Below are 71,680 nucleotides of genomic sequence, written 5' to 3'. Positions count from 1 at the left end.
TCACTAAGCTTAAGTCTGCCTTCTGGGATCTGATTGTGAACAGAATGTGAGTAAACTCTTTTTTTATACTTTTGTAAAAGACTGTGTCGTCTCTTCTGTTTTATGAGGGAATAAGGGGAAATTACCAGAATAGTTATCATAGAGGTTTTAGCGAGCCTGAGCAAACGCTGCCGTTGCAAACTTAAAATAAAGGGGAATGTATTACTCTGCTGAAATTGGGGAACTTGTTAACACAAGTTGGATAAGGATATAATCAGACAATATATCCTCTCCTGCATCCCTGAACATTCCCACACTCCCGAGGCCGAACGAGACCCCCACCCTCAATTTCGTCTCCATCTGTTGTAAAGCGAGCCCATAAATAATTCCGCTTTTCCTGCAGAGTGCCTGGAAGGAATCATTTTAATGGTGGCTGCTTCCAAGCTTGGCCTTCCTTCATCTTTCCAGTGGCAAACTGGCCAGACCTCTTTTTTTTTTTTTTTTTGCCTCCAACTAGGAAGAGGCAGCTCTGCTCCCCTTCAGCTCCAATGTTTTTCTTTTGTTTCACATCGCCGGGCTGATTTATTTGAGGATTCTGCAGGGCAAGGAGAAAAACGAAGATAAACAAGCTGCTTTGCAAAATAGCGGGGGAAAGAAGAAGAAAGCCTAAAAATAAGAGAGAGAGAGAGAAATTATTTCTCTTTGGTATTATAACGGTGAGGATGGCACACAAACCGAGATGCCTTCTGCTCGTGGTCCTCCTGAAAGGGCTGCGAAACCACCGTGGCTCTTTCAAGCCCAAACCGTGACTGAGCAGCTGGAGGAGGAGGAGGAGGAAGGGAATGAAAACCACAGGATAGTTTACTGCAAGGGTCTGTTCCTTCACTCAGCAGGCCTCAATCTCCTTGCTCCATTCAGTTCCTTCCAGGTCAGGACTTTAATAGTGCAGCTGATGTCACTGAGCCTCCTCCATTGCAGAGGGTTCGACTAGATGATCCTTGGAAAGGACTCCCAGAGTCATCTAGTCCACCCCCCTGCAATGCAGGAATCTCAGCTAATAATAATATAATAATAATAATTTATTATTTATACCCCGCCCATCTGGCTGAGTTTCCCCAGCCACTCTGGGCGGCTCCCAATCAGTGTTAAAAACAGTACAGCATTACATATTAAAAACTTTCCTGAACAGGGCTGCCTTCAGATGTCTTCTGAATGTCAGGTAATTGTTTATCTCTTTGACATCTGAAGGGAGGGCGTTCCACAGGGCGGGTGCCACCACTGAGAAGGCCCTCTGTCTGGTTCCCTGTAGCCTCACTTCTCGCAATGAGGGAACCGCCAGAAGGTCCTCGGCGCTGGATCTCAGTGTCCGGGCTGAATGATGGGGGTGGAGACGCTCCTTCAGGTATACAGGACCGAGGCTAAAACATCCCTGACAGATGGCCATCCAACCTCTGCTTAGAAACCTACAAGGAAGGAGAGTCCACAACCTCCTGAGGGAGACCATTCCTCTGTCAAACAGCTCTTACTGTCAGAAAGTTCTTCCTGATGTTTAGCTGAAATCTCCTTTCTGGTAACTTGAAGCCATTGGTTTGGGTCCTATCCTCGAGCAGAAGACAAGCCTCCTCCCTCCTCCATGGGATAGCCCTTCAGATATTTGAAGATGTCTGTCATATCTCCTCTTTTCCAGGCTAAACATACCCAGCTCCTTCGACCGTTCCTCATCAGGCTTGGTTTCCAGACCCTTGATCATTCTGGTTGCCCTCCTCTGCACACCTTCCAGCTTGTCGATATCCAATATAAATTGTGGTGCCCAGAACCGGACACAGGACTCCAGGTGGGGTCTGATCCCCTCTGATCCAAAAAGCATTTCCAGGTGTCGCAGGAAGGCAGATATTGATCTGCTCTTCCACTGACTTGCATGGGAAGTTGTTCCTGCACGTTTGGCAAGAGAAACAGGGGGACGTCCTCTACAACCTGCATACAGAAACCTGCCCCTTTGTGCCCCCTCCACTATTTATTTATTTCATCTGTATCCCACCAATTCCTCCAAGGAGCTCAAGGTGGCGAACATGGTTCTCCCCCTCCTCATTTAATACCCACAACAGCCCTGTGTGGTAGGTTAGGCTGAGAGGCAATGACCGTCCCAAGATTACCCATCGAGCTTTATATCCAGGTGGGGATTTGAACCCTGATCTCCCAGGTCCTGGTAAAGAAACCTAACCATTACACCACTCTAAACCAGAGAGCAACCCCGTCGTACCTGCTTTCTAGGGCTGCAAGTGCTTCGCTATGACTGCCAGCTGTGCTAGACAGCTCTCCCCCTGCCACCCACCCAGGAGATATTGCTGGATTCTCTCCCATGGCCTTCTGAGCCCAATTACCTGGATGCACCCAATTTAATGCTAGATTTGTAGCGATACAAAATAACCAGCATTCATCCATTAATCGCCTCTCTCAAATTGCTCTCTCTGCCTCAAATGACATTTTACACAGAGTTCTGTGGTTCTTTCCAGTCCATTCTTCTGCTTGCGTCCTTATTTTTTTAAAACCTGAAGGGCAGCAGAGGAAAGGGGCAGGCAAAGGACCCTTTCCCTCTCTGTTCTCTTCCAGTTTCAGATTATCCTCCCCAAGCAGCTTTTTCACCCATAGACACTACAAACCGGCCACATTCACTCCAATCATTTAAGACACTTTGTTGGCACCTGTCTGTCTCGGGAGACAATGGAGTGTGCCTCTGGGGGTGAACTCAAACTGCAGCTGTGGCTGCAGAGACCGGTAACTTGTAATCGCTGCATCCTAAGTTGTTTTCCTGCCCCGATCTGTCCACAGTGACCCATGCAACAGTCACCTCCAGGCTTGACTACTGTAATCCGCTCTACGCAGGGCTGCCCTTGAAACTGTCCCACAAACTCCAGCGGGTGTAGAATGCTGCAGCAAGGCTCCTCACGGGGTCCCTGCCATGGAAGCATATTCACCCAGTGCTTTACCAGTTGCACTGGCTCCCGGTGGAGTATCGGGTCAGGTTTAAGGTGCTGGTTTTGACCTTTAAAGCCCTTTGTGGCTTAGGGCCCTCGTATTTACGGGACCGCCTCTCCTGGTCTGCCCCGCAGAGGAGCTTAAAGTCCATGAATAATCATAGTTTAGAGGTCCCAGGCCCTAAGGAAGTCAGATTATCCTCCCCCAGGGCCAGGGCCTTCTCAGTGGTGGCTCTGACCTGGTGGAATGCTCTGTCCCATGAGACCAGGGCCCTGCAGGATTTAACTTCCTTCCACAGGGCCTGTAAGACAGAGCTATTCTGCCTGGCTTTCAATTTGAACTTAGCCTGATCTTTATTCCCCTTCCTTCCCTTCCCTCCCCTCCCCTTTTTATGAAGATTACCTGCTCTGGGATCCCACAGCTAATTCTCCCCTGGTCTCCTCGCTGGCCCAAATAGGACTAATTTAGCCAGCTAGCCCTGGTGATCATCTAATGTTTATTGGATGGATTTCCCCCCCCAAATTGATTTTTGAATTCTGAATTTATTGTTATTCACATTTGTCAGGGGTTCAGGAGCAGAGACGCAGAGAAGGGAGGAGACAGAGAGCGAGGGGGAGGAATACGAAGGAAGGATGAGTGGGGATGACGACCCGAGATCACCGAGCCTGTCTAGCGAGTCCGAGGATTCCCAGAAGGGAGCGCCAGCAGCCAGAGCAAGGGGGGAGAGCAGGGGGACACCCCAGGAAGAAGGGTCCAGAGAGGGATCAGAAAGCAGCAGTTGGAGATCGGGACCCACGTTCCCAGCCGGGAGCAGCGGGGAGAAAGGGGACCAGATATCGGGCTCCGGAGACTTTCAGAAGGAGGGAGGGCATGAGTCAGGAGTAGTCACGCCCACCTCGGGGAGCGAGGAAACGATCAAGAGGAAAGTGGAGAGTTGGGCGCGCGCGCCAAGTTCAAATGTAACGGAAGCTGGCGCAGCCAGCAGCCCAGAGAGTGAACCGAGTCCCAAAGCCCGCCGCAAGGAGGCGGAAGGGTCAGGGGGGTCCGCGTCAGAAGAGAGTAGGAAAGGAGAGACCCAGGGGGGCAGGAGGACCCAGAGACGGAAGGAAAGGCGCAGGAGGTGGAGCAAGGCTAGGGTATTAAGCTGGTGCGCTAGAGGCGGAGACTCAGACGGGTCTTCGTCGTTCTGACCTAGAAGAAGTAGGGCTGCACGTTGCAGTTTGGAAATGGAACCTGTAATCCAATAAAGACTCTTTGAAACTGAACGCTGGCTGACTTGGTCCTATGTGAGCTGGGACTGGGCGGCAGCCCTGACAGTAAGACCCGTCTCTCAAGCTTCTGACACCTGATACCTCGCAGCGGAGACAGAAGCAGCTGGAGGAGGGGATCGGTGTGTGGGAGCAAGCTCACGACGGTTGGCAAAGATGACGGAAGCAGAGAAAGTTTCAGCGCTGCAACAGGCAGTTACCCAATTGAATGCGGAGGTACTGGCATCCAAGAAAAGGGAGGAGGATGTGGCAGCCGCCTACCGAGATCTCCACGCCAGGTTTGAAGCATGGGTTAAGCATGGGCAGCCAGGACCCAGACCGGAGGGGGTTGGGTTGGCACGGAGAGCAGGAGGGCTGGTGGCTCACTTCGATGGGAATTTACAACAGTACCCCAACTTTCGAGCAGATGTGATGTGCGCACTGCAACTGCTGGCAAAAGACTTTAGAGATGAGCAAGAGAAAGTGGGGTTTATACTGTCCCATTTGCATGGGGATGCGAAGGCGTGGCTGCGCAATTTGTGGAGGGATAAAGATCCGGCGCTTCAGAGTGCAGATGCCTTTATCAAAGCGATGGATGCATGTTTTTTGTCTACCATTGATGTGGATCTTGCCCGACGGGAGATTCATGGACTGAAACAAGGGAGGGCGAGCGTCCGACAGTACCACGCCCGCTTTTTTGTGCTGGTCAGTGCATTGGAATGGGACCGGGACTCGCCCCCAGTCAGGGACCTGTTCTGGGAGGGTCTCAGCTCTGCTGTGAAGGATGAAATTGCGAGGGGGGAGAGGCCCCGAATCACGCAGGAGGTGGTCCAAAGGGCGCTGACTGTGGGGGTGAGGCTGGAAGAACGTCCATGGTGCAGAGATGAAGGACGTGGAGGGCGCGAAGCAGCGAGAAGTTTCTCTTTCGTTCCAAGGGAAGCAGCGCGTGCGCAATCCACACCTCCGCCAGGAGGGGGAGTGGAACCTATGGAAGTGGGAGGCGCCAGGGCTCAGTCAGCTAGCAGAGCCTCTGCACCGACAGCAGTCAAGACTAAATCTCCTAGAGGGACCAAGAAGTGTTACATATGCGAGAGCCCTCAACACTTGGCGAAAGAGTGTCCCCAGAGGAGCTCCAAGCACACTGCAGCCTCCGCAACGGTGAAAGTGGCCACACAATGCAGCGAAGCCCAGCAGGGAAACGACGATGTCTGGCTGGAGACAGAGGCACTGGGGCCCAGCCAGACGCATCAGTGAAGCAGTCCCCAGCGATATTGCAACCCACGGACCCCCTCCCACCCAAACCAGTAGTGCAACTCACAGCGTCTCTCCAGCTACCCAATGGAGTCACCATCGAAGTGCCGCTTTCTGTGGATTCTGGAAGCAACGCAGACTTTATAGCACAGGATTTTGTGGAGCAGCACGCTATAAAGCTGCTGCCTGCCACTCTGCCCCTGCAAGTCGTCACAGTGGATGGCAGAGAGTTGCTAGGGGGGCAGGTGGTGAAGCAGACGCCACCAATGGTGATGCAACTTGGTAACCACAGGGAAGTCATCAGTTTTAATGTCACCCGACTGTCGGACACGCCCATTGTGTTGGGCATGAGTTGGCTGGACAGGCACAGTCCAACGCTGGCTTGGTACCAGAGACAGCTGATCTTCGGCTCCTCTTACTGCGCAGAACACTGCATCCTGCCCAGGCAGGAGGGGGAGGAGGAGGACTCACAACTGCAGTTGGGAACGTTGCAAGCAGTTCCCCACAAATACGCGGACTTTCTGGAGGTCTTCTGCGAGAAAGAGGCAGACAAGCTACCACCGCACAGGCAATATGACTGCAAGATTGACCTCCTGCCAGGGGCGACGCTGCCGAAGGGGAAGCTATATTCCATGTCTGAGGACGAACTACAGGAACTCAAACAGTTCATCGATCACAATTTGCAGCGCGGTTTCATCCGGGAGTCCAGCGCAGTAGGGGGCAGTCCTGTTTTCTTCGTGAAGAAAAAGGACACGCCCCAAAAAAGATTGGTTGTGGATTACCGCCTCTTAAACAGAATGACCAAGCCCTCCGATTTCCCTATGCCCAGGATTGACGACCTGCTGGCGACGGTGCGCAAGGGACGCGTGTTCACCAAGTTGGACCTGCGAGGAGCGTACAATCTCATCCGTATGAGGGAGGGCGATGAGTGGAAGACAGCCATGTTCACGCCTCTGGGCACCTACGAATATAGAGTTATGCCTTTTGGATTGCAAAATGGCTCCCACGTTTTTCAAGCTTTTATGCATCACGTGTTGGCGGGACTCCTCTACAAGAAGTGCGTCTGCTTTCTGGATGACATCCTGATATTCTCTGACTCGCAGCAAGCACACGACCAGGACGTTCGGGAGGTGCTGAAGAGGCTGCAGCAGCATAGACTGTACGCCAAACTGGAGAAGTGCCAGTTCGACACGACGGAGGTGGATTTCTTGGGTTACAAGCTGTCGGACAAGGGGCTAGCCATGGACAGCGCCAAGGTTCGTGCGGTGTTGGATTGGAAGAGCCCGCGCAACCGGAAAGAGGTCCAGAGGTTTGTCGGATTCGCCAATTTCTATCGCAAGTTCATCAAGGGGTTCGCGATGCAGACGGCAGCTATTACGGACACGCTAAGCTCCAAGAAAAAGAAATTCATCTGGACGGAGCAGGCGGAGCGGTCCTTTCAGACACTCAAGCGTCTCTTCGCGTCGGAAGAGCAACTGCTGCATATCGACCCCAGCAGACCGCTGAGGGTGGAGACAGACGCGTCCGATAGAGCAGTGGGAGCGGTACTGCTGCAGAAGGACCCGCAGGGGGTCTGGAGGCCGGGGGCGTTCTACTCCAGAAAGCTCAGCAAGTCGGAGCAGAACTACACCATCTGGGATAGGGAGCTGCTTGCCATTCATGCAGCTTTCAAGGCGTGGAGGCACTTCCTGATCGGCGCCAAGCACACGGTGCAGGTCTGCACGGACCACAAGAATCTGGAGCACTGGCGCACGGCTCGGTTCCTGAACCAGAGGCAGATCCGTTGGGCGGAGTTCTTTGCTGACTTCAATTTCCGAATTGAGTACGTCCCGGGCGACACCAACATCATGGCGGATGCCCTGTCCCGAAAACCGCAGTACCTCGAAGAGGCGACGCCAGCGGCGGCCATGCACATCTTCGCGCCAACAGCGTGGGCGTGCGCTTCAGCCACAGTAGACCTGGATGCGGTGCGAAGGGCGTTGACGGACGACTCATTCGCGCAGGCGAAGATGGCAGAGGTGCACAAGGGCACGGCGAAGGGCGACGAGTTCCAGATACGAGACGGCTTGCTCTTACGTAAAGGGGCCGTCTACGTGCCGGAAGACGAACTTCGCGCCCGGGTACTGCAGCAGCTGCACGACGCACCCACGGCCGGGCACTTTGGCACAGAAAAAACGGTGGAATTGGTCGCAAGAGACTTTTGGTGGCCCAGACTGAGGGGGGAAGTCGCGGACTACGTCGCGAGGTGCGACACCTGCCAGAGGGCCAAGCCGGTGCACAAACCACCGGCGGGACTGCTGGAACCGCTGCAAACGCCGTTTGAACCATGGGAGAGGGTGGCCCTGGACTTTGTCACGGATCTACCCAGCTCGAGAGGCAAGACAGCTGTACTAGTGGTGGTGGACTTGTTCACCAAGATGGCACATTTCATACCGTGTGCGAAGGTGGCCACGGCAGAACAAACAGCCAAATTGTTCATAGATCACGTGTTCAAAGTGCACGGGCTGCCACGGTCTATACTGTCCGACCGCGGACGCCAGTTCATCTCGAATTTCTGGCAAAAGCTGATGGGCTTCCTGAACGTCAAGATCAACCTGACATCGGCAAGGCACCCGCAGACCAACGGGCAAGCGGAGAGGGTCAATGCCATCATGCCATGCAGCAGTACCTGAGATGCTATGCCAATCAACAGCCGGCGACGTGGGTGGATTACCTGCCGCTCGCCGAATTCGCCTACAACAACACGAAACACGTATCCACAGGGGTGACGCCGTTCTTCGCCAACAATGGGAGGAATCCCAGAACCTTCCCGGGACTGGACAGAGTGGGGGAAGGGGAACCACAGACGGCGGACGCTTTCGCATCTGAGTTGCAAGAGGTCCACGATCAACTCAGACGGCAGCTGGAGCTGGCGAAGCACGCATACAAGGTCCAAGCTGACAAGCACAGGCGAGTTGGCGAGGAGATCCGAGTGGGAGACTGGGTCTGGTTGGCAGCCCACGCGGTGCCGACCCGATCGTTAGCCAAGAGGAAGCTAGGGCACAAGCAACTCGGTCCATACCGAGTCGAAGCGCAGATCAACCCGGTGGCTTTCCGGCTGGTGCTACCAGAGGGTTCCAGGATGCATCCGGTGTTCCACAGGTCGGTGCTCACTCCCTACAGGGCACCGCACAGGTTCCAGGAACCAGGAACGGCACCGAGTCAGTCTCCGGAGCGGACGGAGGTGGGAAGATTGCCACAGCAGGACCCCATCAACGAAGTCACGGAGATTTTGGACTCCAGATGGGGGGAAGACGGAGTAGAATATCTACTAGCAAGGGAGGGCACCCGGGCCAGTACTAATAGCTGGGTGCCGGACTACGCCTTGGAGGAACCCCTGCTCAAGGATGAGTTTCATGCCCTTTTCCCACACAGACCTATGCCAGCGGGCTTCTTCGACGACTGGTTGTTCACGCCCACGCTTTCCTCCAGCACGTTCCATGGCTTCGACTCGGAAGGGGAACCCGCACCGCGCACACGTTCCCCAGAGGGGTCACCGGAGGGTTCGGCGTCCGACAACTCGTATTGGTGGGACGATCGGCCAGAGGAGCAGTGGCGCCGGAAGTGGCAGGAGACACCAGGTCCAGCGACAGACGCAGAGACGGACATGGACGTTTGCGGGGAGGACCTTGGTTTCGAGCACGGCGGCACCGAGATGGAGGCGGAGGAGACCACTGTTGACGAACGCGGGGAGGAAGACTCGGAGGTCTTCAGTTGGCGGCCAGCAACGGGGAGCGAACTGTATCCGACATTCACTCCCGTGATGACGGAGCACCCACCAACCACCCTTGAAAGCGGGGAGGGGGGAAGGGGGGGCTTCGAGGGGGGGATGGATGTCAGGGGTTCAGGAGCAGAGACGCAGAGAAGGGAGGAGACAGAGAGCGAGGGGGAGGAATACGAAGGAAGGATGAGTGGGGATGACGACCCGAGATCACCGAGCCTGTCTAGCGAGTCCGAGGATTCCCAGAAGGGAGCGCCAGCAGCCAGAGCAAGGGGGGAGAGCAGGGGGACACCCCAGGAAGAAGGGTCCAGAGAGGGATCAGAAAGCAGCAGTTGGAGATCGGGACCCACGTTCCCAGCCGGGAGCAGCGGGGAGAAAGGGGACCAGATATCGGGCTCCGGAGACTTTCAGAAGGAGGGAGGGCATGAGTCAGGAGTAGTCACGCCCACCTCGGGGAGCGAGGAAACGATCAAGAGGAAAGTGGAGAGTTGGGCGCGCGCGCCAAGTTCAAATGTAACGGAAGCTGGCGCAGCCAGCAGCCCAGAGAGTGAACCGAGTCCCAAAGCCCGCCGCAAGGAGGCGGAAGGGTCAGGGGGGTCCGCGTCAGAAGAGAGTAGGAAAGGAGAGACCCAGGGGGGCAGGAGGACCCAGAGACGGAAGGAAAGGCGCAGGAGGTGGAGCAAGGCTAGGGTATTAAGCTGGTGCGCTAGAGGCGGAGACTCAGACGGGTCTTCGTCGTTCTGACCTAGAAGAAGTAGGGCTGCACGTTGCAGTTTGGAAATGGAACCTGTAATCCAATAAAGACTCTTTGAAACTGAACGCTGGCTGACTTGGTCCTATGTGAGCTGGGACTGGGCGGCAGCCCTGACAACATTTTATACGGCATGTTATGCTGTTTTTTGTTGCATCAATTAAGTGTTTTAAATTTGTCGTTAGCCGCCCTGAGCCCAGTTTTCTGAACCGGGAAGGGTGGGGTATAAATAAAAAATTATTATTATTATTATTATTAATTATTATTATTAGAAGCACTGACGTGATCTCTTTGGGCCCAAGCCTGGTCTGTGTGCCTGGAGGTCCTGGGCTGCCTAGACAAGACCCCCCCTCTCAGTCTTGCCAGTGTGGTCCAAAGGAAAGCAGAGCAATGCGTTTGGCACCAACTTGGCTTCAGGCACCATGATACCACTGTAAGCAATCACAACTTCCCCCAAATAATTCTGGGATCTGTCGTTTGTTAAAGAGGTGCTGAGAGTTGCTAGGAGATCTCCGTTCCCCACACAGAACTACAATTGCCGAAGCGGTTTAGCAGTCCATCCCTTTCCCCAGGGAATTCTAGGAATCACAGCTGATTTTCAGGCTGTGGAATGTGCTTTGCAATCCCTGTGAGCGACGCTCCTCCAAGCACTGGGCTTGCAAAGCTCCTTCAACTGCACTTTCCAAGCACTCAATAATCAGGTGGCAGTTGGGCACTTGAGAAGCCCTGCCCAGAAGGCTCTGCAAGCACTGCCAGTTATGCATGGCATCAGGTGTACGGCAGGTAGAGTTGCCACCTTTGGTAAGGCAAAATAAAGGACAGGTGTGGGGGGGAATTGGGAGGCTAAACATTACTTTAGCTGGTGCAGAAATGACTTCAAAGCACACACGGTTTGCAGTGGTTTATTCAATGAAGCAAACAATCAAAGCACTGTGATTTACAAATGTAAGGAAAATTTGCGTATTACATGCAAAGCTGGGCTTTGTAATGCTATTTGGTTTGGCGCAAACAGAGATGAAATATAACATGGTCAATTGGAAGTCGTGAGTCACCATCCCTCCCCACCTAACTCTGCCTGAGATAACTCTCCCTCTCTGCTCTCTTCCTCATGGACTCACACAAACTCTCGCTTTGCTCCTTCCACTGGACGCAGTGTTTTGAGGATGATGGGAGGATGAGCTCGAATGGGTGAAAAAATGTAACCTGTTTGAAGTCCAGAAAAAAAAAAGAGGACGATCACGTTGTCTAGGGATTGGTGGCAACAGCAGCTGGCCATGGCTTGGCTGAAATGGCGTCATGGGCGAAATGTGGAGACCGGGAGAGGCAAATCTGGTTTGTGGGCTGGAGTTTCCTCACCCCTGGCTAAGAGACTTTGACAATTAACTGGCATACAAACCCTGTTTAACAAATACTTCTGGGGCACCCCCCCCCCCAGGAATATGAACAGCCAGCCAGCGCCACCACACCGTGACTCCATTTGAACAAGGAACGGCTTGAGATTTTTGCGATGGTTTTTACAGCAAAGCAGACCAAAGGAGAGAAGGGAATAATTAAGGAGAAAGCAAAGCTCAGGGGTAGGCAACCTAATGCCCTGGGGCTGGATGTGGCCCAATCGCCTTCTCAATCCAGTCCGTGGACGGTCCAGGAATCAGTGTGTTTTGACATGAGTAGAATGTGTGCTTTTATTTTAAATGCATCTCTGGGTTATTTGTGGGGCATAGGAATTTGTTCATTCCCCCTCAAAAAAAAATATAGTGCAGCCCACCACATGGTCTGAGGGACAGTGGACTGGCCCATGGCTGAAAAAGGTTGCTGACCCCTGGCAAAGCTGGACAGAGCCCTTGGGCTCCTGCGTGAACATCTGGAAACTCTCCTGCTGAACAGCAGCCTCTCCACACTGGGGAGAAATTTGCTGAACTCTCTATCTGAGAGCTGGACCATCAAGAAGGCTGATCACCGAAGAATTGATGCTTTTGAATTCTGGTGCTGGAGGAGATTCTTGAGAGTCCCATGGACTGCAAGAAGATCAAACCTCTCCATTCTGAAGGAAATCAGCCCTGAGTGCTCACTGGAAGGACAGATCCTGAAGCTGAGGCGCCAAGACTTTGGCCACCTCATGAGAAGAGAAGACTCCCTGGAAAAGACCCTGATGTTGGGAAAGATGGAGGGCAAAAGGAGAAGGGGACGACGGAGGACGAGATGGTGGGACAGTGTTCTCGAAGCTACCAGCATGAGTTTGACCAAACTGCGGGAGGCAGTGGAAGACAGGAGTGCCTGGTGTGGTCTGGTCCAGGGGGTCACGAAGAGGCGGACACAACTAAATGACTAAACAACAACAACTTTATCTGGAAAAGTAGCTTAAGAAGATGAGGAGCAGCCCTGCCTGTGCCATTCATCTGGGCGATTAGAGATAACAAACAGCAATGGCCTCTTGGGAGCCCCTGCAGAAGGAGGTAAAGGGACCCCTGACCATTAGGTCCAGTTGCGGATAACACTGGGGTTGTGGTGCTCATCTCGCTTTATTGGCCGAGGGAGCCGGCGTACAGCTTCCGGGTCATGTGGCTAGCATGACTAAGCCGCTTCTGGCGAACCAGAGCAGCGCACGGAAACGCCGTTTACCTTCCTGCCAGAGTGGTACCTATTTATCTACTTGTACTTTGACATGCTTCCGAACTGCCAGGTTGGCAGGAGCAGAGACCGAGCAACTGGAGCTCACCCTGTCGCGGGGATTCGAACCGCCGACCTTCTGATCGGCAAGTCCTAGGCTCTGTGGTTTAACCCACAATTGGCGCTGGGATGTCAAGCACAGCTCTCATGACTTCCTCACTGCTTGGTTAAAGCACTGGTGGGCAGATGAGGCCGAAAAGCAGCTCCCAGCTCTCTGTTGCTCACGGCTGTGGAGAGGACAAGCCATCACTTCTGGAGCTGTCTCAAAATACTCCTTCCCAGTAATGAAATGGAACAGAATCCAGAAGGGACTTTGATGTTGCCATTCGGACATCGCAAGGCTGCGAGATCCCCTCACCCCATAGACGCCCACTGGGCTGCTTCAATCAGTGGAACTGGCACTCTTCCAGGTGCCACACAATCCCTATTCTGCATTTGTAAGAAATCACATCTTTTAGTGTGGCAGCACCTAAACTCCTTGCCTCTTGACAGCAGGCCTTCACCGTACTCTTTTCGGCACCTGCTAAAAACATTTTTGTTTAGAGAAGCCCACCCAGGCATGTAAAATGTTGATGTATGTTTCAATCTGTTGTTAGTTAATTGCTGATTTTATCTTGAATGTTTTAAGGAGTTCTTCTTACTGTTTTTTACTGTTACATTTATTGTTTTCTTGCTTTGAGGAAAGGGCATCATCTCCCAGCTATATAAAATCGTCACACAATTGGCTGCCCTTCCTCTCACTTCATTAAGACTAAAATGGGGGGAAGATTTTGCAGAAGAACTAGAGGAACAAATTTGGAATAAAAACTACCTTTAGGCTCCATCTCAGTTAGAACTCTAGAAAACGCTTTTAAAATAGCACATTGCCCTGCCAGATTATATAGAATGAATCACAACACTTCCCACCTTTGCTGGCATGAATGCAATTTACGGTACCTGGCTCTCTAGTACGCATGCGGTGATTTTGCACCAAAGCTATTCCCTTTTGGGGGGAAAGTTTTTTTGAATAATCAAATGATAGGACAATGGCCACAACCAGACCAAAAATTAAGCCCACTGTTTTGTGGGGTTTTGTTTTACTGCTCAGATTAAGAATGTAAACGATAAAGCGCTTTTAGGAACTCCACTCCAGATTTGTGTAGGGTTTCCTCCTTCGTCTTTTATTCTCCCAAAGATGTCCCACAAGGCAGCGGGTACAAAGCTGCTTTTGAGTCTTATACCCAGTGGTTTTTTTCCCCCCTGGGGGGATGCAGGGGAACACATGCCCCTAAACATTTTGTTAATTTAAGTCTGGCCTCATTGAGGGTAGCATTTCAATATGAGTAGGAAAATGAGAGTACCCCTAAACTCCCCCCCCCCAGAAAAAAGCACTGCTTATACCAGAATAGATGATGAATTGAAGGCCCTGCCTTTACCCCACCCCTGAAAATTCTCGCCAGCAGTTTCCCTGCCCCCTGCTAGTGAGATTTTACTGGGCATTGCCCACATTTCCGTCAGGCACAGTTTCAGAGTCTTAGGGTCTAGTAACTTGCTTCCCTTGCCACCCACACTTTTCAAAACAGAAGCTGAGAAGTTCCGATATCTTCATCCGACATCCAATTCTCATCTTGCACAAAGCAATTACAGAAGAGCGGAAGACACACGCTTCAGTCTCTCTGCGTAACCAGGGGCTATTAGCGAGGACAACGCGCCAAGTTGGTCCCTGGATTATTTCCCTTGTCGGTTATTGAGAACTCGGAATGAAATTTCCAGCTCAACGTGATCTTTATGAAAATGAAGACACCGGCGGCACTTTCCGAATTATTGAAATGCATCTGCGTTTGTTTTTTCTTTCTATTTTAAAAAAAATATATTATTCCCAGTATGTTTCTGAAGGAAGACTCAAGGAGACTGAAGTGCCCTCCTCACTATTGGTTTCTCCTGAAATCCTGTGCAGTGGTTGTGCTTTCGATGAGACCAGCTCATTAAAACTGATAAGTTGGCGGCATCTGAGTCCAGATAAGGAGACTAATTTCCTGCTGCTGCCCTTTCCCCCTGCCAAGGGACGGTCGGGCTCATTGTGCCCTCTGCCCATTCTTGATCTGATGGTGGCTGTGCTGGCAGAAACGCCACCAATTCAGACAGAAACGTTTTTTAATTTGTGGTGGCAGAGGCAGGAGACCGGCATTTTTCACCATCTTCTTTCATAGAATCGTAAAATTGCATACCCTCTGAGTGTCCCGATTTTTCAGCAGCAGTCCTGGAATTACAGGAGCCATCCTGGTTTCTGATTTGATCCTGGAATGTACTGGTCTCTGCAGCCACAGCAGGGGCCGTGATTCTCCAGCAGTTCACCCCCGGAAGCACACTCCATTGTCCCTTATATATACCGTATTTTTCCGTGTACAAGATGACCCTGTTTTTTGGGACCGCAACAAAAAATGGGGGGGATTGCCCAGAGTTGTAGAGCTAATTTTTTTTTTTGGGGGGGGGAGAGATTGCCCAGAGTTTCTGAGCTTTTGGGCAGGGGGGTCACCGCTGCTAATCACTCTACAGCCTGCCCACAAATCGCATGAATCGCCAAGGCCAGCAGTCGTCAGCACGCTCGCTACAAATCACACGCCCAATCGCCGCTGGCTGCTGCCACCAATCGCTCTGCTATCTGTGTATAAGACGACCCGCAATTTTTGCCTATTATTTCTAAGGAAAAAATATCGTCTTATGCACGGAAAAATACGGTATATATATATATATCTATAAATTTTATTTCTCAATTTTTCCGAGATACTTTGACACAAGTACAAGCCAGTATTTCCCAACATATATTTTGACTTCCCCTCACTCCTTTTGTGGTTTCTTACATTTTTAAAATTTGTAACACCGCATCTCCTTCATTACTCCAATTAATAATTTATCCCTAGTTATCTTCTCGCATTAATTTTAACTGTTTGGTTTAAGTTAATCCTGCTAATAAAGTTATATGCGTCCAATAACAATTCAAATAGCCACAATCCACACACACACACACACAAGTCTTTTATTGTCTCTTGAGACAGACGGATGCTGACAAAATGTTTGGGAGATCCTGAAAAAAGCTGTAGAGGGGTGTGTGTTTTAGGGTGGGCAATCCTGAGAGACAGGATTTGCATGGTATGAATGCGGCCCTGAAAGCTGAACCAAAAGTTAGAACTTCTGTTTTGTAGATAAATGGGTTAGAGGGAGTTAGTAGGAGGCTCGTTGACGTAACTTATCTATAGCTTTGCCAATGCAACTGTTAGTTCATGCCATTATTAAACAAATGCAACTCCCTTTATTCATTTATGCCATTGCTTTGTTCTCCTCAAATTTCACAATGCCACTAAGCTTTGAACATCAATAAACAGACTGATTTGTCTCATGCTGCTTCCAGGCAACCTGTCTGTTGCTCATTTAATCCTCATTGGTTTTGGGGGGGGGGTGTTAGATGAGCATGCATCAAAGCCAGTCTTATTCCACACTTTCCAGGTGTTTTCCTGCCGCTCTCTTTATCCCTAAAAGTATAATAATTTTAATTTTATTTGTATCCCACCCATCTGCTTGGCAGCTTCCAACATATATTAAAACATAATAAAACATTACGCATTAATGTTTTTTGGAGAAGCGGATCTATTGTATTTTAAGACTATTGTATTTTAATATTTTGTTGGAAGCTGCCCAGAGTGGCTGGGGAAACCCAGCCAGATGGGCAGGGTATAAATAAATTGTTGTTGTTGTTGTTGTTGTTGTTGTTATGCAATGCCTCCCAATCAACTGTAATTGTGCAACCCGAATTTGAGCCCAGGGTCACTGCCGAGCAAATTTAACCCCTGATTAAAGGACATACTGTACTTAGTATTGGCTCATCGGCATGATACAAATTTGTGTAGATTGGAAACTGACACTGGATGATGGGAATTGTAGTCCACGCAGAGGACACAACACCAGCTATTCCTGACGCAGAGCGACTGCAGCAGTTCTGTTTTCCTTCTCCGCCTCTATTTACGCAGGGAGTGTTTCTTGATGAGGGAGTAGGAAATAAGTGACTGGGGATCAGTTTCCCCTCGTGGTATTTCGGGAGCGTTTTGGAAAGGCGTCTTGTTCATTTTCCCAGGGAAATAAGAACTGTTTATCTCCGGTGAGCATGTCTTTCCTGTCCAAAGCCAATTGCCGCATGGCTGTTACAGTAATAGGCCTTGACATTTCAGTGGCATTTCCAAAACACGCTGTCCGAAAGCCATTTGCCACGGTGTGCGGATGAGCAATCTATGAGCTGTTAAAGTGGTGAATTCAAGGTGTCTGCTGCCTCCTAAGTACCTCTTCTAATATAGTCCTTCTGCCCACATAACTCTGAGCATCCCTTCAGTTGCTCCAACAAAGACTGTCCACATATCTGCATATGGTGTTTTCTGCGAATGGTTCACAGTTCACCAAGGGGCAGGGGCTAAGGGACTGTCTATAAAATATGGGCAACACCGAAGGCATTGGCCATTAGTTACCATGGAACAAAGTCTGGCACAGGGTGTGTGTGTGTTTCTTTAAGTTTAAGAGCCCTTTAAAGTGACAATATCCTTTATGGATGCTCCCTAGCCATGCCTAGTCCCTGCTGGGCTCTGTTTGCATCTGTATGCAAAGCGGTTTGGCAGACTGGCTTGTAATTATTATTATTATTATTATTATTACTATTATTATTACCATTATTTCTACCCCGACCATCTGGCTGGGTTTCCCCAGCCACTCTGGGCGGTTTCCAACAGAAGGTTAAAAACGCATTAAAACTTGTAAAGGCAGAAACATGAAAATAACTCATGGCTAATAATCAGTATTGCTGCTAGTTCGTTGTATTTATTGATTTAGGGTTTTCTTTCCCCCCCCCCCCCGGCTTCTCTAAATGCAATTCATAAAAGATTTCTGTGCTTAAAATACTGCAGTTTTGCGTGTTTCCTCTAAGAACTTTGTACTTGACCAGGAGGAAATGCTCAAGCAGGGATACTGACGGAGAATAGAATGTCCCTATTTTAATTGGAGGAATGTTGGACAAGTTTGGTCAAGTTTGCATTTCAGAAAGTATTGATCTGATGTGTAGAGATCTTTTCTATTCTTATTAATTCAAGAGGCTTCTGGAAGCTTCTCTGTGTGAAAGAAACAAGCAGAAGCTCCGAAGGAGTTACCGTATTTTTGGCTCTATAAGACTCACTTTTCCCTCCTAAAAAGCAAGGGGAAATGTGTGCGCATCTTATGGAGCGAATGCAGACTGCGCAGCGATCCCAGAAGCCAGAACAGCAAGAGGGATTGCTGCTTTCACTGCACAGCGATCCCTCTTGCTGTTCTGGCTTCTGAGATTCAGAATATATATTTTCTTGTTTTCCTCCTCCAAAAACTAGGTGTGCCTTGTGGTCTTGTGCGTCTTAAAGAGCGAAAAATACGGTATTCCTTCAGAGAAGCTGCGTACATCTGGCTTAAAATGGTTATGTTATCTCTTCTGTCAAGGTCATGCTGACTATAAAAGTAAGGCCAGAAGGAGACTGGATTTTTACTTTCTTTTTCTATCTCTCTTCCTTCTGGTGTGGTGTTCTGTACACAGTATGCTTAGTGTTAAGGTTTACCGGTAATCTTATTATAAGTTATTGTAAGTTTCAGTTAAGTCTGCTGCAACTGGATTTCCTATGGACAGGGCCAATCCTGAATGTACTGGATTTGTGACCATTATGGTTTTCCCAGTAGTGATGCATGGAAGTGAGAGCTGGACCATAAAGAAGGCTGATCGCCGAAGAATGGATGCTTTTGAATTCTGGTGCTGGAGGAGACTCTTGAGAGTCCCATGGACTGCAAGAAGATCAAACCTCTCCATTCTGAAGGAAATCAGCCCTGAGTGCTCACTGGAAGGACACATCCTGAAGCTGAGGCTCCAAGACATGAGAAGACTCCCTGGGAAAGACCCTGATGTTGGGAAAGATGGAGGGCACAAGGAGGACGAGATGGATGGACAGTGTTCTCCAAGCTACCAGCATGAGTTTGACCAAACTGCGGGAGGCAGTGGAAGACAGGAGTGCCTGGCGTGCTCTGGTCCAGGGGGTCATGAAGAGGCGGACACGACTAAACAACAACAACAATATGCTCATTTGCCTTCAGTAGCAGCAAAGCTCTGCTGGATGAAATATCAATTGACTCTGGTCTATTTTTTGGGGAATCCCCACGAGGAACCAAGACTGGCCTGCAGGCGACAGACAGAAGTACTTACATGGAGGTTAGATGTCTTCATAGAATCATAGAATTGTACAGTTGGAAGGGACCCCAGGGTCATCTAGTCCAACCTCCCGCAGTTGTGTCAATGTGAGTGACGTTTCACACTTTCCAGTGCATTTTCCTCTAGCTTTCCTTGTTGCAAAGAGTCTGATCTTTTGGGAAAGTTGGCTCGTTATGCCCAACCTCCCAAATAACCTGAATTTGCCACTGTTATATGGGATCATTTTGCCCCATTTCCACTTAATTCTGCTGTACATGTAAATACAGTCTCAAACACACTTCTGAATAAAACAGACTTATATATATATATTGTGGGCTGATCCTCTCCTTGGCCATTATTCTTTGTTCTTTCTTTGCTTTCAAAACTATATTCCCACTTACAAATGCTGTGAGTTTTAGGGTTTTTAAGAAGGGGGGAAAAGTTTTAAATATCTATTCTCAACAGTAATAAAGAATCAGGAATAAGTAATACCCCCAGAGACCTCTTTCACTTAGATGTAGAATGATGGGCAGAACTGCTGGTGTTATTTTTACGTATTTAGATGAAACCAGAACATTCCCTGCTGGCAGGGTAATAAGTACTGCAGCAAATCTATTTATTTCTCATTTTTTGACAAAGAAAAGAGGCAGCAATAAAAATTCTGTGGCCTGCAGACTTGCCAGTCAAGTCTTCTCAATGCAGTTATAAAGATAAATGCCAAACACACGTTTTGAAATAAATATTTGCCTGAAGGGAAAAATAAGATTTCTGTGAATGACCCAGCTGGCTTTAGAGAACGCTCTTTAATATTTACGGAATCGCTTGACCCTGAAATCGCTTTGTATCCAACTCTGTTTCTTCCAAATAAAAAAGAAACAGCTGTAGGGTTTTATCCACAAGAAAGTAGGGTTCAGATTCAACTGGCAGAAATAAAGCCTGGTTTTCCAGCAGCTGGACTCTTGAAAGGTAAAGGTAAAGGGACCCCTGACCATTAGGTCCAGTCGTGGCCAACTCTGGGGTTGCGGCGCTCATCTCACTTTACTGGCCGAGGGAGCCGGCGTACAGCTTCCGGGTCATGTGGCCAGCAGGACTAAACCGCTTCTGGCAAACCAGAGCTGCGCATGGAAACGCCGTTTACCTTCCCGCCAGAGAGGTACCTATTTATCTACTTGCACTTTGATGTGCATTCAAACTGCTAGGTTGGCAGGAGCAGGGACCGAGCAACGGGAGCTCACCCGGTCGCGGGGATTCGAACCACCGACCTTCTGATCGGCAAGCCCTAGGCTCTGTGGTTTAACCCTCAGCGCCACCCGCATCCCTGCTGGACTCTTAGATGACCCGCTGGACTCTTAGACGACCACAAATTATCAGAGAGGGCTACCGATGAATGCTAGCCAGTCGGAGGCAGCCATCCTTCTGAATACCAGTTGCTGGAAACTGCAGAAGGGGAGAGGGGTCTTGAGTTCAAATCCTACTTGCATCTGGTCAGCCCCTGTGAGAACGGGATGCTGGACAAGATCGGCCCTTGGCTTGACCAGGGGTGGACTTCGGCAATCTTTCATAACGTGGTATCCTGTAGGAGTGCAAATATCCAGAGTGTGGGGTCAGGTGGGATTACTATGAGGAATTATAAAATATGCATCAAGCCATTGTGTCCACGATGAATGCATTGTGTTGACTGGGTCTGATACATAGACAATAATTTCTGATCAAATCCCACAACCCTCTGCATCTCTGGCCATTTCCTCTACTGCCCAGTTCTCTCGCTTGAAAAGTCAGGTACACAGCCCAGTTGCTTTGCCATGCATGAGTCCTGGGCCATAAAGATAGTGGGCAAGTTTCTTTGATGTAGCTTTTCTGATATGTTAATCTTAGGGCCAGGAAACAGGTTTCACATAAAGGTGATAATGATCGCTGTCCTCCTGGCCAGCCTTCTTATCATGTGTATTGATAGTTTACCAAAAGTATGCATGCCTAACTAGTGCTTGTAGTTTAACTTTTCCCCACTTGGGGTTTGTTGAAATGCTCAGAAGAAATCTGATTGGTTCTTACGAACACTCTGTAAAAAGTTCTTTTGTGAATAAAACGACCTGGGCCGGAGGGTGGAGGGAGAGACTATTATACGCACCCTTCCCAGAGTCTTGCTGGTTCAAGCCTCTGTGTGTATTCTTATTAATCCTATTAATTAATCCTTCCATTACTTTGAGAACGCCTCAGTATCCCCTGCGAGGCCAAAATTGGGCACTCCCGAATGGATATACAGTGGTGCCTCGCAAGACGAAAAGAATCCGTTCTGTGATTCTCTTCGTCTAGCGGTTTTTTCGACTTGCGAAGCAAGCCTATTGACGGATTAGCGGATTAGCGCTATTAGCGGCTTTTAGCGGCTTATCGGAACAGCTGATAAGCGGCTTAGCGGCTTAGAAAAAGGGGGGGGGAAGGGAAAAAACCCCGTAGGAACGCGCAAGACATTTTCGTCTTGCGAAGCAAGCCCATAGGAGATTTGTTTTGCGAAGCACCTCCAAAACGGAAAACCCTTTCGTCTAGCGAGTTTTCCGTCTTGCGAGGCATTTGTCTTGCGGGGCACCACTGTACTCAATCTAATTTGCACATTTTATTTGAGAATTACTTTTTATTCTGTGTAAGAAGGAATTTTGGTGGATCTGACCATGGTTTTACTGCCTACATAAAGACTGCTGTTTTGTTTTGTTTTGTTTTGTTTTCTCCCCTCTTCTTGGGATGTTGCCGTGGTCTTTGGCTAGTGAAATAAAAAATGTTTTAACTCGCTTGTGGGAACAACTCAGAGGCCGTGAAAGAAGGAAGGTGAACAACAGAAAGAATTAGAGGAACCATTGGAAGTGACTATGAAAAGCAGTAGAAATGTGAGATGATCAGAACCCTCCAAACTTGAAGCATGGGAAGTCCTATTTATAATCTGGCAGAATATTCAGATTATTTGATATGTATATGTATAATTTGGATTATTTAATGTGATGTGATTGGATTGTTAAAGTGGAAAATTGAATAAAAATGAATTTTAAAAAAAGAAATAAAAAATGTTAATTTAAATTTAATTATGGATCTTCTCGATTTTGCACCCCCTCAGCTCAGCGCCCTGCGGGGGAACCTCTCGCACCGCCCTAAATCTCTTACCTTCTTACGATCACAGTGGCCAGCCAAAATAGGTCTGAGAAGCCCACAAGTGGCACCAGAAGACCCCAACTCCAACCTATGACTCCCAGAACCTGGAATTCAGGGACCTCCTGACTGCTAGTAGCCACTGACGGCCTTTATCCTTCCTGGATGTGTCCCAGTCCTCATTCTACTTGGTGGCCATTGCTCCATTCTGGTGGGAGGGAGTTCCACAGTTAAACTATGCACTGTGTAACAAATTTCTTTTGCCTGTCCTGAATCGTCCAACATTCATTGCCCCTGAGTTCTCGTATGGTGAGACAGGGAGAAAAAAATTATCAATATCCATCTTCTCCAAGCAACCCCCCCCCCCACCCACAATCTTTTCCACCTCAGTCATGCCCCTAGCATCACATTTGCCTATGATGATTAAAAAAAACCTGGCTGATAACAAAATACAAAAGATATATGTTGCATTCAGCTCCTTCTTGGGGCCTGGTCTCTTCTGGAGTAATTTGCCATATTTCAAAAAGTGAAAATCAAATGTTGGGCTTTATTTTTATTAGTTTTGTCCAAAGTTGCTGAGTTTTTCTGCTTCTTGCAAAATCTCGAAAAAACACACACAGTTTTTGAGCTGTTTTTAAGGGAACAACAACAGTGCCGACATGGGTTGCCCATACATTTGGATTTCCCCAGAAGTTTAAAACGATTTCCGCCCGGACTCTGTTTCCGACGGCCAATTGCTGGCTGTGTCTGGGAAACTCCGGACGTATGGCAACCCTGAGTTATGCTTACTTTCTTTAAAACTGAAAAATACTTTCTTTTGGGTTAAGCCATTTGAAACATCGTGAGGGAAAGGCAGGGTGCCGAAGCCTAGAAAAATAAAGAAATAAACGTACAGTTGTGCAGATGTAGAGAAGCAGCATGCCAACACGCACGCGTATGAATTTGGAGACGAGGGTTCAATTCCCTACTCCTCCGTGAAGCTCACTGGGTGATCTTCTGAAAGGGATGAAGGACGGATACAGCGTCCAGTATCTTGTTTCCTCACCACCCCTCAGACTGGCCTACCTCGCAGGGGTGTTGTGCAGGGGATAAACCAGGAGGGAAGGCGGAGAACCATGCATGCTGCCTGTTACGTACTGAAGTTCTCACCCTGGGCCAGCAGGAGGATACTGTAGATAGTTTTCACTCAGGTCCACATATGCAAATAGGGGATTGAAAGTGGCATTCAGTGATTGGATAGTTACAGAAAACGGTTACAGTTGCGTTGTAGTGGAGCTCTATATAAGCAGGCTGGCTGAACCCTTCAGTTCAGTTCTGTTCTGGCCTGTGAATAAACAAGAGCTGTTGAAGAATCGCTGTGTCCTCTGATATGTTCACCCACAACTTAACACTGCCTTTGGAGAAAAAGGTGGGAATATCACTGCAACAAAATAAATAAATAAATAGGTTCAAACCAAGCACATGACAGCCGCGGGGCCACCACAGTTAGAAAAACAGGGACCATGAACCGCCAAGGGCAAACTCCCCTCCCCTAATCTCTTTTAGATTGAATCCGAAATCAGAAAGGGGAAAGGGTGTGGAAATCCCACGGAACTTTCTAGAACATCCCGCCATGTGCCTCACTGCGCATGGATTTGGGAGCAGCCTCACGCCCCGTCCTCTTTGCGGCCGCCATTTTGAAGGCGGCGTCAGAAGCGGCCGTTTTTAAAAGCGCAAGCCGGATTAGGGAACCCAGAAACGAGGGTCCCCTTCGCACTCACATCCACACACCCTTTGTGACGGTGACGATTTTACAACGAGGGGCCGAGAAAGACATTCATGTGTGGCCCCTTACAAAAGAAAGCCCTCTGTTCGTAACGCGGTTGAGTTCCTGAGGGCGAAGCAGCCGGGGATGGACGCGGGTCCAGGCAGGACCAGGCCCCCATCCCAACGCATTATTTTACACAACGCCGCCAAGCGCCGGCGGTGCCTCGCGGCCCAAGCGGAAAGCTCCGTCCTCCTAAGACATGTGCGGCTGGACTCGTGGCTTCCTCCTCAGAGGAAAGGGCCCTCGCACTCCTCCACCTCGTCCCTCTCCGGGTCGGCCTCGTAGTCCTCCAGGTCGGACAGCGGCTGGCCGTCGCCTCCTCCGACGTGCTCGGAGACGGTGCTGCGCATGGTGACGCGAGTGCTGCTGGGCGAGTGCTTGCGCGAGCCCAGCTTCTGGAAGCGCCGGCGGCACATCACGTCCTTGAACATCTCCCGGAAGCGGGTGGACATCAGGTTGTAGAGGATGGGGTTGGCGGCCGAGCTCAGGTAGAAGAAGACGCCCGAGATGATGTGCACGTACTGGAACATCCCCAGCATCCGGTCGGTCCAGTGGGTCACGAAGCTCCAGACCAGGCGGTCGGTGTGGAAGGGAGCCCAGCAGATCCCAAAGACGACCACCAGCGCAACTGAGGGGCAGAGAGAAGATTGTGAGAGAGGAGAACACCTGTTCTCGCGGTGGCCGACCTGGTGCCTCCTATGGGAAACCCCAAGCGGGATTCGAACACAAGACCTATCCCCCATGCTTTTCAACATCTACATGCAGCCTCTGGGAGACATCATCAGGGGGTTTGGGCTGGGTGTTCATCAGTATGCGGATGATACCCAGCTCTACCTCTCTTTCAAATCAGAACGAGTGAAGGCAGTGAAGGTCCTGTGTGAGTGCCTGGAGGTGGTTGGAGGATGGATGGCGGCTAACAGATTGAGGTTGAATCCTGACAAGACAGAAGTAGTGTTTTTGGGGGACAGGGGGTGGGCAGGTGTGGGGGACTCCCTGGTCCTGAATGGGGTGACTGTGCCCCTGAAGGACCAGGGGCGCAGCCTGGGAGTCATTTTGGACTCACAGCTGTCCATGGAGGCGCAGCTCAATTCTGTGTCCAGGGCAACTGTTTATCAGCTCCATCTGGTACACAGGATGAGACCCTCCCTGCCCTCAGACTGTCTCGCCAGAGTGGTGCATGCTCTGATTATCTCCCGCTTTGACTACTGCAATGCGGTCTACTTGGGGCTGCCTTTGAAGGTGATCCAGAAACTACAACTAATCCAGAATGCGGCAGCTAGACTGGGGACTGGGAGCGGCCGCCGAGACCACATAACACCGGTCCTGAAAGACCTACATTGGCTCCCAGTCCGTTTCCGAGCACAATTCAAAGTGTTGGTGTTGACCTTTAAAGCCCTAAACGGCCTCGGTCCAGTATATCTGAAGGAGCGTCTCCACCCCCATTGTTCTGCCCGGACACTGAGGTCCAGCGCCGAGGGCCTTCTGGCGGTTCCCTCGCTGCGAGAAGTAAGGTTACAGGGAACCAGACAGAGGGCCTTCTCGGTAGTGGCACCCGCCCTGTGGAATGCCCTTCCACCGGATGTCAAAGAGAACAACAACTACCAGACTTTTAGAAGACATCTGAAGGGAGCCCTGTTTAGGGAAGCTTTTAATGTTTAATAGGTTATTGTATTTTAGTGTTCTGTTGGAAGCCGCCCAGAGTGGTTGGGGAAACCCAGCCAGGTGGGCGGGGTATTAATAATAATAATAATAATAATAATAATAATAATAATAATAATTATTATTATTATTATTTATTAGACCACTCTTTCCCTGCGGAGCATCGTCATCATGGCGGGATTTTTTCTTAATCCTCTTTTAAAGCCATCGAGGAAATGGCAGTTAGGAACCCAAGGCCTCTTTGGTGGTAGTAGCAAAAGTACTGGAAAGTTCTGGAAGGAACGTGGTGTAAGAGAGCATGGCAGTTAGCTGTGGCAGGAAACCTAACAAATTAGGGCACATTTACAGCAGATTGGTATACCTTTACTGTGTATTTAGCGAAGGAGGACATGGAACAACCTTCCCTCACACCGGGGAATATTCTGGCGTATATAATTTTAAACTCGAATCTGTTTATTCATTTGGATTGGGCTGGAATAGCGTTGCTCCAAGGGGTGTTCGCCTCCGCTGTGACAGGGGGAAATTTAATGACAAAATCAGAGAGAGGCAGAGAATTCTCTACGATGATCAGCAACCGGGGGGGGGGGGAATGAACAGGAAAAGCTCTCCGCCTCCCCCCCCCCCAAGCAATGGAGGTGAGGTGGGAGAAGAAGGAAAGTATTCTGTTTTAAATTGAGGACTTGGTTTCTCATCAGCTTTCCTACAGAAAGTTCCCTGCCATGTCGCCCTCCCCACAAATCCCACTGTTTCGCCTATGCTGAAATTAATGTTTAATTTAAACTACGGACCCAGGGCTTTTTTTCAGCCAGAACTCCGTTCCGACCTCACTGGCGGAGGAAGAGGAGTGCGGTGGGAGCGCACCGTCCCTGGCAGCGTGATCCCAGGGGATCGTGGCTGGCCCCCCCCCGCTGGGTGCCACGCCCCCTCAGGCGGCGCGGCGCACGCCCAGGACATGTGACACCCCCCTGTGGGTGGCGCGCCACACCCCCGGGGTGCCAGAGCATGAAACTCCGCCACTGTCCAACCCTTCTCAGGTAGATGCCATTGTTGCTTTAAGAGAACAAGGGTGGCATTCATGCTGAGTTCCAGCACCACACATGCATGTGTTTGTGTGCGCGCACACATTTACAAATGGTGTGTTTTAGCTGAAATATAGTGGTGCCTTGGGTCTCAAACGCCTTAATAAATGTGTTTTCCAGCACTTTTTTGCAGTTCATTATAAATCCTTTCCCAGAAGTCTTTTACCTTGCAGCACGTCCACCACATGTGGTAAAAGGTTCCTTTTCTTCCCTTACATTTCCAGCATTTATTATCATGACTATGATACATTTTTGCTAGCTTCACTGGTGTTAAGTACCATCTATACATCATTTTCATCAAATTTTCTCTTAATACACTACATGCTGTAAATTTAATTCCTTTTTTCCACAACTTCTCCCAGTCTTCCATCATAATATTGTGCTGGTTCTCAAACGCCTTGGTACTCAAAACGCCTTGGTTCTCAAATGCTGAAAACCCAGAAATAAGTGTTCCAGTTTTTGAACATTTTTCGGAAGCCGAACGACCAATGCGGCTTTCAGCTATTGTTTCCAGGGCGCCTGCACCAATCAGAAGCTGCGCCTTGGTTTTCGAACATTTCAGAAGTCAAACGGACCTCCGGAACAGATTACGTTTGGCGCTTTTGTTTTTGCCGTTTGTTTTGCTATTTGTTTTTGAGGCTTTTTCGTTTAATTTGTTTTCCTGACTGTGTGGAACCCAGTTTGGCTACTGATTGATTGTGTGACTGCGGAAATGGATAAAAAACCGCATCCAAACAATGACTATCATCAGTGCAGGTAAGGGGAAAAAATTAATTTTAATTTTTTATCATCTACAATACTATCTTATCTATTTTATAGTGCAGGACATTGATTATTGCTTTCATTTTATGGCTCAATGGTCTCGTTAGATAGTAAAATCCATGTTAAATTGCTGTTTTAGGGGTTGTTTTTTAAAGTCTGGAATGGATGAATCTGTTTTGCATTACTTTCTAAGGGAAAGCGTGCCTTGGTTTTGGAATGGAATTCTGGAATGGATTAAGGCTGCATTTTAATGTTTAAATTGTTTTAATGTTGTATTTTAATCTTGTTTTTTAAGTTGTATTTCAATCAACTTGTTGTTAGCCGCCCTGAGTGACTGGGGAGGGTGGGGTATAAATAAAATTTCTTCTTCTTCTTCTTCTTCTTCTTATTATTATTATTATTATTATTATTATTTGAGAACCATGCTACCGCTGTACAGAGAAGGTACATCACCAGCTCCTGGCAGTATGACAGCTAATAATAATAATAATAATAATAATAAATTTTAATTTATAAATTTTAATTTATAAATTTTAATTTATATCCCGCCCTCCCCAACAATAAAATAATACAGTGGTACCTTGGGTTAAGTACTTAATTCGTTCCGGAGGTCTGTTCTTAACCTGAAACTGTTCTTAGCCTGAAGCACCACTTAACTAATGGGGCCTCCTGCTGCTGCCATGCTGCCGGAGCACAATTTCTGTTCTCATCCTGAAGCAAAGTTCTTAACCCGAGGTACTATTTCTGGGTTAGTGGAGTCTGTAACCTGAAGCATATGTAACCTGAAGCGTACGTAACCCGAGGTACCACTGTATATGCCTTTTCTGACACCACATTCACTGGTGAAAGTAATGAATGGGAACACAACGGCAAAGACTGTAGCCCTAGTTCTGGGAATAAGAAGAAAGCAAGTAACACCCCCCCCATATTTTTCCCACAATCCCACGCAGCTCCTGGGCTCCCCTCAACTCACACAGCATGTTGGTCACCTGCCTCCTGCGGACTTTCTTCTGCTGGAGGCGGATGTTGTGGTAGTCGCAGTTGGTGGCCGACTTGGCCTCCAGAGCCTCCAGCATCTTCTCCTTCCTGAGCTGCAGGCCGATGAGCAGGTACAAGACGCTGATGACGCCCATGGGCACGAAGAAGAAGATGATGGTGGTCACCTGGATGATGAGGTTGTACATCAAGCGGGACTTGACCAGGGTGCAGGTGGCCGAGTCGGGGACCACCCCCCGGGCGGGGACGTGGAGGGTCTGGATACCGTGCAAGCTGGTGTTGGGGATGGAACAGATGATGGACAGGACCCAGACGGTGATGATGACCCTCTTGGCGTGGTTCTTGGTCACCACGTACTTGGCCTTGAGAGGGTGCACCACGGCGATGTAGCGCTCCACGCTGAGGGCCGTCACGTTGAGGATGGAGGCGAAGCAGACGGCCTCGAAGAGCAGGGTCTTAAAGCAGCAGCCGCCTGCGCCCAGAAGGAAGGGGTAGTTGCTCCACATCTCGTAGATCTCTAGCGGCATGCCCAGGAGGAGGACCAGCAGGTCGGAGACGGCCAGGCTGAAGAGGTAATAGTTGGTGGGCGTCCTCATGAACCGGTGCTGGATGATGACCAGGCAGGTCAGGGCGTTGCCCACGGCGCCCACCACGAAAATCAGGAGGTACGTGGTGCAGATGGGGACGAAGAACCCCGACCGGCGAGGCCCCAAGTACTTCAGGCGGAGCTCCTCTATGGTCATGTTCAGGTCTTCAGGGTCAAAGTAAGGCTCTTCTCGACTGCTGTCGTTGCACAGGTCCTTGTAGGCTGCCTTCTCCAACAGCTCCAGGGTGGGTAGCTTTGATTCCAAGTGGGAGCAGTTGACAGAGGAATACATGGCCCCGAGCTGGAAAAAGAGAGAGGAGAGGAGTTAAGAAGAGCCTGGCTGCCGGATGAGGCCACAGACCATCTGACCCTGCCTCCTTATGAGGAACAGTTGAGTCAGGTGGCTATGTTTAACCTGCAAAAGAGGAGACAGACAGGAAATAAGACAGCCCCCTTCAAATATCTCAAGGGCTGTCACAGGGAAGATGGAGCACGCTTGTTTTCTCCTGCTCTGGAGGGTAGGACTCGAACCCATGGCTTCAAGTTAGAAGAAAGGAGATCCCAACTGTTATGTATTCAGTGGTCTGTGTTTGCCTGAGCTGGAGTCTGGACTAAGGATTCTGAGCTCCTGTGTTCTGATTCGATACATGATGTCCAATCACAGAACATTTCAGGATTTGGGCCTCTGCCATTGGCCCTTGAACTCTTGAGTCGTGATTCGCAGCTTGGAAGTTTAGATAGCCAATCACGTTGGGAGTGGGAGTGGCCCAGGCTTCCAGGAATGTATATAAGCAGTTGCTTTGCCCCTGTTTCCCAGTTATGTAGTTCAATAAAGGTTCCTGCTGTTATTGCTGTGTCTTGCCTTGTAGGAACCCACCAACTAAACATACGGAAAAAGTTTCTGATGGCAAAAGCTGTTTGACAGTGAAACAGTCTCCCTCGGAGGTGGATTCTTCTTCCATGGAGGTTTTTAAGCAGAGGTTGGATGGTAATTTGCCATGGATGCTTCAGTTGAGATTTCTGCATTGCAGGGGGTTGGACTAGATGACCCTGGGTGTCCCTTCCAACTCTATGATTCTTTACCTGTTCTCACGGTGGCCGGCCGGATGTCTTTGGTATTCCCACAAGCAGGACCTTAAGTGCGATGGCACATTCTCCACCTGTGCTTCCCACTACCATTGGGCCATTGAGAGCCTAATCCACAGATTCATCTAATCCTCTTCTGCAGCTGTCTAAGTTGGCAAACTGCTAGTGAAGCCTCTGCCGGTGGGGATCCTATGGGGCTTAACCGGAATAAAATTTGCAAATGCTTAAGCCGAACAGTTGGAAGCATAATTACAGCAAACAATACAGTCGGCGCTCACAAAGAGATGAATGCGCAAGTAGTTTGTCTGAACATGAGCGACGCCACTGATAAGTCCCTCAGAACCCAAAGGGAAGACAACTAGGCAACGCATGCCTGCAAAAGCAGCCGTCAGCCAGTCCTAAGGACCCTGTAATCCATCACGGTGCTGGACAAAGCTCCTTCTCTGCAAACGGCCCGAGTCCCAGAGCCATGGGATAATCATGCAGCGAGCGGCAAACTTTCTCAGTTGCAGCTTGTACAGGACGCAGCCCTGCAATTGTAACTCAGTTGTATGGAATAATGCCAGGTGATAAAGGACGAAGATTCCCCACACCCTTACTAATCAACCGTGCATGTACATTAATTAATTTGCATTATGCAAGATGGTTGTTGTTGTTTAGTCGTTTATTCGTGTCCGCCTCTTCGTGACCCCATGGACCAGAGCACGCCAGGCACTCCTGTCTTCCACTGCCTCCCGCAGTTTGGTCAAACTCATGCTGGTAGCTTCGAGAACACTGTCCAACCATCTCGTCCTCTGTCATCCCCTTCTCCTTGTGCCCTCCATCTTTCCCAACATCAGGGTCTTTTCCAGGGAGTCTTCTCTTCTCATGAGGTGGCCAAAGTCTTGGAGCCTCAGCTTCAGGATCTGTCCTTCCAGTGAGCACTCAGGGCTGATTTCCTTCAGAATGGAGAGGTTGGATCTTCTTGCAGTCCATGGGACTCTCAAGAGTCTCCTCCAGCACCATAATTCAAAAGCATCAATTCTTCGGTGATCAGCCTTCTTGATGGTCCAGCTCTCACTTCCATACATCACTACTGGGAAAACCATAGCTTTAACTATATGGGCCTTTGTTGGCAAGGTGATGTCTCTGCTTTTTAAGATGCTGTCTAGGTTATACAAGCTGGTTAGAGACCATAAATATTATTCAGCTCTGCTGTAGAACAAGCTCCAGCCCCCATCCTTCTCGTCCTCCACTGGATGATTTTGCCCCTGCAGGGCTAACCCAGAATGTGTGCAGGGGCTGACATGAGCAAGAGCACAGAGCAGGATAAAGCCCCTGCCTTCACAACGTGTTTGGCAGATAGGATGATTCAGTCATCAGCCCTGCTCCTGGCTTCCGCCCCTCCATGCTCCAGGCAGACTGTCTGCCCTTTTTATTAGTAAAATGCCGCACACACATTACTGAATTAAATTTACAGTACATTTGTTCCTCTCCTTTCTTTTTCCAAAAGCAGAATAAGTTTTCAGAAACATTGGGAGGTGGGTTAGTGACGTTATTGGGTTCCTGCCAGTCGGAGCTGTACACAGCTGACTTTGGCCACAGATGCACAGAACTTCTTCTTCTTCCTGCAAGAGAAGAGTCACATCTAAACAACACAGTGAGCATACTCGGGCTCACTACTCCGATTGCACCCATCCATTTACACTCTTAGTCCTCAAGAGAGCTGCTTTATGGTATACCGACAGACTAATGGTTTATCTAGCTGAGCACAGCCCATGATGACTCGGAGGCATAAGGAATTGAATCCGGGGCTTTGCATTGCAGGGGGTTGGACTAGATGACCCCTGGGAACGCTCCCAACTCTATAATTCTATGATTCTGCATGGAGATCTTGTGCCCCACCCTCTAGGAACATGGGGAGCTGTTGCATGCAGGGAAGGGACTTTGTCATGAAACTAGTCCAAAATACCTGCAGGGCAGCAGGTTCAAGAAGGGAAGGATAAGCAGCAGCAGAGAAACAGAAAAACTGGCTGGTTGTTTCTGTGTGTGTGTGTGTGTGTGTGTGTGTGTGTGTGTGTGTGCTTGAGGACAGTGTGATGGCCTGGGAATCGGATTCAGAGGCTGAACCTGAGGAATCCCAGCCTGCACAGGAGTCCCTGCCTCCAAGGCCGGCTGAGCAGGGGCTGGGGCTTGAACCTGAAGGGTCCTCACCTGTGCCGGATCCTCAGGTGCAGGCACCAGCTGAGTCTGCTCTGGCTCCTGAGGTGATGGAGGACCCATTGCCTGCAGGTGCTCCACTCTCAGCCCCATCAGGGGAAGCTGAGGTTGCCTCTGGGTCCAGTAACCCTCCAGCCTTTCCTGAGCTGCAGAGGCTCAGGGCAGAGAGACGGAGGGAACTAAGTTCCCGCAGGAGGAGTGCTCGCCTCCAGGCCAGGAGAGGCGAGTCACCTGTGGACCGGGGCCGCCCTATGCTTCAGGGCCAGCCAGTCTCAAGTTGCGGGAGCAACATTGGTGGTAACCTGTTTGTGCCAGCACCCTGTCCTGCTCTTCTGTCAGAGTTCCTGACCACACTCGACTCCTTGCCTTGGACCCCGCTTCAGCCTTGATGGACAGCCTCCATACCTCACCATCGACCTCAGACTGGACTCGGACCACGCCCCGGGACCAGCACAGACAGGCTTTTATCACCAATTGCATTTCCAGTTGTTGGCATTTGATTTAATCGCTATACCGAAATAGGTGGGCAACCCCTGATATCAGAGATATTTCTCTCTCTCTATTAAAATGGTGGAGATGGGGGGGGGGTGTAAAATCCCCCAAAAGAACTTTTTTTTCCTGTATGCCACAACAGCTGCGAGAATATTACTAGCGAAGAGTTGGAAGAAACAAGATTTACCAACTATCGAAGAATGGCAGATGAAGACGATGGACTACATGGAACTTGCCGAACTGACTGGGAGACTCCAAGACCAGAGAGAAGAGGCGGTGGAAGAAGATTGGAAGAAGTTTAAAGAATATTTGAAAAAAATATGTTAATATTTAAATCTTAGAATAACTTTGGAAGTGGATATAGGCTGTAGGGTTAGAAGTAGAAGATAGTCTATTTTAAAATGGTATTATTTGTAAGTGATAAAATACGAAGATTTTTATGGTAAAAGTAAGCGTGATAAAAAAATGGTTAAAAATTATGATAAACTGCTAAAGATGAGGTAAAATGAAAATCAGACAGGGGGAATTGGGGAAGCTCACCTAACAATGTTTAGAAAAAATAAGGATAAGACAATAATTTGTTTTTATTGTTTGTTTTTCTGTTTGTGTTGTTTAGTTGTGTTATAAAATGAATAAAAAATTTTGGGGGAAAAATAAAATGGTGGAGAAGCATGTAAGCTTTCGAGTTGTGCGGACTGCTTGTTGTGTTGAAGCAAACGAAAGCTGCTCAGAAGGTGGGGGGCTCTCCTTCCTTGGAGATTTTAAAACAGAGGTTGGATTCTTCAGTTGCGATTCCCACATTGCAGGGGGTTGGGCTGGATGACCCTCGGACCCCGGCCAATTCCACGATTCTACGAATGCAGTCGAAGAGCAGCTGCGACGATAGCTTAAGAAAGATCACAACTGGCCTTAGATGCAGTTGACGGGGAGGGAGGAGGAAGCAAACTGAATAGCCCCCCTATAAAGGCTTAAGAAAGGAGGTACCAGAGGCTCAACTTTAGAAATAAAACCAAGGTATCACACAAGCTGGGACGCGGGTGGCGCTGTGGGTTAAACCACAGAGCCTAGGACTTGCCGATCAGAAGGTCGGCGGTTCGAATCCCCACGACAGGGTGAGCTCCTGTTGCTCGGTCCCTGCTCCTGCCAACCTAGCAGTTCAAAAGCATGTCAAAGTGCAAGCAGATAAATAGGTACCACTCCGGCGGGAAGGTAAACAGTGTTTCCGTGCGCTGCTCTGGTTTGCCAGAAGTGGCTTAGTCATGCTGGCCACATGACCTGGAAGCTGTATGCCGGCTCCCTTGGCCAATAAAGCGAGACGAGCGCCGCAACCCCAGAGTCAGCCACGACTGGACTTAATGATCAGGGGTCCCTTTACCTTTACCTTGTCACACAAGCTAAAAATTGACTAGTTGGCCCGTGATGGTGGAAAAGGACATTGTGCTTTCTCTTCTTCTTTATTTCTGCCTTCGGGAGAGTGATGTGTGTGTATATAGTTATGAGTTTGTGGGTGCCAAACTCTAATTAATCCCTAGATCCAGCAAGTGTTAAAATCTATCTAATCAGGCCAAATTAGCTTCTTCTTCAAATATAGTTTTATTAAAACTTTTTAACATACAACAAAAAAGCAGAAACAGAACAAGAAATAAGAAAGAAAGAAAACGAAGGAGATAGCAACTAAGCAAAGAGATACGAGTAAGAACAGTAAAGAGACAAAGATAAGTAAAAGCGACTTTCCGCTATCCATTTGTCAGTTGTGCCTGCAAGAATACCTCATAATGGAAAGAAGATAGCCATACCTTTTTAGAGAAATGCACAGCGCTGAAAATAAATATCACCAAAATCGAGCAGCTACAAAGAAGCTCAAGCTTCCCTGGGGAAGTTTGAAAACTGCCACTTGAATTTTTTAATTAACCTCACTTTGGCATTCGTCCAAACCCAACAGACTGCGGTTACTTGAGAAAAGTCAACTGCAAACTATAGCTTATGAATGAAACTGGCTGCTATCAAGCAAGCCGTAGTTAAGACTAATAGGCAGGGTCTCTTGGTCACACGACAGCATGACCAAAGGCTGCAAACTAAGAGCAATGCATAGGAGAGCTTTCCCCCACGCCTCAGATTTCTATTCTAGGTGCTGAAGGCTCTCTCATCTTTATTGCTGACTTCAACCCAAAGACATTTAATTAGAGGGTTGATAGACAGCATAAGGCAGTGAGAGACTTTACTTTCTTGGGCTCCATGATCACTGCAGATGGTGACAGCAGCCACGAAATTTTTAAAAAAACGCCTGCTTCTTGGGAGAAAAGCAATGACAAACCTAGACAGCATCTTAAAAAGTAGAGACATCACCTCGCCAACAAAGGTCCGTATAGTTCAAGCTATGGTTTTCCCAGTAGTGATGTATGGAAGTGAGAGATGGATCATAAACAAGGCTGATCGCCGAAGAATTGATGCTTTTGAATTACGGTGCTGGAGGAGACTCTTGAGAGTCCCATGGACTGCAAGAAGATCAAACCAATCCATTCTGAAGGAAATCAGCCCTGAGTGCTCACTGGAAGGACAGATCCTGAAGCTGAGGCTCCAAGACTTTGGCCACCTCATGAGAAGAGAAGACTCCCTGGAAAAGACCCTGATGCTGGGAAAGATGGAGGGCACAAGGAGAAGGGGACGACAGAGGACGAGATGGATGGACAGTGTTCTCCAAGCTACCAGCATGAGTTTGACCAAATTGCGGGAGGCAGTGGAACACAGGAGTGCCTGGCGTGCTCTGGTCCAGGGTGTCATGAAGAGTCGGACACGACTAAACAACAACAACAAGACAGCATAAGGAGGCTGATGCTATTAGTTTGGCCTGCGCCAAGCTGGCACCCTCTGGTTTTGGACTGTGATGGTTGGGGTGGATGGGAACTATAGTCCACATCTGGACGGCGCACGGAGGGTGAAGGACACGACAGCTCACTGAAAGCCCTGGCACTTTTCTTTCGACTTGGCAAGTGATCCTGGCTGCCATCGTCTGCGTGCCTACCTGGGAGCAAGCCCCGCTGAACGCAGCCTGGCTTCTCTGCAAGCAATCTCACGCACTCCCTGGCTGGGCAGAATCCAGGGGGACAGCAATAGACAGAGAAGCGTTAAATCATTTTCATGGCAGAGAGTGGACAGGCCAGAGGCCGCGGGGAAGACTGAACAAGCACCTGTCCGACAATTGAGATACCAGACTGGCTTAACTGATGGATTCACGAATGTGCCATTATCCGATTAAACAGGTTAAATGAAAATTCAAAATGGAGATGTAATGAATCGCAGCCGGTTGATTATAATCTCTCCAGAGCCTTGGCAGGTTGTCATTTTTTTTCCATACTGACTTCTCAGTGTCTTTCCCCCGGGCGAGAGATATATACATTTGGTGAAAAGGAGAGGTGGGGCTCGCACAATGGGTGGGTTTTTTGTGTCTTTGCCACAAGGTGAACTGGCACTCTAAAAACATTTCCTGTTTGCATGGTGGGCATTTTGCGATTTTTGGCATTCTGCACTCTTTTTCATGCATTGATTGATTGAGTCAGTCCATTGATTGATTGAGTCCACTGCTATCTCTTTCCTTTGTAGTCATACGCAGTTCTTCATTTTGGAACGGGGAGCAGTATTTCTAAGTGAACATAGCACACCCAAACCTTGCTTCAGAGTATACTTTTAGCCGGGTCTCCATCATCAGGGAACTGGTTTATTAAAATATATAACAAAAAACAGAAGCAGAACAAGAAATAAGAAATAAGAAAGAAAATGAAGAAGACAGCAAATAAGCAAAGGGATAAAAATAAGAAAGAGACAGAGAAAGATCAGTTTCTTATCTTCAGGGCTGTCTTTAGCAGATGTGGCGCCGGGGTGCAAATATCTGCCCAGCACCCCCAAATGACCACAGCTAGTTGGGGGGGGCGGCAAAGCTGCACACTGCCAGCCATGGGGGGGGTGCAACTCTTCCCCATGCTACTGCAGGAGAGCAATCCCCGCGGAGGCTTGGGAAGGAAGCTGCGTGCCCGCCAGACATATACCATATTTTTTGCTCTATAAGACTCACTTTTTCCCTCCTAAAAAGTAAGGGGAAATGTGTGTGCATCTTATGGAGTGAATGCAGGCTGCGCAGCTACCCCAGAAGCCAGAACAGCAAGAGGGATTGCTGCTTTCACTGCGCAGCGATCCCTCTTGCTGTTCTGGCTTCTGAGATTCAGAATATTTTTTTTCTTGTTTTCCTCCTCCAAAAACTAGGTGCGTCTTGTGGTCTGGTGCGTCCTATAGAGCGAAAAACACGGTAGTTGACGGGGCGCAGCTGGCGGGTGTGCAGGGAAAGGGGAGGCCGCCGGCAAAGCCATGCAGCTCCCCCAATCGCTGGGGCGCCCCTGAGAGGCCGGCGCCCTGGCGCAACACACCACTAAGCCCTATGGGAAAGACGGCGTCGCCTTTCTTTCCCGGAAAGATCTCGTCCCGGAACTCAACTCTGTTATGTATGCAACAGTACAATGATCTCTGCGGCTGCAGGGCAGACAAAACTTTGCAAGCAGATGTCATGGATGATAGGAGTTGTAGTCAGAAATACCTGGAGGACAGGTGGATTGGGAGAAGGCTGACTTAGTAGTGGAACATTTTCTTTGAATACAGGTGGCAAGTTGTAACCCCAGGTAAGGCTGGAAGTATCTGCAAATTTCATTTCTCTCCGTTTCTCAATTTTTCCAGCCTTAAATTCAGTTCTCCAGAGTTGCTTTTCTGCAGTAATTTGCAATTTTTATTTATTTTTAAAATCCTCATGGATATTATTCCACTTTTAGGGCCAAATTCTCCTCAATAGACACATTTTTGCTTGTAGCCTTAACTAGCGTCCACACACTTGCCAGCAATTGCTCCCAATACGATGATTCTTGTATGCTGCTTTCATATTGATTTTTTTGCACATTTTCCTCTGCTTATTGTTGATTTATTAATTTTATTATCTGCTGCCCTTCATCCGAGGACCACAGGGTGACATAGAGTATAAAAACACAAAAATACATATCATAATAACATTTTTGTAAATGTTTGCTTGGCTGGAGAACAGTGTTGTAGATTTGGATAATTGTGAACTTGGAGGAGGGTGGGGCTTCAGTTCTCATATTGTTTCAGAACCTGGGAATTTAATAAATTCAACTTAAAATGTGAACTGAATTCAATTCCCCACCCCCAGAAAGACCCTTGTCTGAACCCTGGTATTTATATAGCACCCTCTCAAACCACCAGAGCAGCGTAAAGCACTTTAAAAAGCCCTCAATAACTGCAGTTCTGGTTGGGCAATGACAGTCAAAGCAACAGACCCCGTTTCAGGCAGACATAAGCCTCAAATCATCCTTTTTCTTCAACAGATATCACTGCTTGCAAGCCTTGAGAAGCTGCTCTGCCTGGGAAGGGAAGTTCCCGTGTTTAACTTGCGAAGCAGCATAGGGAAATGTTCCCTGAGACCAAGATGAGGGATTCTATGGAATGCAGATACAGAGAATTGATAAGAATAATGATCTGTTGTGACCTTGATGGAAGTGTAGACGAGCCTTCTTGTGTTTTGGCTCATTTTTCTCCTTTTTTCTTTTTTTATCTTTTCTTTTCTATCCCCCCCCCCCTTCTTTCCTTTTCCTTTTCTTTCCCATAATAGCTTATGTTTTATGCCATGTACTTTGATATTTTTTGTAGTGTTTTTCTTAGCTTTTTCCATTATTACTATTAAGGATTTTTCTTTTGTAATTTTGCTTGTTTATACTTATCTGTATTTGTTTAAAGCAAAATAAAAGTGTGTGTGTGTGTGTGTGTGTGTACACTGTGTGTGTGTACACAGTGGTACCTCGGGATGCGAACGGGATCCGTTCCGGAGCCCTGTTTGCATCCCGAATGGAACGCAAGATGCGACGGCGCGTCTGCGTGTGTCGCGTTTCACCGCTTCCGCGCATGCGCGTGATGTCATTTTGAGTGTCTGCACATGCGCTAGTGGCGAAACTCGGAAGTAACACACTCCATTACTTCCGGGTTGCCGCGGAGCGCAACTTGAATGCGCTCAACCCGAAGCACATTCAACTTGAGGTATGACTGTGTATATTTATGTGTGTGTGTGTGTGTGTGTCTGTGTGTGTGTGTGTACACACACACACGCAAGCTCAAACATTTGCTGGGAGTCCAAGACATGAAACGAGGCGTTTTTAGGAACATAGGAAGCTGAATTTGACTGCCTTATGCAGAATATCAGACCATTGGGCCCATGTAGCTCAATAGTGCCTGCACAGACTGGCAGCAGCTCCCCAGGGTTTCCAGCAGGCGTCTCTCCCAGCCCTACCCGGAGATGCTGGCAGGGTCTGAACATGGGACCTCCTTCAATCAAAGCACTGCTCTGCCACCAAGCTTTTATGCAAGGGTTACAGGAAGAAGCAGGTCAGACCAGACCAGTTCCCTGGGTCTGCCCCTTGTATATGAAGGGGACCAACTGAGAGTATACAGACATACATATTGGAGCCAGCAGAGGTTTGGGTTTGTTTGCAGATTTCTCAATGCTCCATATCCTCCTTCTGTAAAACATCCCTATTTAAAACAAGTCCTTCAACGCACCTGACAACCTCATCCATCAAAAGCCCAGCAGATTGCTTACCTGTTTCCCCATATCTGGCCAAACCACCCGTCTTCCTCCAATTGACAATTTAGCTTTGATATTAATCACGCTTGTGTACATACCCAAAGCGCAAAGTGAGTTACGGTCTTTCCATCCATCTGAGGAAATCTACCCTGTCAGAGAGCTGACAGATTGTCTCGTGGCAGAGAATTGCTTTCGTTTGCCTGTCCACAAGCATTCATCAAGGCCTGGGTGGGGGGCGGAGGGGGGGCTATATCTTGGGTACCTAACTGCCTCCCCACCTGCACTGGCTGTGCAAAATTCCAGCCGGGCATCGTGGAAAGTGCAGGGAGAGAGAGCGAGAAAAAGAGAGAGAGGAAGAGAGAGAGAAAAAGAGAGAGAGAGAAAACCGTCTTGGGTGGCATCTCCTGGCTAAAGTCTTCCCAACCAATCTTCCTCTGCAATTGCGGGAGCAGAGATGCCATACTTAAGGGGGAAGAAAAGAAGTTCCAGGTATATTCCTTCTCCTTTTTACGTTAGAACATCAAAAAAGCATGCTGGATCAGGCCCAGGGACCCATCTTAGTTCAGCATACTATCCTCACAGTGGCCAACCACATTAAGGTTACCAGATTTTTTTCAAAGAATCCGGGGACACTTTTTTTTTTTGGAAAAGAGAGAAAAAAAAATATTTTTAAAAAAGTTATTTTTTTAAAAAATAAGAAGTAATATCTTCACTTCTGTGGTCTCCTCTGTCACACGGCCTTCCTCTGGGCTCTCTTGGAGCGCTAGCCGCTGTGGAGTAGGCTCAGGTCGGGCCTGGGCTCGGCCACATGTCCTTGCCCTCCCGGTGCTCTCCCACCTCTCCTCCTCAGCGGCAGCGGCGCGGCAAGGTTGGGGCTCCCCTCTTTTTCCTCCTTACTCTTTCTCTCTCTTCCTTCTCCTTCTCCTCTCCTCCTTTTCCCTGCATCGGCTCCGGGTTTTTCCTGGCCCCGGAGTGCCACTGGGCAGCCAGCTGAGCTCCGGGCGCTCTCGGTCCTGGCTCAATTTGGGTCATGGGGGGTGTCAGCGGTTCCCCCAGTTGACGCGCCGGGTGTCCCTGGTTCCCCCTCGCCAGTGACAGTGGCAGTCTCAGCAGCCCGGAGCCAGCCTGGTAGCGCAGTTGGCTCTGGCTGGCTTCAGGAGCTGCTCGCTGCCGTGGCACCCGCCATTTTGCCTCGCCGGAAGTCCCCATATGATGTGTCTTGTGCCGTTGAACCAATCACGCAACATTCATTCCCTACTAATAAATCTACACTTTTAAAAAAAGTTTTAACATGCTTTACTTACAAAGTTCTAAAGGTCAGGTTCATGCATTTATCTATGCAACAGCAAGTAAACATAGGCAGAAATATTGGGATACAATATAGATTGAAATAGCTCTAAGCATGCGGTTCAAGCTTGTAGCGAACAACTTCAGGCACACCTTATCTTGGTGAGTTATAAATCTACACTTAAAATATAAATTCCAGGGATGGATTTTGTTCGGGGACAGATTTGTAAATCTGGGGACCGTCCCTGGGAAACGGGGACGTCTGGTAACCATAAACCAGATGCCCAAATGGGAAACCTTGCAAGCAGGATTCGAACACAGGAGCAACTGTCCCCTCCCAGAGGGGAAGGGTTAAAGTCTCACTAACATATAGCTTTTCCTTTTGGGGTTTTGAAACAACACCCACCCACCCAGAAAAAAATAAAAATGGCTCAGATGTTGTTTTGGTTTAAAAGAACCGAATGTCTGGACTGGCTGCCAAAATGTATGCACAAAAGACAGAATCCTGGAGAAGCTGCCAGAACTTTTCAGAGCAAAAGCATCACGATGGCTTAGCGAGTCAGCTGGAGCTGCAGAAATATTTTACAAGATATAAAATGCTGTGCGTAAATAAATGAAATCAAACTGTGCCGCTTGTGCCTTTGCAGGCGCAGAGGAGCCGGGTTGCGAGCTTAGCCGGAGAGCGCCCCATTTTCCCTGTTGCCGCCTAGAGAGATGATGGGGTGCCCTGGATGTCCCCCCAAAACAGGACCTCTTGACTCCCCACCCAGCCTGGGCTCAACTCAGTGACGGAAGAGGAGAGAGATTTCCTTATTTGCCCCTGTTCCACCAGCCTTTGGCTCCGGGTGCACCCAGTGCTCTGAGTCAGAGCCAGTCTAGCTCAGCACTGCTGACATCAGGTGGGGGGACATGTCTTTGGCCCTCCAGATATTGCTGGACTACAAGTCCCATCAGCTCCAGCCAGCAGAGCCATCGGTCAAGGCCGACATTCAGAATCAAGAAATTGTAGAGTTGGAAGGGGCCCCGAGGGTCATCTAGTCCAACCCCGATTTGCAGGAATCATAGCTGAAGTACCCCTGACAGGTGACCACCCAACCTCTGTTTAAAAACCTCCAGTGAAGGAGAGTCCACCACCTCCAAGGGAATCCTTCTGAGCCCGATTCAAAGTGTTGGTGCTGACCTTTCAAGCCCTAAACGGCCTCGGTCCAGTAGACCTGAAGGAGCATCTTCACCCCCATCGTTCTGCCCGGACACTGAGGTCCAGCACCGAGGGCCTTCTGGCGGTTCCCTCCCTGCAAGAAGTGAGGTTACAGGGAACCAGGCAGAGGGCCTTCTTGGTGGTGGCGCCTGCCCTGTGGAATACCCTCCCTGTAGATGTCAAGGAAATAAACAACTATTTTACTTTTAAAAGACAACTGAAGGCGGCCCTGTTTAGGGAAGTTTTTAATGTCTGATGCTGTGTTGTTTTTAATATTCAGTTGGAAGCCGCCCAGAGTGGCTGTGGAATCCCAGCCACTGGTCAGGCTATAAATTATTATTATTATTATTATTATTATTATTATTATTATTATTACTTAGTGTCCAGAACTGGACCCTGGACTCCAGGTGTGGTCTGACCAAGGCAGAAGAGAGCAACACTCTTGCCTCCCTCATTTGGACCCTATACTTCTGTTGATGCAGCCTAGGATCACATTAGCCTTATTTGCTGCTGCATCACACTGTTGACCGTTCTCTCTGCGCTTTCCCTGGAGATGCCAGGCATGGACCTAGTCCTGAGGTTTCTGCATACACAGCTTCTGCCCTGACTCTGAGATGCTAAGACCTTTTGAAGGCAGAAATGGGCAAGTCCGGCCTCCCCTGCGGTTCTGCTTCTCTTCCCCATTTTGCAGCAATCTGCTCTTCGCGGAGAGTGTCAGCAAACAGAGCAATGGTTTGGTTTTGCCCTCCTTCACTCCGACAAGCCACCTCTCTCCCTTTACTCTCCCTTTACTTGCAAGCATGTAATTGCTCTAAGCTTGCCTCAATTCCAACAGCAGGGGACACAGAGACTCCACAAAACGCATTGTTTATTAAAAACACACACACAGAACACAAGTGTTGGAAAGGAGGGGAGAGCAGCAGATAAGTTTCTGAGATTTTCTTCGTATTCTAAAATTAAGCGTGGTTTGAAGGCAGGACATTGCTACTGGCCTGGGAAAATGGTGATGGGGAGAAATAGTTATGCAGAATTGGAATGGACTTTTCTTGATTAAAGGGCTCCACAAGCACACAAACACACACACCCGCTAAGTTTAAGCAGCAGAGCAGGTGAGCCCTCAGCTTCTGAAAAAATAATGACAGATTACAGGCAAAAGGGCACCGTAGCCCTACACATGGACATGCATTTTATAGCATACATACATGACCATATCGGAAAAAAGATGCTATGCTAGATGGGCCTGTTAAACAGCCTTGCACATTTTCCTCTCGCCGCTCCCTCTTCCCAAACATTTCGGTTCTTCCTCCTGCAGCTCCGGAGGGCCGGACCAGAACCAGTGGATTCAAATGAGATTCCACTTAAGATCGGGAAGAACTTCCTGGCAGTAAGAGCTGTTCAGCAGTGGAACAGACTCCCAGAAGAGGCGGTGGGCTCTCCTTCCTTGGAGGTTTCTAAGCAGAGGTCGAGTGGCCGCCTGCCAGGGACTCCTCTAGCTGTGATTTCTGCATTGCAGAGGGTTGGGCTGGATGACCCGTGGGGTCCCTTCCAACTCTGCAATTCTATGATTCTAGGAAAGCAATCTTTCCCCAGCTCTGCCTTCCTCTCCCTGCATCCCGATACAGCCAACGAGATCTGCACATAAGCCGTTGTCCACTTCCCGGGCAGGGAACTAACTGTGTACTGCATTGCTTTCGATGGGCTGTGCATTTTGGATCACATTTGCATGTCCCTGTCCACATTTTCGGCACAACACGTCGCTAATAAATACATTTTTACAGCACGGATTGAGGAATATACGTGGTCCCCCTCCTCTCTTGCCTCTGATGCTCTGTTAAAGCTTACTTAGACAAACCTATTCTGTTAAACCAAACTAAGCCAAGTCTCCCATTATCTGCATAACGCTAAGCCTACCATAAGAACACAAGGATTTCCCTGCTGGGTCAGAGAAGAGATCGCCCTCTTCTCACGGGGGCAAAAAATATGCTTTTGGGAAGCCCCTTTCCCTCCATCGAAAAAGCAGGGCAAGAAAGGCAAGAGCCCAGCAATATCTCCCCCTGCAGGTATCCTGCAACTGAACTGGAGGCTCCATAGAGCCATCATGACAAATATACAGGGAGAGACCCGTTTCCCTCCATGAATTTGCCCCATCCCTCTTTCAAACCCCAGCTTTAAGCCCTTTAAAACTCTCACCCCTTTGTCGAGTGTTGTACTCTAAGCGTATTAGATATGAGTGGTCGTTAAATATGATTATTAAGCAACGGGAAGCTACGGACCGCCGTTTTCTCTCGTACTGTTCCGTTATCAGCGTTGCAACATCACCGGCGTAGCGCTCAGAGCAGGAGTGCAGGACTCCACTTTGCAGAAGCAACAGGAGGTCTGCGAACGCAGCCCCCCACATTCCAGAGCAAGTGAAATAACACAAAAGACCATTTAAGGGGGGGGCACGTTTACCGTATGACCATTAAGTCCAAATGTCCCCATGTTCACTGCTGAGCATTGCACACACCTAAATCACATTTTGAGCCCTGTGCTGATTTCCTATGAAAAGGGATGTTATTTTTGCAGCCCCCCCCACCCTCCTGCTTGCAAATTCTTTCCCCGGCCATTGATCTGTGCCAGCTGCTTCCAACGTACCGAGTATTGAAGGAAAGGGACTCTGCACACGCTCAGGGGCGCTGTCTTCTGTTCCCAATTCACACATTTCCCAGCAATCCCCCCTCCCGCATCGGAAGCAGATTCCAATGGCACCATATCAAAGCCTTACCTGTGTGTCCTGTTGCAGGTGGTCAAGAGCTCAGGAGATGTCCAGAGAACACACAAGGGGGGGGTTCCTTTCCACCCAGCCCAGACACACACCCCTGGGATAGGGAACCAGCTCTTCAAGCAGCCCGCACTCTCCCCACAGCTCTGGGGCTGGCATGGGCAAGAGCACTCAGCGCAACTGAAGTGCAATTCCATGCACGCCGACTCAGAAGCGAAGCCAGCTCAGTTTTCACGCGGATTATGTGGATGGTGGGTGCTCAGGGCTTCCCCCGCCTCCCCGAAGGCGTTTTGTCACGCTGCAGGCGGAGGGGGGGGGAGTGCCCCACCCAACAGCCCTCGCAATGTTGCAGAGGCTGCGCTGGTTGCAAGGGGGGGGCGCCTCTAAACATCACCCCCTACCAACACTGCCATGCCATCCGGAATCAGGCACCCCAAGGAGATATTTCCAGGGCACGGAGCAGAGTCAGAGGACCGGTGCAACGTAGTGGGGGAGACCCAGTTTCGAATCTCCCCACAGCCAGGGAGCTCGCTTTTGTGACCTGGCTCCAGCCTCTCTCCCTGAGCCCTGCCTCGCAAGGTTGTGGGGAAGGTACAGCGGCAAGACACAAACACCGCCTCTTTGGAGAGAAGGTGCGCTATAAATATCTAGGCAGTGGACTCCCCCTTCCTTGGAGGTTTTTATGCAGAGATTGGGCAGCCATCTGCTAGGGATTTTTCAGTTGTGATTCCTGCATCGAAGGGGGTTGGGCTAGATGACCTCTGGTATCCTTGCTGGTCTCCTTAGTCACTTGGTGCATTTTGGATATAAATTTTCAGGCTTTCTGAACGGCCAAGGCAAAACTGATCTGCGGTCAGGCTGTGAGCCGGCTGTTTGAGAACAAGACAAGCAGAAGCATCGTCACCTCATCCTTCCTAAGTCCTCTGGTTACAATTCCCTCCATCCCACCAACCATGGCTAAAAGACGAGGCCAAGGCAGAAATTTGCAGGGCATTTTCCTATCTCCATCCGTATGGATAAACGGCAGATTTCGGATGGCTTTCAGAGAGACCCTGTAAGCAGCAGCAGGAAGAGGGGATATGGCGCAGAAGAACCCTGTACGTTATTTTCAGCCAGATCCACTGAGCCACCCAGCCCAATGCTGTCAACTCTGGCTGGCAGCAGCTCTGAAGAGTTTCAGACAGGGGGCGTCTCCTAACGCTACTGGAAGGTGCTGCCTTGGGAGTGAACCTGGGACCTTCTGCATGCAGAGCAGGTGTTCTGCTCCTGAGCCACGACCCTTCTGTAGCCCAAAGCCTATTTTAGGAAGCTAGAAAGCTGAGCATCGGGTCCATCTAGATCAATACTGTCTACACGGGCTGGCAGCAGCTCCCCAGAGTTTCAAGCAGGCGACGCTCCCTGCCCAATTTATTGCCTTGATATCCAACTTTTCGCTCCAAGGTGGCCTACAAAGTTCTCCCCCTCCTCATTTAATCCCCCACAACAGCCCTGCAAGGTGAGTGAAGCTGAGGTGAGATGACTAACCAGTGAGTTGGGAATTTTTACCCTGATCTCCTGGGTACTAATCCAACACTCTCTAACCACTGCACCACACAGCCCTACCTGGAGATGCTGCCAGGGATCAAACATGGGACCTTCTGGATGCAAAGCAGGTGTGCTACCTCTGTGTCCCTGACCGCCCCTAAGAAGAACCCCGTTTCTGACCATTTGCACCTATTTAGTATTGCAACAATCAGTCTTTTGCTGCCACCAGTGTCCAAAGGCAGCTCCCAGGAATCGACTTTATCACCCTCTCTGTCTGCCTAGTAGATCTCTCCCGCTCCTCCTTCCATCCAGCAACCACCCCCATCTCCCTCCCAACTGTCGATCCGCTCACCAATTTGCTCCCTAACCCCTCATCACCTCCACTTGCCGGGGTTGGACTAGATGACTCGTGGTGACCCTTCCGCTTTCTTCATCGGATGAACAGGCTTTTGCGCCTCCACCGGGCTTACTCATCCCGCGCCCAAAAACCCCTGGGCAAAGACGAAAGAGAAGCGCCTCTAAGCATGTGCAGAGCGCATGCCGCCTTGCTCTTGGCAATTCCAGAATAACCACCATTTAGGATTCACGGGCAGGGCTTTCGAGAGCGCACGTCGGGTCCCCAGAGCCCAAACCTACTCCCCCGACTCTTTCTCTCTTAACTGCCCCGATCCCTCCCCGCAGTCCCCGCGCCCCTTCCCGCGAGCAAGGCAGGCTGGCAGGCAGGCACGTCCGTCCGCCTCGACGGCTGCCGGGGCGCTTCCCCTGCAGCCAGCCCAAGAGGGACCGCGCTCACCTCGGCTCCGTCCATCGCCCAGTCCGCCCGCCCGTCTCCTGCCGCCGACGCCGCCGCTGCATCTTCGCCCGGTGCCCCGGCCGTCGGAAGCGCCTGCCTGCCGCTCACTCCGCCGCTTGCAGGGCTTTTAAAGCGCCGCCAGAGGGCGTGCCCGCGCCGCCAGACGCCCGACGGGACGGCGAGGCGGAGCAGGATCGCGCCGGGTCCGTCTCTGTTGCTGAAAGCTCCTCCCTCGGATGGGAGGGAAGGAGGGGGCAGTGGCTGTGCCATAGCCGGGGGGAGGGAGTCGCGCTCTGCACATGCCCAGGGGCACTCTGCTGTTCCCCCCTTTTTTTCAGGTTGATTTTTTTTTTAAGTGCAAACATGACAGAAGGCAAGCGAGCAGAACAAAAAACAATTGTATTGATTGCAAAGTATTGGAAGACACAAGATTTACCCACACTGGAAGAATGGCAGATGAAGGTGATGGACTGCATGGAACTGGCAGAAATGACTGGTAGAATCCGAGATCAGGGAGAAGAGGTGGTGGAAGAGGACTGGAAGAAATTTAAAGACTACTTGCAGAAATACTGTAAAATTAATGAATGTTGAAGGGATGTTGGATTGAAAATAAGCGGTATTGGTAAAAAGATTAACAAGAATATGTAAATTCGGATTGTAAATTCGGATTGATAATGGCTGGAAATATATAGTTATAATAGGTTAAGATAATAAGCATAGGCGCCGACTCCATGGGGCTTGAGGGGGCTCGAGCCCCCTCAAAAAATTTTTTTGGGGGGCTCAGCCCCCCCAATAATCTCGGGCGGGCGCCCTTCCACCAGAGCGCCGCCGCCGTCCCCCGCCTCCTCCCCACCTGCTCCTTCGCCAGCCAGCCAGCCGCGCGCCCTAATCGGAGAGCCCCGGCCAAGGGAATCCCAGCCAAGGCACTGCCGGAAATCCCGCGAGAACAGGGGAATCCCGACTGGCCACACCTCCCCAGCCAGCCAATCGGCTGGCTGGGGGCGTGGCCTGCCCTATTTAGGGCCGGAGCCACTTTATTTGCATATTCATGAGCTTATTTATTATTCATGAGCTTTCCCGGGCCCCCCCAATATTTTTTCTAAGTCCGCGTCCCTGATAATAAGTAAAGATAAATGATAGAGGGTAAGGATTTGCTGAACTAACCATGTGAACTGGAATACAAAAAAGGGGTGTGTGAGGAGGTCAGGAAATAAGTAAATGAAATATAAGATATGAAAATATTGATTTCTTTTTAACTTTCTTTTTTACTTTTTGTCTTTGTATTTTTGTATTTCTTTGTCTTTTATTATTGTTACGCTTTTCTTATTTTCTATTTTTAATTTTGTAACTTTTTATTGTCTGAAAAATTTTAATAAATATCATTATAAAAAACGAAAAACAATTGACCCCCAAAGCGTCCCAGACTGGAAGGACGAAATTGCAAAGAATAATAGAATTGGGAGGGAAACCCCAGGGTCATCTAGACCAACCGTCCGCAATGCAGGCGTATGCAATCATCCCGTACAGGGATCGAACCTGCAACCGTGGCGTTATCAGCACCATGCTCTAACCAACTGAGCCATCCAGGCTAATGGTATGTTACTGCATTGACCGGGAGTCGAATTCAGACCTACCACTTGGCAGGTGAGAATTCTACCACTGTATACAAGATCTAGGTTTCAAACGGAAGCGATTGAAGGGAAAGTGAAATTACTGAAGGCCGCATACAGCATATTATTAGAATGGGAGATGAAAGATGAAGAGGTAAAATCAGTTATGATTAAATGGACACAAGATGTAGGTCACAACATTATGATGGAAGATTGGGAAAAATTATGGGAAACTGATTTAAAATTTACAGATTGTTCCCTATTGAAAGAGAATTACATGAAGATGATGTGTAGATGGTACACAACACCAGTGCAGTTAGGGAAAACGTACAAAACTAATTCAAATATATGTTGGAAGTGTAAAGAAAAGGAAGGGACATTTTATCATATGTGGTGGGATTGTAATGAAATTTAGAAATGTTGGGAAATGATATACAATGAATTGAAGAAAATGTTCCCTTTAACATTTGTTTAAAAATCCGAGGCATTTTTGTTGGGGATTGTAGGGAAAGACCTGCCAAAAAAGCTGAAAAACATCTTTATGTATGCGACAACAGCCGCGAGAGTTCTGGTAGCACAAGGATGGAAGACTGAAGAAACCCCAACTAATGGCAAGAAAAACTGATGAACTATGCATAACTGACAAAACTGACCTATAAACTATGGGACAAGGATAACGGTGACTTTAAAGATGAATGGGAACCCTTTACAAAGTATCTGAAGATGCAACAAAGCGAACTGGACTCCTTGGCAGGTTTTGAATAAACATTCACAAACTTTTTATTGATAATAATCACCTAAATAATTTGAGGATCTATACAACTTTGTAACATGCAGAAAACAGCAGTCTCAGAGAAACCAAAGACTGGAACAATGGGGGGGGGCAAGGATGATATGTTTTTTGGATAATATGTCTTGTTTTAATTTTGAATAATTTTTTAAAAGAGAATTCTACCACTGAACCACCAATGATGTGGAAAAGGGAATAGAAAGGGGGGGGGAATATTTGTGGTCCCACTTGGGCTCGAACCCATGCCCTGCAACATACACACCATACATTTAAAGCACATCTCCACTGCCCCGCCAATCATTCTGGTTCCTTCTCACAGAACTACAGTTCCCAGCACCCTCAAACTCCAATTCCCAGGAATCTTGGGACCGTGCTATAAATGTGTGGTGTGCATGTGGCCTTCGTTCCCAAAGCAATAGACCTATTACCGCACACACACACACACCACTCCGACAGGCATCGTTCCGGTCACGCAATCCAATTTTCCGTTTGCAATCCTCCCGGCTACACTTATTACTCTGAGTAGCTGCTGCTGCAGGAAGGCGCAAGGGGCTTGCACAGCAGGGGACCCGCTACCAGGATGAGCACAATGCGCGCCTTGGTCACGGGGCAATGTGCAGAGCCTTCCCAGGTGGGTGGCGACGAGTGCTGGCAGCAGCTCCCACGGTTTCTGCTGCCCCTGCAGGCAACAGATATGCGCAGGCAGAGAGATGCGCATCCCTACCTGACTGGGTTGGTGCTTCACCAGTTACTACTACTACTAATAGGCCTGGAAACGATGCCTTATGAGGAACGGCTAAGGGAGCTGGGCATGTTTAGCCTGGAGAAGAGGAGGTTAAGGGGTGATATGATAGCCATGTTCAAATATATAAAAGGATGTCACACAGAGGAGGGAGAAAGGTTGTTTTCTGCTGCTCCAGAGAAGCGGACACAGAGCAATGGATCCAAACTACAAGAAAGAAGATTCCACCTAAACATTAGGAAGAACTTCCTGACAGTAAGAGCTGTTTGACAGTGGAATTTGCTGCCAAGGAGTGTGGTGGAGTCTCCTACTTTGGAGGTCTTTAAGCAGAGGCTTGACAACCATATGTCAGGAGTGCTCTGATGGTGTTTCCTGCTTGGCAGGGGGTTGGACTCAATGGCCCTTGTGGTCTCTTCCAACTCTATGATTCTATGATTCTAATACTACTAATTTATTATTTATACCCCGTTCATCTGGCTGAGCTGCCCCAGCCACTCTGGGCGGCTTCCAACAAGATATTAAAATACAGTAATGCATCAAACATTAAAAGCTTCCCTAAACAGAGCTGCCTTCAGATGTCTTCTAAAAGTCTGGTAGTTGTTCTTCTCTTTGACACCTGGTGGGAGGGCGTTCCACAGGGCAGGTGCCACCACCGAGAAGGCCCTCTGCCTGGTTCCCTGTAACTTGGCTTCTCACAGTGAGGGAACTGCCAGAAGGCCCTCTGCACTGGACCTCAGTGTCCGGCAGAATGATGGGGGTTGTTAAATTGTGGGTGAACATATCAGACGACACAGCGATTCTTCAAACAGCTCTTGTTTATTCACAGGCCAGAACAGAACTGAGCTGAAGGGTTCAGCCAACCTGCTCATATAGAGCTCAACTACAAGGCAACAGCAACAACTTTCTGTAACTATCTATCACTGAACATCACTTTCAATTCCTTATTTGCATATGTGGACCTGAGTGAAAACAATCTACAGTATCCCCCTGCTGGCCCAGGGTGAGAACTTCAGTACATAACAGGGGTGGAGACGCTCCTTCAGGTAGATAGATAGATAAGAATCTTTATTTGCGTCAGCCATCGGCCATAGCAATAAAACAACAATACGACACACAAAGAATAAAACTAAAAAGTCAATTATATAAAATACATTTTAGGGGACGACAAAATAGTAGTAGCGAAACATAACGATAATAATAGTAAAATCCTAGGAGAGGAATCTGGGCGACGACGCTAATGTCACTCAGGTAGCAGCTCTCAATCTCATTGCTCTCTCGACAAATTTGGCAACCTTCTCTGTTGTCGCGCCGTTCTGGTCGGCCAGGAGTGAGAACAGCTTGGCTTCGCAAGAGTGGCCCGGGATGGCAGACAGGAGCGGCGCGATGGTCTCGTCCCTGAGATCTTTATATAGGGAGCAAGACAAGAGGACGTGAGACACAGTCTCCACGCAGCCAGCTCCACAGGGGCAGAGCCGGTTCTCAAATGAAGTTCCTTGATATCTACCCTCAAGAACAGCCGAGGGTAACATATTTAGTCTGGCCAGTGTAAAGGCCCGTCTGAGTTTTGGAATGGTTAAGGTAGACAAATAAGGTGCCCGAAAATCAAAGTGGGAGGGGGGCAGATAAGCGTACCAAGCACTAAATTTCTTAATATAGGCCAGATTATTTTGCTGCTCAATATCCTTCATGCGCTGATCAATAATAGTTTTTGCCTTGGGGAGACCCATTTTCAGGAGATGCTGTGCTTGGAGGCCACATATAAGTAGTTTTTGATGCACTACTTTGGACCACCGACTTCTATGTGCATCTCGTGCTACTAGAGGTAGTAGCCCGGATGGGTTTAAATTTAAGCGAAGCCAATAGTTAAATGTTCTTAACCAGGTTCGGGTTTCGACGGAGAGGAGGCCAGTCTCCAGCCGTAGGGCCGCATTTGGTGCGCATGGTGGAACGGCTAGAATCTGTCTTAAGAATTTAGACTGGACCGTTTCAAGTGTGCGGCAATGATTTCCTGTCCAGATTTGGGCCCCGTAGAGTAATTGCGCCAAGGGTTTTGCTTGAAAGACCTCCAGAGCTGCTGGGATATGTCTGCCCCCTTTCGTAAAGTAAAAGCGAGACAGTATTTTGGCGCTTTGAGATGCTTTTTCCCTAGCATATTTATGATGGGCCTCCCAGGCCCCTGTTGACTGGAAAACCACTCCTAGGTATTTGAAAATTTTGACCTGTTCTATTGGCTGATTGTCCATCTCCCATCTATGATGTCTGTGTCTCCTAGCGAAGACCATCACTTTGGTTTTTTGGTGATTAACCACCAATTGATCTCTCCTGGATGTGAGGGCGATCTGGCTGCGACATCTGTCACCCCCCTCCTTCAGGTATACTGGGCCGAGGCCATTTAGGGTTTTAAAGGTCAGCACCAACACTTTGAATTGTGCTCAGAAACGTACTGGGAGCCAATGTAGGTCTTTCAAGACCGGTGTTACATGGTCTCAGCGGCCGCTCCCAGTCACCAGTCTAGCTGCTGCATTCTGGATTAGTTGTAGTTTCTGGATCACCTTCAAAGGTAGCCCCATGTAGAGAGCATTGCAGTAGTCCAAGCGGGAGATAATCAGAGCATGCACCACTCTGGTGAGACAGTCTGCGGGCAGGGAGGGTCTCATCCTGCGTACCAGATGGGGGTGGAAGACAGCTGCCCCGGACACAGAATTGAGCTGCGCCTCCATGGACAGCTGTGAGTCCAAAATGACTCCCAGGCTGCGCACCTGGTCCTTCAGGGGCACAGTTACCCCATTCAGGACCAGGGGGCCCTCCTGTCTCCCCCAAAACAGTACTTCTGTCTTGTCAGGATTCAACCTCAATCCGTTAGCTGCCATCCATCCTCCAACCGCCTCCAGACACTCACACAGGACCTTCACCGCCTTCACTGGTTCTGATTTGAAAGAGAGGTAGAGGCCTCTCTCACATAGGCATAGAGACATAGAATCATCCAGTTGGAAGGGACACCCCAGGGACATCTAGTCCAACCACCTGCAATGCAGGAATGTCAACTAAAGCATCCCCGACAGATGGCCCTCCAAGCTCTGCTTGAAACCTCCAAGGAAGGAGAATCCCTCACCTTCCAAGGTAGCTTGTTCCAATGTCAAACAGCTCTTACCCCCAGAAAGTTCTCCTTACTTTTAGTCAGAATCTCCTTGCTTGTCCTCCGATTCCATTTGTTTTAGGTCCCACCCTCTGGAGCAGGAGGGAACAAGCCAGCTCCGACTTCCATGCGACAGCCCTTGAGATATTTGTCACCTGTCCGTCTTCCCTTCTGCAGGCTAAACACCCTCAACCGTTCCTCAGGTGGCTTCTCACCCTCCTTTGCACACATGGGCCAGAAAATTTTGTGGAAGACCAATGCAGACCTCGCCCGTGAAGGATCCGGACTTTTCTGGGACTCTTCGGACTGCACACATGCCAATAATTGCACATTTCAGCAAAGAGGAACGAGGCTCCTTGGGGGCAGGAATTCAAGGCAAATATTTGTCGTGCCACATGGAGGCAACAGGTAAATCTCCTTGAGTCTCCTTGGGTGGTGTTATGTACTGAAGTTCTCACCCTGGGCCAGCAGGGGGATACTGTAAATAGTTTTCACTCAGGTCCACATATGCAAATAAGGGATTGAAAGTGACGTTCAGTGATTGGATAGTTACAGAAAGTGGTTACTGTTGCGTTGTAGTGGACCTCTATATAAGCAGGCTGGCTGAACCCTTCAATTCAGTTCTGTTCTGTGAATAAACAAGAGCTGTTTGAAGAATCGCTGTGTTGTCTGATATGTTCACCCACAACTTAACTGGTGGGATCTGGTTTGTGGGCAGAGAATTCTAGGATCAGAGAGCAGGGTTTTTCTTTTTCTTTTTAAAAGGGCCTCTCTCTCTTCGCCTTTCAGAGGCTGAAATTTGCTCAGGTGCAGGAGGCAGAAGACATGCAAGCCTCCAGCCCCAGGGACATTCTTCCAAGTGAAAAGCCCGGCTAGTAATTGTCTAGATACTGTACTCATTTATCACATGTGCAGTATACATTGCAAATTCCCTTTTTTCACCCTCTGCTCGGACAGCCAAAAGGCTCTCCCAACCAGCTTTTACAGACTGAAAAGGGAAGCAAATGATGAAGTCCTGTGGTTTCAGATACAGACGCGCAAGGGGATGCTCCTAGATGACCTGTTTACTGACCAATGCAGAGTTAAACTATGGAACTCATTTCCGCAGGAAGAGGCAGTGATGGCCGGCAACTGGGATGGCTTTAAAAGAAGGACAAATTACCAGAGGAGGATAAAACTACAAATGGCGATTAGCCAGTATGACTCTGGTCTGCCTCCACAGGCGGAGGCAGCAATATTAATTATTATTATTTACTTGTACCCCGCCCATCTGGCTGGGTTTCCCCAGCCACTCTAGGCGGCTTCCAACAAACATTAAAAATACATTAAAATGTCACACATTAAAAACTTCCCCAAACAGGGCTGCCTTCAGATATCTTCTAAATGTCAGGTAGTTGTTGTTCTCTTTGACTTCTGGTGGGAGGGTGTTCCACAGGGCGGGTGCCACCACCGAGAAGGCCCTCTGCCTGGTTCCCTGTAACATCACTTCTTGCAGGGAGGGAACCGCCAGAAGGCCCTTGGCGCTGGACCTCAGTGTCCGGCCTGAACAATGTGGGTGGAGCCGCTCCTTCAGGTATACTGGACCGAGGCCATTTAGGGCTTTCAAGGTCAGCACCAACACTTTGAATTGTGCTCGGAAACGTACTGGGAGCCAATGTAGGTCTTTCAAGACTGGTGTTATGTGTTCTCGGCGCCCCCTCCCAGTCACCAGTCTAGCTGCCGCATTCTGGATTAATTGCAGTTTCCAGGTCACCTTCAAAGGTAGCCCCTCGTAGAGTGCATTGCAGTAGCCCAAGCGGGAGATAACCAGAGTATGCACCACGAGACAGTCCGCGGGCAGGGAGGGTCTCAGCCTGCATACCAGATGGATCTGCTAGACAGCTGCCCTGGATACAGGGAATACCCGTTGCAGGAAACCGCAGGAGGAGAAAGGGCTCTTGCACTCGGCTCTTGCTTGCAGGTTTCTGACAGGCATCTGGCCCCTGTGAGAACAGGATGCTGATTTGGGAGGAAGGCGGTTATATACTCCCTGAAATTCAAGCATTGTAAGCTTTGTATGAGAAATCGAGTTGGCAGAAACGGAACTCCACAGCGCCACCTGGTGTCACAGTGTTATAATGCACATGCAATGCCTATAAAGTGCTTTTTCTTTGCCAATGTAGCTGAGTCCAGAAGGTGGTATAGAGATTTTAACAACAACAACAACACTGGGAAACAAAAATTTTGTTGCATCGACACCTGCAGTTCTAACCTAATTTCGACGTGCTGATTTCATCTGAAGTTGGTTTTGTTCTGTAAGCTCTAGGTGTTTTTTTTTTGCAATTCCTGTTTTTCACTTTTCACCATAATCTTTGTTTTTCACAATGCAAGAATTCAATATTTTATTAAACACAAAGCCATAGTAGTACAATATGAGTATAAATGTGACTTATATAGCATTGAACATGACATGTTTATCTATGTACAGTTGGAGGTATGCAAAAAAAATGTATTCCCTTGGGATACACAGTACACTGGGGAACATCCCCCCCCCCCATTTTCTGTTGCATGAGATTTTTCAGCTGTTCTTATAAGTTCTTTCAATGCTGATTTCAAATCTTACACATTTTTGTCTACTTGAAGAAGCCATGGTCCGATATGAAAAATACAAATATTTAGGTTACAAAACTATAAAAATAAAGAAAAATTAAGTTTGCAAAACAATAATTACCATGTGGTTAGGGTAGATCAACGTGTCAGTGTCCACTTATCCCCAGTGTAAATATGACATATCGGGAAAAGTCAGAAATTGAAAGATAACTATAGCACATACACGAAAACCAATTTCAGATTTGAAATCAGCATTGAAGGAACATATAAGAGCAGTTGAAAAATCTCATGCAACAGAAAATGAAAAAAAAAAATTGTTTCCCAGTGTAATATAATGTGGCTGCCCCCACTTCAAAGGCCCGGTGTTGGAGCAAATTAAAAGTTCTCTCAGTAGCTATAAGGAACAACATCACATATTCTGCAGCAAAATGCCTCTCTAATTTGCTCATCCTAAATTCAGAGTCCCCCGCCTGGGTTATAATGAGGCAATAAGGGATTTAATTGCAGATGCAACGTGAGGGTAATGAGTTACATGACAATTTAAGATGAAAACCAAAATAAAGGCCAAAAACAGACCATTGCTCAGAGATTCCAAATGCCAAGGGTTACACATCCACAAAGCGAGAAAAGTCAGAAGGAATGTTTCAACCATCTTTGATCTATAAAATATCCAGAACTAGATGAGTTTGAAACTTGGACAAGAGAAAATGAAAACACAGCCCATTTTGCATGGGGGCAATTTGCCTCATCATGCAGCCAGGTAATTGCATACTGTATTATTATTTTTACTATTTCCCCTTTCGTTCTCTTATCCTCCAGGTTAGATATTTCAAAACATACTCATTTGCAATAAAAACTGTGTTTTTATTTAGCTAGGGGACTCTCTGGTTATGGGTGGAATTATTTTCTTCGGTCACAGAGCAATGATTTGCAGGCCCCTCTAAAGCTTTTCACATGTGCGGGTTTTTATTTTATTTTTATAGGCAGCGCTTGCAAGCCGCTGGGAGATCTTGGCATCGGGCTGAGTTTTACCCTAAGGCTGTGATCTTGGAAGAGCACGAATGTAGACCCTGGGTGGTCCAAAGGGAGCCACGGAGGCAAAGGAAGGAAATTTGGGGGCCTCTGGTCCTGGCGAAATCTGGAGCTTGCAGCTGGAGCAACAGAGAGAGTAAAATCCATCTTGTAATCCGAGTTCCCGGGAAGGCGAAACAGTCGATGGATCTCTTCACCTCCTTGCATTCGATGGAGGGAAACAAATATGTACCTGTTTTACATTTCTAAAAATACTCCCATATTCTTTTAATACAGCGGCTTTTGAGCCGCATTTCAGAACTCCTTTATTCCGAGGCCTCATCCTCACTTCCGCTTGACTCATGCCTAGAAAATATGGGTCCAAGTGGGAAGCTTGCACACACCCCCCCCCATTCTCCACCCCCACCGTTCTGCCTGGACACTGAGGTCCAGCTCCGAGGGCCTTCTGGCAGTTCCCTCACTGCGAGAAGTGAGGTTACAGGGAACCAGGCAGAGGGCCTTCTCGGTAGTGGCACCCGCCCTGTGGAATGCCCTCCCATCAGATGTCAAGGAAATAAACAGCCATCTGACTTTTAGAAGACATCTGAAGGCAGCCCTGTACAGGGAAGCTTGTAATGTTTCATGTTTTGTTCTGTTTTTACTGTTCTGTTGGGAGCCGCCCAGAGTTGGTGGGGATACCCAGCCAGATGGGGGAGTTAATAATTTATTTATACCCCGCCCATCTGGCTGGGTTTCCTCAGCCACTCTGGGCGGCTTCCAACAGAACACTAAAATACAATAACCTATTAAACATTAAAAGCTTCCCTAAACAGGGCTGCCTTCAGATGTCTTCTAAAAGTTTGGTACAGTGGTACCACGGGTTACAGACGCTTCAGGTTACAAACTTCGCTAACCCAGAAATAGTACCTCGGGTTAAGAACTTTGTTTCAGGATGAGAATAGAAATTGTGCTCCGGCGGCGCGGCAGCAGCAGGAGGCCCCATTAGCTAAAGTGGTGCTTCAGGTTAAGAACCGTTTCAGGTTAAGAACGGACCTCCGGAACGGATTAAGTAGTTAACCCGAGGTACCACCGTAGTTGTTTTTCTCTTTGACATCTGGTGGGAGGGCGTTCCACAGGACGGGTGCCACTACCGAGAAGGCCCTCTGTCTGGTTCCCTGTAACTTGGCTTTTCACAGCGAGGAAACCGCCAGAAGGCCCTCAGGGCTGGACCTCAGTGTCCGGGCAGAACGGGCATTAATAATAATAATAATAATAATAATAATAATAATAAGAGCTGAGGTGCTGGGTCTGCTCAGTTGCCCATGTTGGTGGACCTCAGCTTGGATGATCTGAGTCCTGGACTGCTACGGGACTATGCTTCCGGTTGGGCTCTGGACAGTGTTTTCCTGACTGTTGAACTTTGGACTTGACACACTTTATCTTCCTCCAGGAATTGCTGCCAGGTTCAGGGGCACCAACTGGGCAGCAAGAGTTCTTCGACACCGAACCCGCAGGCCACACGCTGAATCCATATTCCGCATCATAAATCACAGTGTTCTCAATGTATTTAATATGACTTAATATATGCAATTAATACATTTAGTTACATATAGAGACAATTAAATGCACAAATAATAGATTTAATTATTAAACGATTTTAATGAACAAACCGAGCCATGTGCTTTTGTTTAAATGTGCACAACACAAAGGCTTTAAGCTGTTTTTTCCCCTTTGAATATTGCCTCCAAGAAAGGCCTTGTGGGCCACACGTTGGAGAACCTTGCTCTACATCATAAAAGAGCCCTCTTGCCTGGGATTCCATTATCACAGTGGGCAACCCAATCCCTGTGGCAAGTTTGCTGTCTCGCCATCTGCGATTCCTAGCAACTGGGATTTTATTTATCTGTTTATTCAATTCCATTTGTTTGTTTCCATCATTTCCCATCCCACTTCATGTAATATTTTTTTTAAAAAACCAATAACCTCAGAGCAATTTAGAACCTGACTTTGAGATCCAAATTGAACATTGCAAAATATCAGACTGAAACATTATAAATAAAAGGTCAAAACACGAAACACGCATTTAAGGCAGCGTGATTAACAGGCTGCAAAAGATTCTCTTAAAACACAGAAACGTTGCAGGAGTCCTTTCCCCTGTCGAACAGCTTTCTCTGACTGTCAGAAAGTCCTTCCAGATCTCCTTTCTTGTAATCTGAAGCTAGGGAGCTTGAAAACCACAGATTTAACCAGGAGAGGAAGGAGAAGTTACGTAGTTCAAAGAGCCTTTTCCAAAAATTGCATCCCTTCCCCGGGGAAGGGAGTTAACTACTGTATTTGTCGCTCCATAGGGTGCACCAGACTATAGGGCGCACCTAGTTTTTAGGGGGGGAAATAAAGAAAAAAAAATATTTCCCCCACCAGCCCCAAAGAGCAAAGAAGCCAAGACAGCGAGCGGGATCCATCCTGCTGGCTGTCTTGGCTTCCTCTTTTGCCGTACGCAACCTCTCCAGCTGGGAGAGGCTGCGGTGGCTTCGGCAGAAGCCAGGACAACGAGCAGGATGGATCCCGCTCGCTGTCTTGGCTTCGTTTTTAGCTGCGGGGCTGGGAAGGGGGAAGCCCGAGCTTCCCCCAACCCCAGCCCCCAGAACAGGTCCGGGAGCGGCAGCAAGGTTCCGCGCAGCCTTGCCGCCACTCCCAGAGCTTGTGGGGCTGGGGGCGTGCTCCCAAGGCTTGAGGATAGCTGCCTGAAGCCTGGGGAACGCAGCGGGAGTTGGCGCTGCGCTCCCCGGGCTTCAGGCTTCAGGCTGCTATCCGCAAGCCTTCGGAGCGCAGGGGGAACTCCTGCTGCGCTCCGAAGGCTTGTGGATAGCTGCCTGAAGCCTGGAGAGCAAGAGGGGTCAGTGCGCACCGACCCCTCTCGCTCTCCAGGCTTCAGCGAAAGCAACGCGAAGCCTCTGGAGCACGGAGGGAGTGCTCCCTCTGCGCTTCGGAGGCTTCCTGTTGCTATCGCTGAAGCCAAGGAGCCTGCATTCGCTCCATAGGACACACACACATTTCCCCTTCATTTTTGGAGGGGGGAAAGTGCGTCCTATAGAGCGAAAAATACGGTAGTTAGAGGGCGCATTGCCTATATTTTCCCACAGTGGCCCACTTTAATTTTATTGTTTTGCTCTTTCTTTGCCAAATAATACAAGATACCTTGTTCCTGGTGTCACTTAAATTTCTCTGCTATCTCCTGGTAGGCTATGATCTCCACATGCTGTTCTGCCAGAGTTTTCGATACACCCCCTCCTTCTCTTTGATCTCAGTGCTGGGTTTTGCATCTAGAATCCCATTCACAACAAAGCTGACTTCAGCACCAAGCCAGGTCCGCTGCAAAAAGTGGATTAGCTATTCCCAAGCGATCCCATGGCACTGCTGAATCAGGAAGAAAATGTTAATTGGAGGAATTAGCAGCGGTCCAATTGAATAACCATGTTTTTTTTGGGGGGGGGATGCATAATTAGTTGCATAGTTGAAGGAACAGTTTGATTTGATTCACCCCCGGCTCACATAATGCAAACTGATGGTTTGCAGCACCGTCTAAGCTAAGGCATGCATTCTCAGAAGCAAACCCGGAAACTAGAACTAATCCAGAATGCGGCAGCTGGGAGTAGCTGCTGAGACCATATACCCCCGGTCCTGAAAGACCTACATTGGCTCCCAGTAGGTTTACGAGCACTGCTCAAAGTGTTGGTGCTGACCTATAAAGCCCTAAAGGGCTTTGGCCCAGTATACCTGAAGGAGCGTCTCCACCCCCATCATTCTGCCCGGACACTGAGGTCCAGCTCGGAGGGCTTTCTGGCAGTTCCCTCCCTGTGAGAAGTGTGGTTACAGGGAACCAGGCAGAGGGCCTTCTAAGTGGTGGCGCCCTCCCTGTGGAACGCCCTCCCACCAGATGTCAAGGAAATAAACAACTACAGTGGTACATCTGGATGCGAACGGGATCCGTTCCAGAGCCCCGTTCGCATCCAGAAGCGAACGCAACCCGCGTCTGTGCATGCGCATGCGCGGGTCGCGACTCGCCGCTTCTGCGCATGCACTTGACGTCCTTTTGACTGTCTGCGCATGTGCGAGCGGTGAAACCCGGAACTAACGCGCTCCGTTACTTCCGGGGCGCTGCAGCGCACAACCCAAAAATACTTATCCCGAAGCTACTTCAACCCGAGGTATGACTGTATCTGACTTTTAGAAGACATCTGAAGGCAGCCCTGTACAGGGAAGTTTTTAATGTTTGATGTTTTATTCTGTTTTTAATCAGTTGGGAGCCACCCAGAGTGGCTGGGGAAACCCAGCCGGATAGGTGAGGTATAAATAAGAAATTATTATCATCATTATTATTATAAATTATTATAAGAGGGCAGCTGCCCAAATGGTGGGTTGCCTGCAGCCTGGAACACAAACCACAATTACAGCAGGTGCAAACCATAACTCTTGGCCTTCTGATTTCAACTCCCATCGCAAAAGAATCCCTTTTTTAATCCAGGTTCTCTGACCGTTTTAAAGGCAAGCCGGAGTTCTTGGTTTAATGAGCCGTTTATTAAGAAATCCAGGTTTCTCCCAAAGGCGCTCTTTAGCTCTTGACAGAGGATGACGCCTGGTCTTTAGATGTTATTTTAAATCACGTGGAATCTACTTGAAAGAGCCTTTGATACGGGCATTTAGCCGATTCTTTGCTGCTCCCCTGGGTCTCTTTCTGGGTGGAGAAGAAAGGTCGCAGGAGTCTTTTTGAAAGCCCGGCTTTATTACGTGATTAAATCGCCACAGCAGGGTGGCCGGCGCAAAGGTTCTGCCGTTTTTATTCCTGTCAAGTAGGAAAAGAATGCTTTATATATATCTTGGGAGTCGTGGAAGAGGAAGTGGGAGCAACACAACAAGCCAAGCCAAGCACAGCTCAAACAGCCGCCCCCCCCCCCCAAGCTGAAATCTATAGCGAAGAAACTTTGAAGAAACTTTACTGAGACTAACAGAAGGAACTTGCCTTTTCACTGGGTGATGGACCCCGGCAGGCAGAACGTCTTGGCTTCAAATCCTGGTTTTATTTTGGGAGTAGGGAATGGGGTCCTTGGTTCAAAATCCTCAAATGGAACAAGATCTCATGTACCAGGACAGCAAAGGGCTTGTCTTCTGCTCCAGCCGTTGGAGAGATGCTCTTAGAGAGAGCACAGAGAGCTCACAGCTGTGTAGATCAATGGGGAATAACTAATGGTGTGCATTAGTTATAAAAATATTTGTAGACTTCTGTATCATTCAAAAAATATCAAAGTGGTTTACAGCAATAAGAACATAAAACCAGGTCTTTTTTTTCTTAAAAAAATGTTTAGGGGTAATCTCATTTTGACTCATGAAAACCACCATTTTATAGTTCAAATCGGGGAAAATAAATACAGTAAATGGACAAAAGTACAAAGACAGGAGTGCCTGGCGTGCTCTGGTCCAGGGGGTCACGAAGAGTCGGACACAACTAAACGTCTAAACAACAACACAAAGATTCACAAAATGTTTAGGGGTGTGCATAGCCCACCCCAGAAAAAAAGGCACTGCATATGATTTTTTAAACATTAAGATCAGGCATCAATTTGCGTGTTCAAACCCAGAAACCTTCCCCTTAAACAAATTCACACATTACTCAAATTTTGGTTTTGGTTTTTGGCAGAATTTAGGCCACAGCTTTATTGATTACAGTGGTACCTCGGGTTAGTACTTAATTCGTTCCGGAGGTCCGTTCTTAACCTGAAACGGTTCTTAACCTGAAGCACCACTTTAGCTAATGGGGCCTCCTGCTGCCGCTGCACAGAAGTTCTCATCCTGAGGCAAAGTTCTTAACCTGAAGCACTATTTCTGGGTTAGCGGAGTCTGTAACCTGAAGCGTATGTAACCCGAGGTACCACTGTACAGAAAATGATTGGTTGCATAGGCTCTGGTTCGACTAGCTCCCTGCCATGCAGGTAGCGTTGACCCAGGGCACCAGCATAGGTGAGCCAAGGGTGAACACCTGGATAAGCGGAAAGCCGGGAACGGGCTAACTCCGCCACCCAAATGCCCCCCTGGATTCAGGCACGGGCACAGTACCCTCTCAGGTGTTGACCAAACCACCAAGTCCCTGGATTCCTTTAATGGAATACCCTTCACATAGGGATGGTGAGAGCGTTCTCCCATCCCTATCACCAGAACCAGAGCCTTTCCGCAACCTTACAAGTTGTGACAATTTGCTACACGGCAGGCGAAACCCAAATGGCAACAGCCAATCAGCCACGTGGGGGAAATTCCTGCCGTGCCCCTGTCCCAATGACAGACGACACACGACGGCAAAACGAGGTCAAGCGCAAAGCCTTAAGAGTAGGGAGAGGTGGGCGGGTGTTCCGAATGCACGTTCCGAAAGAGGAAGCTCTGGGTCACGTCCATGGGCATAAATAGGTCCCTCGAACCGTTTGGACTGCGTCCCATTGGCCAGATTGCACCCAGCTTTGAGGGACCTACCAAACGGGTGTTGTGGCTGACCAATCATACCCACCCACAACACAGGGTGTCAGTTCTCCGGGTCTCACTGCAATACGTGCCCTCTTTAAGGGAGGACCCGATTAACCATTGTGGAAAGATGTTTTCCTGATTGCCTGCATTTAGGAACAAAGACATTTTCAGCAAGCGTTTAAAAGTTGGCACAGAAGGAGACTGCTGGATCTCTCTGGGGAGAGTAGTCCACAGGACTGGGCTGGCAACACTAAATATTCATTTTATTGTTGACAAATGAGCTTCACCAACTCGGGGAACGACCAACAAGGCTCCTGCAGATGATCTCTGTGACTGAGCTGGGATATGAGATTTGGGGTGATCCCTGAGCTATCCTGGACCTAAGCTGTTCAGGGCTTTGCAAATTAATACATAGACCCTGAACCAGGGCAGTAAGGGAGCGGCCAGGGGAACTGTTTCAACAATGGTGTCGCATGTTCTCAGCCAGAAACTGCCGCCTGCAATCTGGCCGCCGCATTGTGCACCACCTGCAGTTTCTGAACCAGACCCATTGTTTTATAGTGTTATGAGCTTGCGAGGGCAACGGGCTGTATGCCTGGGCTCTCTTCGGAGTCCTGGATCCAGCAAGTGTTAAAACCTAAGCAAGGATTCAAATTTCTGGATTAGCAAGGATAGCCTCCTGGCAAGATGGTGTCCTGCGTATGGGTTGTTAAGGCAACAAAGGAAGTGGCTCTGTGCCAGAGAGAAAATGGGTGGTCTCCACTCCCACAACTCGCTGGTAGTTAGTTATTATTATTTAGCAGTAGACAGCATCTTAAAAAGCAGAGACATCACCTTGCCAACAAAGGTCCGTATAGTTAAAGCCATGGTTTTCCCAGTAGTGATTTATGGAAGTGAGAGCTGGACCATAAAGAAGGCTGATCACCAAAGAATGGATGCTTTTGAATTATGGTGCTGGAGGAGACTCTTGAGAGTCCCATGGACTGCAAGAAGATCAAACCTCTCCATCCTTAAGGAAATCAGCCCTGAGTGGTCACTGGAAGGACAGATCCTGAAGCTGAGGCTCCAATCCTTTGGCCACCTCATGAGAAGAGAAGACTCCCTGGAAAAGACCCTGATGTTGGGAAAGATGGAGGGCACAAGGAGGAGGGGACGACAGAGGACGAGATGGTTGGACAGTGTTCTTGAAGCTACCAGCATGAGTTTGACCAAACTGTGGGGGGCAGTGGAAGGCAGGAGTGCCTGGCGTGCTCTGGTCCATGGGGCCACGAAGAGTCGGACACGACTAAACAGCAGCAAGTTAGAAAATCCCACTCATTGGATCATCACCTTGTTGTGGTGAGTGGGCTTGCATGTTCCTATGACCCTTATGAGCGAAGCCGTCGGGAATCTCATACTCCCAGCAGGGTCACCCAAGGTGGTAAGGTCAAAGCGAAGGAGCCAGACAAAGAATGATCCGAGAAGTCCTCAACGGCAGAACAGGTGGATGATAACAAGCGGTATGTTACAATCACCAGTGTTGAAGCAATGATTCTTCAACATCAACTTCATTGGACTGGTCATATTGTGTGGATGCCTGATGATCGTCTTCCAAAGCAACTACTCTATTCCAAACTTAAAAATGGAAAGCGTAATGCTGGTGGTCAACAAAAGTGGTTCAAAGACTCTCTCAAGGCAAATCTAAAAAAATGTAGTATAAACACCAACAATTGGGAAACACTGCTCCAGTTGGAGAACAGCCTTTATCAAAGGTGTCGTGGGCTTTGAAGACACTTGAACTCAGGACACAAGGGACAAATGTGCTAAGAAGAAGGCATGCTTGGCAAATCCACACCGTGATCAGGTCCTGCCCGGAAACCTCTGTCCCTACTGTGGAAGGACATGTGGATCTAGAATTGGCCTCCACAGTCACTTACGGACTCATTGTTAAAACTGTGTTTATGGAAGACAATCTTACTCAGCTATGAGGGATCGCCAAACAAGAAGAGTTAGAAAGTAAGAAAGGCAGAGGCAGAGTTGAGAGTTGAGTTAGGTGAGCTAGAAGCTGGTAGCAGGTTTAGGAAGCCAGAGAGACAGAGCCATGACTGATTTCTTCTAGAATCCAAGGCTATGGCTATGGAAGACGCCAGACCCTCTTGGAGTGTTAATGCTGTGAAGCCATAGGCTCAGGTGGTAGATATGTGTAAATAAACCATATATCAGAAAGACACCACAGTCTCTGCTGTGCCTCATTCCAAAGGAAACATGAAACCTGGGTATTTGCCAGAAACCCCTGGAATCTTGCACCGCTTGGAGAAAGGGGTGGCCTGCAGCAATATGTATAAAACAATGAAACTGTTCCGACGAAAGAAGAATGGCAGACAAAATTAATGGACTACACAGAATTAGATAAAATGACAGGAAGTATTCGAAACCTGCGGGACCAGAGATTCACAGATTGGAGGAAATGTACGAACTATTTGAAGAGCAACTGTAATCAACAAATTATGCTAGTAGGACTACAAAAAGTTTTGTAAGGAGGAATTGTCAGCATCGCCCTTGAGCCAGTGTCACCAACTGGACTCATCCACTTCAGCCCCGACTGGGCCAGGCGAGCTGGGTAGCACTTCCAGAGACCACCTTCTGCACAGGAACAGGTCAAAGTGCTGTGGACTCACAGCTTAGAGTTGTGAGCACCGGATTCACTCCAACAAGAAGACAGTCGTTGCACAGCAGAGTATAGCAGAGCATAAACGACTCGGAGAGCAGCTCTGTAGAATATCTTCTTTATTCTATCTACAACTATAATACACAACTATATACAGAGCTAAAAGAGGTCTAAGCGAAAATGCTGAACTGCACTGAGTGTCTGCAGCTGCTCTTAGCAGCAACCTTATCTATACACACGATCTCTCTCTAACACTCAGTCTCTCTCTCTCTCTCTCTCTCTCTTTGATGTGAGGCTGGAGCGGAATAAGTGGAGAGCAGAAACCGCCCCCTCCTCTCTGGAGAATCAGCAGAGAACATCAGCAGATTCTTGGATATGGGAGGGGTGAAATCTCCTCAGGAATATAGGAAACATAGCAAAGTAGAGAAAGAATAGAGATGTTAGTTATGATATTTAAATGTAATAGTGAAAGTAAGAAATGTAAATTAAGTGAATAGATTGGAAAATTTTCAGTTGTGATTGATGGAAGTAAAAAAACCTGTATAAGATATAAAAGTATGTTTAATTATTGTTGAAAATGATATGTTAAAAAACTAATAAAATTTATTTAAAAATAAAACAATAAAACAACGAAACTGAAAAACTACGACACCAAATAAAACAATACAATCTGGCAAAGGCGAAAACACAGCAGCAGATTTTGGAAACACCTGGAATCCTTTTTCATGCTCGCTCTTGCAAAGCCACATTCTGCTCACAATGTGGAGTGATCACCCCACAAAGTCAGACTCATCGCACCCGGATTCCATCTCACATCTGCCGCCAGCTCATTTCCATACTACACAATCACAAATCATGCTGTTCCCACCTACTCTTCCAATATCACTCATTCCACTCTAAAAACACACTGCAAGAACAGCAGGGGACACTTACCAGGAGAACTGTATAAAATACTGTATCGTAATAAATAGGCAAAATAAAAAAATTCCTTCCAGTAGCACCTTAAAGACCAACTAAGTTAGTTCTTGGTATGAGCTTTCGTGTGCATGCACACTTCTTCAGATACACTGAATCAGAAGTTGCCAGATCCTTCTAGGGTTACAAATTGCCACCTGTCAATCTCACTTGTACTCATGTCCTAGACAGCAACCCGGCTCTCACTGATGGTGTTGGCTCCCACCCGAGACTCTCACCCAAAGGTGGCTGGAACTCTCGGGTAGGCCTTCTTCACACAAACAGGCACCCCACAAAAACCACAATAGCCCAACTTGAAGGGGGAACTGGATATGCATTTCATCTGATCTTGCAAGGCTCTTTCTGTATTTATTGGCAAGGGCTTCCCAAAGATTACTAGTGTGCTGGCCCCGGGGGTAACCCGTGAAACGCGGTCCAGGTCCAGTCCAGAATCCAAAGGTTCTGCTAGGAGTCAGTCCAACAGGGCCAAGGCAGGACGCGAGGCAGGAAACCAGGCAAGGACAGGGGCAGGATCTGGCATACAGCAATGTTGCTCCCGCAACCTGGGGCAGGGTCCGACAGCCTTTTATCTTTGTCGGGGTAACGGGCGGTCCCGATCCCCCGGTGACTCACCTCCCTGTTTCACCCAAAGGTGAGCACTCCTCCTGCAAGTACTCAGGTCTCTCCTTCTCTCAGACCTCAGTCTCTGTAGCTCGGGAGACGTCGGTGGGTTACTAGACCCAGAGGCCACCTCAGCCTCCCCTGACCCAACCGGTAGTGGAGCAGCTGTAAGTGATGGCCCAGCTGAAGGCAATGAGGTCATCCCCGTATCTGGAGCCAGGGCAGGCTCAGGCCCCTGACTTGGCCCAGCTGGTGTTTGTTGCAGGGGAACCTGTGCAGACTGGGACTCTTCAGGGTCAGGCCCCAGACTTAGTTCAGATGATGCCTGAGGCAAAGGATCCGGTGCAGACTGAGACTCTTCTGGTTCCGAGTCTGAGCCTGAGTCCCAGGCCATCACAACTAGAACACCCAGGGCCAGAAACAAAGGAGTACAAAAACTCATTGTCCATCTCAGGAAGCCACCAAGGTCAGCCCCGTAACTCGTGTCAAAGGAGGACTGGAGAAATTCAGGATGGGCATTGCCCTCAAAGGCTACGCTCCAAGGGGACGCAGGTACCTTGCTGGGTTTATCAGCCTCAGACCGCCCAAGGCAAGGCCTTTTTCTGATGATTAGTACAAGACTGACTTTCTTGACTCATGTTAATTCTGTTTAGGGAAGGCATACTTTCATTGCAAGCAGCAATGTTTCCGTTCTGCTGCAGTTTGGTTTCCACCAAAACCTGCACGATTCGTCTCACCGTCTGCTGTGACAAAATGGCACATTACATAAGTTATGTAAATTTCATTGTCATTACGTTATACCACTCCGTTAATCTAAATGCAAGGGGGGGGACCATGCAAATGGGGGAGGGGCGTAATTATTTGTGATTTGTTTGTGGACTGAGAGCAGCAACAATAGGGGAGACCGACCCTCAAGAGAGGACCTCTTCAATATGCCACTCCGGTAGACCAAAATGGTAAGACTTGTAGGAGACAGAGTTACCTTTTCAGTGATTCCGTCTAGCAACTGCTTCTGAATACCAGTTGCAGGAAACCACAGGAGGGGAGAATTGCTCTTGTGGTCGGATCCTGCTTGCATATTTTCCACAGGCCTCTGTGAGAACAGGATGCTGGAATAGGTGGGCCATGGGCCTGATCCAGCAAAGCTTTTCTTACGTTCTTATGTGCACTTCCATTGGGGATGATATCTGGATTGAATCCCATGCGCCAAACAAGCATCAACTCTGCATTTTTGCAGAACTCTCCCTTCTGGTTTTGTTTTTTTAAGTTTTTACTGGTTATTCTCACATAACAAATTATTTCAACAATTGTATTCCCCCCCCACCCCAATATATATATATATGATTTAAGCTTCTTAGCTGCATTTTCAAAATTGTCTGTCCTGGAACTCTCACCCTTCGCCAGACGACCTCCTTAGGCAGGGACGCGGACTTATAAAAAATATTGGGGGGGCCCGGGAAAGCTCATGAATAATAAATAAGCTCATGAATATGCAAATAAAGTGGCGCCGCCTCCTCGTGAGCGAATAGGGGAGAGCGTGCTGCGCCTATTAATCAGCTCCGAAGGAAATTGGGTGGAGCTTTTGGAGGGCAGGAGGCATGCAGCCTGACCCTGTGCATTTTGGGCTGGGGGAGGGGCGGCGATGGCGCTTTGCTGGAGGGGCGCCGGAGATTATTGGGGGGGCAGAGCCCCCCCAAACGAATTTTTGAGGGGGCTCGGGCCCCCTCAAGCCCCATGGAGTCTGCGCCTATGTCCTTAGGTCCAGAATCATTTGAGTGACTCTGCAGCACTGCCCCAGACCAGCTCTTCGCTCAAGGATACGGAGAGAGCATATAATGATATGTGCCTTCATTACAGCATTGCCGAGCTCAACATATCTCTGCGCTCCGCTTTGCAACCATTATGTTTCAGATTCATTTTGCAGCATTGCTGCGCCTCCACATCCACGGCCGTTTCAATTCCAGCACAATGGCATCCAATTCCGCCACACTCTGCTGCCTAGATTGCATCTATTTTTCTCAATGACATAAATCAGTTCTTGCCCAGTGCCTCCTCTGACTGACACAGTTATAGTCTGCTGAGTGCTATATCAATAACGTGAACACTACTGAGTCTGTAGCAATTGCTTTGTTTGTCCTGAAGATGACAGAAGGGAAAGATGTGGGCTTTGCAGAACTCTTCATCGAGCACCAGGGAATCTAATTGTTTATGACGGAGAAGGATGCTCAGCTGATGTTTCATGAGGGGGAGCTAATGAGAAGAGATGGTCTCCTGATAGCTGTGAGTCTCTCTGCAGTGCTTGGAATGAAACACCCATTCCTAGCACATCCACTCAGTAGAATAAACAGCACCTGTTACTGGCCCCAAGTTGTTAAGGGCCTTATAGACAAACAGTAACACCTCAAACTTGACAACAGGGCTTATCATGCCTTAGCGACTAGCCTGCCCGTTTGCTCTGGGTGAGTGGAGTGGGAAAGTTATGGTATCGGCATTTATGGACCCTACCTTGGATCAAATCTATGCTTCCAGGTGCCATAAGAAAACTGCAGAGATAGAGCAGGATAGTGCGCTCCCAGGAAATGATCTCTTTCAGCTTCTGCCTTCTGGAAGAAGCTACAGGGTTATAAAGACTAGGACTAGCCGCCTGAGAAACAGTTTCTATCCAAATGCGATTTTGGTTTTAAACGCAGTATAAGGTAGTCTCTATGGGAGTATATTGTATTTAATTAAGGGGTATCAGAGTTTTTAGGGGGCTAACCAGGCTGGGATAGCTGAGATAGCAGGCTTGTTGGTTTCTGAATGTCTGATGTAGATTTTCAATTTCGTTGTTCTGTACGGGACAATGACAATAAAGATGATCGTATCGTATCATATTGTATGGATGGCTTAAGAGGGAGGCTTTTAACCTTTTAGAGTCCATGGCTCCCTTCTTTCTGGGGTACCCCTGTGGGGCTCAGGAGCCCTGTTAGATTACCCTTTGCCTGCAGAGCTGGCAGCCTCTCACCCTTTTTCAAACACCCTCCCTCAATAAAGTGGGCTCAAGACATTGGGTACAACATTATGTTTGAAGACTGGGAAAGGTTATGGACCACCGGTATGAAATTTACGGCATGTAATGCCCTGAAAGAAAACATTATGAAAATGATATACAGGTGGTACATGACCCCAGTTAAGCTAGCTAAGATATATCATTTGTCTGATAACAAATGTTGGAAATGTAAGGAGGCTGAAGGGACATTCTTTCACCTCTGGTGGACTTGTCCAAAAGTGAAGGCCTTCTGGGAGATGATCTACAATGAGTTAAAAAAGGTGTTTAAGTACACCTTTCCTAAGAAACCGGAGGCCTTCCTCTTGGGCATTGTCGGCCAAAAGGTGTTAAAGAAGGATAGAACGTTTTTTATGTATGCAACTACAGCTGCAAGAATTCTTATTGCCAAATATTGGAAGACTCAAGATTTGCCCACACTGGAAGAGTGGCAAACGCAATTGATGGACTACATGGAGTTGGCCGAGACGACTGCCAGGATCCGAGATTTGGGAGAAGAAGCAATGGAGGAGGACTGGAAAAAATTTAAGGACTATTTGCAAAAATTTTACAAGTTATATGAACTATAGGATTTTGCATGATTTGGAACGTTAGCTCCAGCAATGAGAGTGGAATATATATGAAATTAGACAATATTAATGAAAGAATCAAGGTTTAAATGTTTAAAAATGATATGTTTGCTTATAGAGTAAATGGATAATAAGTGATTTAAACTTAAAATGCAATTGAAAGTACAAAAGAAACACATGAAACAAGGTTATAATTTGCTGATAAATTTATTGTTAAGAATGCACTGTGCGGGAGATGTGGGGAAGTTCGATGGAAGATTGAAACAGGCTTTTGAAATAATTTGTCTTTTTTTTTTTTTCTTGTTTTTTCTGTTTTTCTTGTACTGTATATCTTTATCTGGAAAAAATGTAATAAAAATATTTTTTTTTAAAAAAAACAAACACCATCCCTCAGCCTCCTCTCCTCTTCCCTCTCCTTGGGAGTCCTCTGGGCAGCCGCTGCTGCCGCCCCTGGTCTGTGGCCTCCCCCTGCCCCAAAGAGAGGTGCCCCCTAACACTGCCCCACAAGGGCCTGGGACTTGTCTGTCCATTCCCAAGAGCAAGGGCTGGCTCAACTCCCTTGCCTGCTTGCTTGCTTACTCTGAGGCCACCTCAGCTCCTGACAAACAG

The 71,680-nt window shown here is 48.4% G+C and overlaps 1 protein-coding gene across 2 annotated transcripts; it reads right to left on the bottom strand.

Annotated features, from left to right (window-relative positions):
- Positions 1-21,545: 21,545 nt before the first annotated feature.
- NMUR1 (neuromedin U receptor 1) lies at positions 21,546-53,525 on the bottom strand. Of its 2 annotated transcripts, none has more exons than XM_083504388.1 (3): positions 53,160-53,525; positions 28,267-29,176; positions 21,546-24,421 (listed from the first exon to the last, which is right to left on the bottom strand). In XM_083504388.1, exons 2-3 carry the CDS (start codon positions 29,165-29,167, stop codon positions 24,021-24,023), a joined length of 1,302 nt encoding a protein of 433 aa, XP_083360514.1. In that variant the 5' UTR covers positions 29,168-29,176; positions 53,160-53,525; the 3' UTR covers positions 21,546-24,020. The 2 variants fall into 2 exon arrangements, with proteins under 2 accessions (XP_083360514.1, XP_083360513.1); XM_083504387.1 differs by lacking the exon at positions 53,160-53,525 and adding an exon at positions 46,847-46,958.
- Positions 53,526-71,680: the final 18,155 nt, after the last annotated feature.

This window comes from Podarcis liolepis, assembly GCF_965112155.1.
Source record: "Podarcis liolepis genome assembly, chromosome: 5".
NCBI lineage: Eukaryota > Metazoa > Chordata > Lepidosauria > Squamata > Lacertidae > Podarcis > Podarcis liolepis.
This window is presented reverse-complemented; position numbering and strand designations above follow the sequence as displayed.

Coding starts and splice junctions, on each gene's coding strand:
- NMUR1 (XM_083504387.1), bottom strand. Junction 24,422..28,266: donor GCAGGTGACCAACATGCTGT/GTGAGTTGAGGG, acceptor TCTGCCCCTCAG/TTGCGCTGGTGGTCGTCTTT.